Source organism: Erigeron canadensis, chromosome 2 (genome assembly GCF_010389155.1).
Source record: "Erigeron canadensis isolate Cc75 chromosome 2, C_canadensis_v1, whole genome shotgun sequence".
NCBI lineage: Eukaryota > Viridiplantae > Streptophyta > Magnoliopsida > Asterales > Asteraceae > Erigeron > Erigeron canadensis.
In genome coordinates this window covers 43,487,959-43,553,334 of record NC_057762.1, presented here as the reverse complement: position 1 = coordinate 43,553,334, position 65,376 = coordinate 43,487,959, and the positions used below count along the sequence as shown (strand labels likewise).

At 31.5% G+C, this 65,376-nt stretch overlaps 6 protein-coding genes across 6 annotated transcripts; 5 read left to right on the top strand and 1 right to left on the bottom strand.

Annotated features, from left to right (window-relative positions):
• The first annotated feature begins 14,558 nt into the window (after positions 1–14,558).
• LOC122588507 (ubiquitin-conjugating enzyme E2 27) lies at positions 14,559–17,399 on the top strand. Its single transcript, XM_043760639.1, has 5 exons — positions 14,559–14,911; positions 15,020–15,068; positions 16,215–16,374; positions 16,645–16,734; positions 17,183–17,399. The coding sequence occupies exons 1-5, from the start codon at positions 14,734–14,736 to the stop codon at positions 17,288–17,290; spliced, it is 585 nt and encodes a 194-aa protein (XP_043616574.1). The 5' UTR covers positions 14,559–14,733; the 3' UTR covers positions 17,291–17,399.
• A 3,103-nt stretch (positions 17,400–20,502) lies between these two features.
• On the top strand, positions 20,503–24,188 carry LOC122588395 (probable serine/threonine-protein kinase At1g54610). The gene is made up of 7 exons (XM_043760500.1): positions 20,503–20,986; positions 21,103–21,390; positions 21,994–22,311; positions 22,382–22,609; positions 23,152–23,252; positions 23,345–23,468; positions 23,563–24,188. The coding sequence occupies exons 1-7, from the start codon at positions 20,666–20,668 to the stop codon at positions 23,920–23,922; spliced, it is 1,740 nt and encodes a 579-aa protein (XP_043616435.1). The 5' UTR covers positions 20,503–20,665; the 3' UTR covers positions 23,923–24,188.
• Positions 24,189–28,474: 4,286 nt separating this feature from the next.
• Positions 28,475–30,083, top strand: LOC122588398 (mitochondrial import inner membrane translocase subunit TIM8). The gene is made up of 2 exons (XM_043760502.1): positions 28,475–28,600; positions 29,645–30,083. The coding sequence occupies exons 1-2, from the start codon at positions 28,553–28,555 to the stop codon at positions 29,831–29,833; spliced, it is 237 nt and encodes a 78-aa protein (XP_043616437.1). The 5' UTR covers positions 28,475–28,552; the 3' UTR covers positions 29,834–30,083.
• A 425-nt stretch (positions 30,084–30,508) lies between these two features.
• Positions 30,509–33,076, bottom strand: LOC122588396 (probable protein S-acyltransferase 7). Its single transcript, XM_043760501.1, has 5 exons — positions 32,845–33,076; positions 32,177–32,359; positions 31,681–31,977; positions 31,318–31,551; positions 30,509–31,184 (listed from the first exon to the last, which is right to left on the bottom strand). The coding sequence occupies exons 1-5, from the start codon at positions 32,941–32,943 to the stop codon at positions 30,720–30,722; spliced, it is 1,278 nt and encodes a 425-aa protein (XP_043616436.1). The 5' UTR covers positions 32,944–33,076; the 3' UTR covers positions 30,509–30,719.
• Positions 33,077–45,266: 12,190 nt separating this feature from the next.
• LOC122586919 (bidirectional sugar transporter NEC1-like) lies at positions 45,267–47,091 on the top strand. Its single transcript, XM_043758945.1, has 6 exons — positions 45,267–45,391; positions 45,529–45,565; positions 45,683–45,893; positions 46,012–46,173; positions 46,372–46,491; positions 46,606–47,091. Exons 1-6 carry the CDS (start codon positions 45,346–45,348, stop codon positions 46,918–46,920), a joined length of 891 nt encoding a protein of 296 aa, XP_043614880.1. The 5' UTR covers positions 45,267–45,345; the 3' UTR covers positions 46,921–47,091.
• A 4,167-nt stretch (positions 47,092–51,258) lies between these two features.
• Positions 51,259–53,051, top strand: LOC122588319 (bidirectional sugar transporter SWEET9-like). The gene is made up of 6 exons (XM_043760429.1): positions 51,259–51,307; positions 51,596–51,632; positions 51,786–51,996; positions 52,176–52,337; positions 52,435–52,554; positions 52,716–53,051. The coding sequence occupies exons 1-6, from the start codon at positions 51,259–51,261 to the stop codon at positions 53,049–53,051; spliced, it is 915 nt and encodes a 304-aa protein (XP_043616364.1).
• Positions 53,052–65,376: the final 12,325 nt, after the last annotated feature.

Below are 65,376 nucleotides of genomic sequence, written 5' to 3'. Positions count from 1 at the left end.
TCAAAGCTCATCAAAGTTTGTGTGTACATCAAATGGAATTGTTGTACATCAAACTATCAAAGTTCTTCAATTAAATCACAAAGGCATCAAAGTTTATCAATAAAATCAAAAATATTATTGTGCATCAATATTATGCTAAAGGGTGTCGTGCATGAAAATTCTTTAATAAAATTAAAAAGTTGTCGTGCATCAACATCAATAATTCAGTATTATGCTAAGAGTTAGTTGTGAATCAAAGTTCTTAATTAAAATCAAAAAATTGTTTGTGCATCATTATTAAGCTAAAGGATCATAAATTTCAAAAATATGTATAATGAATTAATGATTCAGTGTGTATTAAAGATATATGTAATAGCGTTCAACGATTACGTGATATTTATGTGACTGTATATGTATAGTATAAATATATGTGTAGAGTGTAGACTTATTGTATTGTATTTATCGCTATACATCACCTCTTTTATATAAAGTTGCTTTCTAAATTATAAGTTTTTCGTTGTAAATCAAAGTTGATACAAGATCATCATTATGTAACCGTATGCATCATTATGCATCTAATTTTAACTTGTAAATTTGTATTTATCTATATAAGGATTCTAAGTGTGCATCAACGTGCAACATAAATATGAACAAATTTACAGGAACAAAAGTGACAAAATGGGTTAAATAAAAGATAAAAAAAAATCTCAATTATTGTGATTAAATTTTACTACTCGTACTAATAATCAATTTAGAAAAATATATTTAAGAAAAAAACGTGTAGCTATAGTCCCGGCCCCGTTTAAGTAAAAGTATATATACATTGACCTTTACGCCCCTTTACCATTCTACTTTGAAAATATTACAGATATGCCATTATCCTCTTTTAACTATTTGATCTGATCCAGTATTTGATCTAATGGACAGACTTTTATCTCACGTGTTTTACATTAATCTTTGTTTTATTATACCTAACCTCTATATATGTAAAGGTTGTAAGTAAAATAAATAACTATTAGAGTAAAACAAATAAAACAATATATGTAAAAGTATAATATTATAATGTCTATCATTTTGTTAATGTTATAATGTCTCAATTATATTAAAAAAAAATTTGCTTATATAGTTGGATTCCTTAGAGTTGGGGGCACTTTTTTTCTCCATTCGAACTGGGCACTTGATTTCTCAGGGGCGCCACTGGTTATATAGATTGTATCATAAAGAAATTCGAATATGTCTCATATATGATTCGTGAGTAAGAAATAAACTATTGTTAAAGTAAATAGATGATCGAAACTAAATTATAACATATGTTTAGTTGAAGTTTTGGATTTACCTTAAATTTTTAGAACCACATCAAACTCGAAACTTGTAAGCATTGTAGATGATGACAAATAGCTTTGTGATTTCGAATCGTAAACTCAAATTTTTAAAGTATTCATGTTAATAACTTATTATAATTATTATAAGTAATAAGAGTTGAAAAACTGATTAAAAAAAACAAATTATTAATGGAACGATTAATTAAATAAGTTTTTAATGTCTTTTATATTAACAAGATAAGACTTAGAGTTTTATTGTAAGTCTAATAAGGAAATTGAATTTATATACAACTAAAAAAACTAATTTAACAAAATAAATAAATTAAAAAGATATGTATTATCAAGAATTACAGCATGTGTCGTTTTAAGAATATATCAATCTAAAAATTTTGAAAGGATGAGATTTGGCAAGCGTTTGGTAGGCCGTAGGTGTATTGGAGTATTATTATTATTATATGGTTGGGTTATTTTTCTCATTATATCCAAAATCCAAGGCTACAAACAAAGCCACTCTTGGTCCACTCCCAAAATCCGCCTATGGATTAGGATTAGAGCAATGGATGTATCCACTCTCCATGTCATTGTCAATTCATTATATTAAATACAGTAATAATGACTTTACTAGCTAATCAATCCGGGTACAACCCGGATTAACTGATAGACGCTTTACAAATAAACCGAATGATACCCGATAACTTTAAAATATGTTGTCATTTTAAAATGTATAATAACATCGTTAATTAAATAAATTGAAAAGTTGTGATAAATTATTATGTTAAAAACGAAACTAAACGGAAACAAAAGTTGTGTAGTTGTGGACACACATTAAAACACATTCGGTTGGCAAAAAAAAAACGTTATTGGAAAAAAAGACATCATATTTTTCGGCCTATTATAATGAAAATTAAGGTGATTAAATCTTACATAATAATATGGACATTTAATAAAAATCTATATTAATGATACATATTTGAAAAAAAAAAGTATTTTGAATTTTAAATAGAAAATTATGATGATGTCATAAATAAATTAAAAGCATGTATAGTAATACAAATTTTAAAAAATCTTATGTCATCACAATCTTTCTTTATTAATATAATAGATTATGATTAAGTTGTTGATTAGAAATTTTATGAAAAATATAAATCACGTAACGATTAGCCTAAAAATTAACTTATGTGTGTTTTACCTATATTTTTTATAATATTAACTTTTGATTCGTCCCAATGATTAGATTAATTTTTAAGATAATGAGTTAGGTTGATTTATCCTTATTTAATTTTTATTATGTAAATTATGTAAGTAACCTTTGTTTAATGGGATAACCTCGTAAAAAGTCTTTTTTTTTAATCAACACAACCAGAAACCATATTATTAGAAAGGACAGTGATATTCATACAACATAAATTAACTATCTACAATAAAAGTATAGATTTTAAAGCACAAAATACAACTGAATTATGCAGTTGTTGTAGATTTTTAAATGTTATTGTAGCTATATCATTTTCCTATTAAAAACAATCATGAAATTGAGATATGTGTATGGGATCGTGGCATTTTGGCAACAAATCTATCTATATAACTACGAGAGGATATGTTTTTGCTTAGTTGGTATTTATAAGAGCATGACATGTAGGATTTTGTATGAGTTGTCATTTTTTTTTATTAATTTTCTAATTTTAAATGTGTCATATGTTTATCCATATGATTTTAATTATTTCAAATCATTAATCCTAATCATCATTAATAAATTATTAAAGATAACTTCTTCCGTTATTTGTTATTCACGTGAAGTCGGCTGCAACATAAACATACAAAATTAATATATAATAAGTTGCACAAATATTGAATCAGTAAATTAGTATATAATAATAAGTCGGTTTCAACCCTATATCATCTTGAATCAAAGTAATGCTATCATATAAGTTCTCTTAAATCTATCATAAAGATTAAATTTTAGTAATTATTTAAATTTAGTTCTTTATATATAACTAAAAAATTTTTGTATTTTTAGGTGTCATCTTTGCATATGATTTATAAATATTTACGTTTTATTGGTCATGTTTTAACATATCATATATATTCATAGATTATAATTTTATTATTTGCATCAGTTGTAAACTTGTAATCTAACTAACTATTTATATTATCATAAATTATGAATAAAAATGTATTTATCTAATACCTTTAAATTACGCTTTTAGTCAGCCTTGCATAACGTGCGAGTTTAATCTAATTACCAATAAAATGGTATTTTTGTTCGAGAATAATGGTAGAAAAAGCCTTTGTTTCATAAAACGTTTTTATAAACTATTTAATAGTCGTAATATAATGAAGGTGTTTAGATAAGAACGTCAAACTCTTACCTACTTAAAATACTTTAACCCGTTCGTCTAAAAATTCATTCCTACGTCATCATGTTTATTAAAAAGAAGTACCGGTAAATTATTTGACAATTATTTTGGAGAGACTACCAACACTTAGACAACTGATATTATGGTTTTTTTTACGGATAGGGGAAAACATGCATGAGTGGATCTAACATTGTCTCACCTCTCGTAGGTTTGAGATGCAGTACCTTCAACATGTGTTTAAAAGTTGCTCAATGCAAAGTGTCCAAACACGAGAAGACGCGTCTTGTCAACAACATGTGTTTTCAACGTTTGCACGTAATCCCTTTAGTTTTTTCGCACATGAAGCCGTTGAGCTACTTGGCAGGATCAAACGGTTCATGCATAGTCACGTTATGATGCCAATATCTATGAATGCAGTTTTTATACGTCTTGGATTGGGATAAAAAAAATCAACTTGTTGTTAATTTGTTATTTATTTTTATGAAAATATTATTATAGTAGTATATGAAAGTATATAAAAACATTTATAGACAAAGAATGTGAAAAGAAAGTCTTGATGATTACTACTTACTAGTTAGATTATTCTTATGGTAAAATTAAATTTTTCAATAAGGCATCACTAAAAATGTTTTAATGACATTAAACAAATAAACAGTGAAAAGGTTAAATGAATATATTAATTACCACCTCATTGGTGCATGCTTTTTCGAGACTAGTCGGGGACTGGTACTAATATCTCAGTTTTGTCCCAGTACGGTAACGATCTTAATATCGACATAAATGAGAGCGGAATCAGTACCATATTTAGCTTATTTTTAGGATTGGTACCATAAGTACCGAGACCCGTATGGAACAATACCGGTTCCACGTCCATCCCTGTGTCATGTGTTGATTTCGTAAATAAAATTTATAACACAATTTTTATAACACAATTTCATCACTAAAATTTGTTTCAAATATGAATAAATAATAATAGAAGTAACAATAAATTCAATATAAATTCAGAGATTGCATTGGTTAGGAAAATGATTTGGGAAAAAGGGAAAAAGGTGGTGTCCTTGAAGGAAGTATCAGCAGAAGACGTGTCAACTCACTACGGATGGGACGCGTGCTGCTTTTACCATTTGCCGCTCGCTGTTTCATCTACTCGCCACTGTATATTTTAGTAGTCGCCGTACGTACAAATTAATATAATAATTAAACAAAGTGAGCTAAATGTTGCACCTTTCGAGTCAAACTTGGTTTCAAATCGTGGGTATCTATTTTTATCTTTTATTTTCTTTTAAACAAGATTTGTTATCGGACATTGCTCCACGAGACGTCATGTTTATGTTAGGCGCATTCTATATTATAGATTTTCATGTTTATAGTTGTAATTATTAGGTTTATCGAAACTTTTAATTAAAAAAACACACGTAAACAATGTCATAAATTGATAGTCAATAATAAAAAAATCATTAACTAAATAAAATGACACACATACTATGTAAGACCATATTCGTTATTTTGAATAAAATTTATATTAAAACATAGATAAACATAAACACATAACAATAATATATGGGAAGTTTCACGAAAGAAGCGACTATCTACACACATCAATTGTTTCTAGAAACACATCCGAAACGCCTCGTTTTATGTAAAACGCCGTGTTTATCGTTCCGTTTTATATAAAACGTCGCGTTTGGCCGGTGTGTAGATAGTAAAAGCTATAAGAAGAATTACACGTGGTCTGACACACATGTCAGTCATTCCCCTATTTTAAGTATCATTTAACCTAATACGTAGCGTTTTATGTAAAACGGTGCATAAAACGGGGGAATGGCTGATATGTGTGTCAGACCATGTGTAATTCTCCTTATAGCTTTTACTATCTACACACCGGTCAAACGCGGCGTTTTATATAAAACGAGATGATAAACGCGGCGTTTTACATAAAACAGGACATTTCAGATGTGTTTTTATGAACAATTGACGGTGTATCTACAATATCACTCTTTACAAATCGTTATATCTAAAGAATATCAAAAACGAAAATAAATGTTAGGCCTCTAAGGAGTCATGTGGTTGAAAATTTCAACCTTCCAAAATTCTACCAATCTATACCTCTCTAACTCATTTTACCCTTCCAATCCTCTCAACCAACCCTCCCAATTTAATTCTTAGGCATTCATACCTTTTTCAACCCTCTTAAGTTTTTTTTTTTTTTATTTCATTTAATCAAGAGTAAATTACATTTTTCGTCCCTGAAGTTGGCACGTTTTTCACTTTCATCCATAAAGTTTAAAAATTACAATTTTAACCTTAAACTTAGCCAATTTTTTCAATAATCTTCCTTTGGCCGTACGGTGTTAAAAAATGGCCGTTAACGAGCGCTTGTGCCAAACACGTGAGGGTAGAATGGTCTTTTTCCCTTAACAACATCCTAATATACTGAGTGAATCACAATTTTCGTCCCTCATGTTTTCATGCCTTTCACTTTTAATCTTTTCATCTTCTCCCTCATCCAACCACACAAACCCAGATTCATATCATACACAAAACACTTATTTCCCAAATCTAACTATGTCTATATCTAGATGCTCACTATATATTTATACATATTATTATTCATAAAATTGATTAAAATGATATCGACTTCACTAAACTCAGGCCACAGCCGCCACCCCCCACCACATAGATCTTGAAAATATACGGATCCTGAAACAGAATCAAACAAAAGCAACAAAAATGGTGATGGTGAAAGAGCACAATGTGCGAGACGGCGGTGAAGATAGGGTGAACGGAGGTGAAGATGTTGATGGTTATTGAAGCATAATTTACAACCGTAATCCACGTTCATGAAAACCCATAAAATTGAAAATGTAAGTCGCTGCCGAAAAACTGACCATTGCCGGAAAACTCTCACATGATGGATCTGGCTACTTATACCTTTGTCTGAAATGGAAATGGCCATATGAATCCCATCGTTATGGTTGTGATTTCGAAAAGATAATACGGAAAAAGACGGGATCGCCACTTACCCCAACCACGATTATTATGGCTGACTTATATATGGGTGGTGTGGCTGATGATTGTGGCAGCGATCTGGAGTTAGGGTTGACGACTTTACGGTCAGATCTGCCGCGGGGAAGATATATATATATATATACTATTTGTACTATGATTTTGTTTTCGTTTAATATGCATCATGGTATTCAATGAATTTTATATTGTGGTGTTTTGGTGTTATCTTTTTATACGAATGGGACAATGAGAATTTTTAAATAGTTTGATGATGATTATGGAGTATTCCATTCATGGAGAATTTTGATTTTCTAAATGATCGGATTTTTCGGTTAAGAGATCCAGGATGTTGGGTTTTTCAAAATACAATGGGTGGTGATGATGATGTTTGTCTGGTTGTCACTACATATCATTAACAATTTTTTATTATTTTTTTTCTTAAGGGGAAAAGACCATTATACCCTCACGTGTTTTGCACATGCACAAGTTAATGGCCATTTTTTAACACCGTATGGGCAAAGGATGATTATTGAAAAAATTGGCTAAGTTTAAGGTCAAAACTGTAATTTTTAAACTTTATGAATGAAAAGTGAGAAACGTGCCAACTTTAGGGACGAAAAATGTAATTTACTCTTTAATCAATCATTTATAATAAAAACTTAAAACATTTAATTAAAATACACTAAACATTACATAAACATAAACATAATTTTAAAAAGTACATAAACATAATTAAAAAAAAAACTACATAAACGACATATTTAGAAAACAAAATACTACATCATAATAAAGACACCTAAATCAATGTCTCAATCGATGGTAGTTGCGCCGCTAGGTTATCAAGGTATGCTAAGTCCAAACCCGATATATGCGCTGTCAGATCGTACCAGAGGCGATGATGGATTTCTTCGTCATGTAACTCCCGTAACTTATTCCGGTTATAAACTATAGGGGCAGGTGGATGCATAATACGAACAGGTGATATTGTCTTCCCGTCATCTTTTATGATTATGTTGTGCAATATAGAACATGTGGTGACGATTTTCCCAATCTTCTCTTTTGTTGTGAACCCGAGGGGACACTCCAAAATCTTCCATTTCCCTATGAGAACACCAAAAGCCCGCTCAACACCATTTCTTGCCGCCTCTTAGAGTCTTTTGAACTTCTTTTCGTCATCTTCGATTGGATGGAGATATTTCTTAACAAAAGTAGCCCACCTAGGATATATTCCATCGGTAGGGTAATACCCACGCATGTAATGTTATCCATTTACGCTAAATGAACTTTCTGGTGCGGATCCATTACGTTTGGAATAAAACAATGGCGACTGATTCAAAATGTTGACATCGTTGTTTGATCTAGCAGGGCAAAAAAACGAATGCCAAATCCATAAGTCTTGAGAAGCAACACACTCAATCATAATAGTCGCACCTTATGATCACCCCTCGTGCATTGCCCTTTTAAGTATTTAGGATAGTTAGCCTATTCGATGCGTGTACAATCAAGACTACCAAGCAACCCTGAAATGTGGTGTCTTTATTTATGCGCTTGTGTGAAGAGAGGAACGTCGGGAGATGTCGACTTACGTAAGAACTCCAATTTGTATAAAGCAATGACCGCATCAAAAAAATACTCGAGGCTCTTGCGTGATGTTCTTTCCGCCATGCATAAATACTCATCATACGCGTCTGGAGCTTCACCCATCACCAACTTTTTGATCGTCGATGTGCATTTTTGTAGAGTCGTGAAGCTTTCTTTCCCCCAACCGTCGTATCGTTCTTGAAAGTACTCGAACCTAACTTCAATATCACCAACAATCTTCAAAAACAACCTTTTGGCTCATGCGAAACCGATGACGGAAAATGGCTCGTCGAACTTTGAGTCTTCAACAAAATAGTCACACATTAGTGTTTCTTGAGCTTCGACCCGGTTTCGATCGATGTACCTACGGGTGTCGGTAGAGCTCCCGTTGTCTTCAAATGCGTCTAAAACCGTTTGAAAAAACTGAAAAGTGCTCCCCGTTGATAAGTCGGAAAGAGAAGGCCGAACACAACATGAAGACGAGGAGGAAGATGAATCCATTTTGTGATAAAAGTGAGGTGTTTGGAGTGAAAATTTTGTGTGAAAAGTGTATATTTAGTTGATTGTGGTTGTGAGTTTGAAATAAATGAGTTTAAATAAGGAAAAAGTTTTTTTTAATAGTCGTTGCATCATCACTCGCTAGGCCAGTAGGCCCAATGTTTTAGTTGTTTGTGGTTGTGAAAACATTGATTCATTAATAAAAGAAAAAAAAACGTAGAAAAAAATAACCAATTACAATGATAAATTTAATATTTATTATATTATTATATATTAAAAGATATTAAAGAGAAACTAAATTTTCGTGTTAATAACTAATTTGAAAAACAAAACCATTTGTATTAGAAAATATTAATCTCGTGTAAAGCAATCACAATGATAAATTTCAAATTATATAAATTATTTTATTTAAAAAGATGTTTCTTAAAGAAAGAATGGTGGTGTTTTTTAACAACTTGGAAAACAATAAAGAAAAAAAAAAGTCTATTGTGAACAAATAACATGTTTAAGAAGGAAAAAGAAAAAAAAGGTTCAAAAGAAAAGCGGGCAACGAGATTTGAACCGGCATAAAAAAAAAGCCATAAAGTATGGCTTATTACCGCCTCAACCAAGTAAACATTTGTTATCTATTTTCTGTAAGTTTAAATATATACATTTGTTCGTTTACGATTAAAATATTCAGAAAAAAATGAATTAAAATGTTTCAAATAAAAAGAGAGCCGGGAATTGAACACGCGCCTAGAATATAGAAGGCGACGCCTCTTACCATTTTAACCAAATTAGCATTTGTTAATTTATTTGTTGTATCTTTTTTATTATCATGTAGTACGAGTATTACATATTGAAAAATATATTTTAAAAGAAGAGGTGGGTGTAATACCCGCAATACCTGCAGTTTAAACTTTCACTTTCACACAACTGAACTTTTATTTTTTCGAGACTTTGATTATAACAACTTTAACTTAAAATATACACAAAAATAACTAATAATATATAAATCAAACGCATCGAGAAGCTACTGTGACCCATTTACCTCGCCTGTAGTGCTAGCTTTCACGCTAGCAGTCCAATTAGAGCCTGCCAAGATCCAATGCTAAAAGTACTTAAACGTGGTTGGACTCGACGAGCATTGAAGAGAACTTAATTAACTAAACTCTAAGTCTCTGTGTATTTCACCCGTATGCTAGACATATTATTATATATAATGTTAAAGGAAATATATGGACTCATGTGGCGAGTTACTATACGTCCATGTAACACCCCATACCATTAATCAGATTTTGACACATCGTATCTCGTTCAGGTTTCTATTACGGGTTACTTATTGATTTTTTGCCCACTTCTTTTCCTTTTGGATTTTGATGTGCGAAATCTAGCTTTAAATTTATAACACGATTTACCGAATAATACTGATAACTACACACTCACAGGCAGTGTACCTGATCGTATGCAGTATAGTAAAAAAAAAACTGGTAAGCCGAGATCGTTCACAAGGACTTAAACAAGCATTTGTAAAAAACGTTTAATGATTCAAGTAAAATGGGGGTTTTGTGACCCAATTGCCACGATGCAAGTAGTTAGTTGAAAATTAGTAATCCCAAAGGATTAATCGAAAAAGAGATTTTAGTTTAAAACAAGAATTTAAAAGTCACCCATCTTGATTTCGCTCAACAGAATGTTAGGATTGCACCTTTGATGAAGTTCAAATTCAATTTAGTGATTTAATGACCGAGACTCAAATTAATCGTTAACTCCGTACCCGTCAAGTTAACTACTTATTCGACTTTCTTGTACAAACTAGTTTCGTTATTAAGACCGGTACCCCGAGACGCCTTTTTATAACTTCCCTAGTTAAACAATTGTTTTGGTCATTTCAGATAACAATTTCGCCTAATCGATTGTACTCAACCGTCAACCCGTCAATTCTTATCAAATATTCACTACCCTCTACCGTACCCGTCATAGAACCAATTGCTTCTAGCTAAGCAATCAAAATTACTTGTACCCAAATCCTAGTCGTCACTAAGAAATAAGCACAAATTATCCGCAATCAATAATTGAATAACAAAGAATTAATAGATTAAGTGCACGACAAAATGCTAAATCAAATCTCTTGAATTAATAAATATTGTGCAAACCCTACATAATGTCTCACTCCATCAAGATGGATGAAAAGGTGATTAGCCACTCATATTGAAATACAAATAACAAATCAAAATGAAGGAATTCATCGTTACCGAGTACAAAGAATTGAACGGAAATAACGAGGATAATCCAATTGTAATATCGATCTTCAAAGATGAGAAATCTGATCAAAAGTCTCCAAAAAATGGTTTATAAAACGGCTGCAAAATGTAACATAGGGTTTTGGGATGAAAAACAAGCTATTTATATGTTTCCCAAAAATAGTGTGCAGAGTCGAACATAAGCTGCTGCGCAGCTCCCTTCTGACCGCGGTTGACCGTTTGACTTTCATTGACTTTGCTGGAAACTCACTAGACGAGCTGCTGCGCAGCTTACTAAGCTGCTGCGCAGCTCCGGTTCTCTGTTTTACAGCTGCTGCGCAGCTCGGGTCTTCTGTTTTATAGCTGCTGCGCAGCTCGTCTTGATTCCAGGTTTGACTTTCGTTGACTTTCACCAAACTTCATCCAAACGACCCGGAAATCATCCGTAAACACTTATTTCACCCCAAGAATGTCGTTTTCTTCCAAAATACGCTCAAGTATCTGCTACTAACCTGAAACACTAACAAATACCATAAACGCAACAAATGTATACAAAACGACTCATTAAACATGCTAACTTAACTATATAAACCGTGGGAAATGGGTATAAAATACGACATATCAGATTTCCAAACAATATATTACGTACAACTTTTTATGGTTATATCTGATACCATTATGTACCCTTATTTAGTTTTTACAGACCTTTTTCTTCGGTATTTTCAACTAATACAAAAAATTTCATTAACTTTTTTTCTTTCATTTTTAATTTTGATTTATTGAACATATCATTAAATATATGTATTTGATGCTATAAACTTTTAGAAGCGTTTGCGGTATTGCTTAAATAAATGGGAAAATCGAATATGCAGTTGACTGCGAAATTTATAGTTGTAGTCCTACACACATATCATATACATGATTGATATATTACAAAAGTAGCCCCCTCCTGATTTTCAAGATAACTTCATCCAAAAATGATGTAGTCAAGTGCATCTAAGCTAAGTCCTAAATAAATATATATTTGAAACAAACTTATTCATTAATCAGACAGTTGGAGGTTTAATGAAAATACCTTAAAACAACGTAAAAATTTCAAAACAAAAATTGAGGCACCGCAGCACGGGGCTGGAACTTTACGAGTCGATATAATTGGATGAGTGATGAATTCAATTGCAGGCATCGTGGGGTACATAAAATTTCTCATGCATGACTGTTTTCATTGAATTGGCCACCATTCTTGGCTTCCGGCGTCTTATTTTGTTCACAAAAATTAGAAATTCCACAGTTTGACAAAATATTTTTGTACAAGTATCTCATTTATATTTTACGTTTTAATTGTACTATTTTTTATTTTTTTTTTACAGAAGTTGGAAACGGTAACGAGATCTTTCGTTTAATTTGCACACATCCAAGTTGAAGACTTACATTTTTGGAAAAGATGAATAGAAAACCTTATTTATTTACTGTATTAACGGAGCCAAAAGTTTATTTCAGCAGGTTCAAAATAAAAATTAGCAAAATTTATACACTATAGATTCATTAAATCATAATCAAAATAATACTCGTACTTTAGAATTTAGACGCTACTTAAGTACAACTTTCAACTAGTCGGACAGCCCCAATCGGTCCAAACTTCCCATATTGTATTACTCTTTGGAGTTTCGAGTCTTTGGTGTAAAGAGCAGAAATGAGCACCCAAGACTGGCCCAGCAAGGCCCAAAAAAATACAAAAAGCCCAGTCCAGTGGCAATGCCGGCCTGAATGTCCTAATGTGCCTTGGATAGTTGGATTAGACATCATCACATCAATGCTCGTATGCTCGATCACAGGTTCCAAAAAAACCCGGTTCCCAAAAAACTGGTTCGAATAAATTGGAACTGGGACCGAAAAAAGCCGGTTTCTCAAGAACCGGTTCCAATTCCTCAAGAACAGATCAGTTTGGAACCGGTTCCATTTTCGGATCCAAAAATCGGTTCGGAACCGATTATTGGACAAAAATCGATCTGGGCACGTCTACAAACAATGAAGCCATGTAGCCAGCGAATTCTGACACTTATTACAAGTTACTCTATTAAAAATGGTTGGTTGGTCACTGGTGTGGCAAGGGGTTCCAAATTCTACGGAATATTCATGATTATATATCTTCATAGTTCATATAATCATATGGGAATGAGTAAGAAGTCAACTTACAAGTGAAATGAAAAATATAGCCATTAGTTCAGGGAGTTTTACTGCAATTTAATGATAGTACTTTAAATGGGCATTTGGGTATACCTTATTGCAAAGAGCTTACAACACATGATTTTGTTAAACTTGCCAAATTGGCGAGAACGCATACCTGATACCTTTTGGGCAAGTGTTAGGTTGTGTGATACCCCGTGAGGGAGTGCCGACACCTTTATACTGGAACTTTTAAGCCTTGTCATTCTACCCGTCTACTCGTGTTGACGCTATAATAAATGTGTCATTATTCAAGAGTCGTTTGGGTTGGCCACTTTGTTAAAAATTTGTTAGCGATTTAATAATGTCATCTTGTCTTTAGTGTCATCATGATCTACTCGTCATGCCGTTAGCGATCCTCATGTACTCATTTACTGATATTTTTATTTATTGATAAATTGTAAATTACTTCATTCTATATACTTCGTATTCAACTTGTTTTACTTTTTTATATATATTCCATACATAATAATAATAACATTATCATTTGGTTTATGTTTACAGGGATTTTTTTGTTAATAACATAAACAAATTTAATTTCTCGATAAAAATCTTAACTTAAATTCTAATTCACTTATATATGTGAACCTATTTGCTATCAGAATTATAAAAGGTATCACCATTTGTATGGTGTAACATTTTACATTGCTTTTAGCTTTGTAAAAAGAGTAGCTTTATTTTTTTGTAATATTGTCTTGAGTGTGGATGCAAAAGTTTTATATATACAATGAACAAAACAAAAATGATCAAACGTCATTAGTATTGTTCATTATATTATTTTTTTACTAAAATTTATATATATACTAAAAATCAACTGGTTTTTTACAAGTTTCTATGCACATGGTACAACTACACATACATGCAACTTTGAACTCTGTACCTTTTAACCCCCTAAAGATTTTACCTTTTACATTTAAACCCATCACCTTTTACTACTTTACATTTTAACTCCCTAAAGTTTTCTCTTTACTTTTTAACCCCCAAAGTTTTTTCTATTTACAGTTTAGCCCATCAACTTTTACATCTTTACCTTTTAACCCCCTAAAGTTTTTATCTTTTATATTTTAGCCTATCAATAAAATGCTTTATTGTTACAATGTCAAATAAATGTTTGTTGGTGACTTTATCAAATTTGTACCAAAACATTGTCATCTGAAAAGATAATCTACTTGAGTCTCGCCGCAAGGTGTGTAATATAATCTGCGCCAACGTGTTTAAGCTTAATGAATCATTGTCCACGATGTTACTATAAAAGCTCCGCGGCAACACGCGGATGTTTATTTCTAATTAATATTGTTTTTAAAAAAATATTAACTTGAAGTGTGACAACTTTCCAAGTATAGATACTCACTTACCCAAATAAACTTGCTTTGTGTGTAGTGTAGTCTTTCTTTCCCTATCACCGAGACCATCCACACACAAACAGACAGACAGTCACACAAAAAGTGAAATTCATTCCTTTCGTAAACCCTAGAATACCCAACAAAATCAAAATTCATTTCTCTTAAATTCTCAAATTGTAGCAAGAATTTTTTTTAAAAAAAGATGGTGGATTTCAGTAGAGTACAAAAAGAACTACAAGAATGTAACAGAGACATAGGTGTATCTGGTATAAGCGTGAGCCCCAAATCCGATAATCTTACTAATTTGATCGGCGCTATACCCGGCCCGATTGGTACTCCTTATGAAGGTGGAACCTTTAAGATTGATATCGATTTGCCCGGTATTTTTATCATCTGTATCCATATCCTGTTATGAAATGTAATTCAATTTTGTTTGGCATAACATGTACTAATTGATTTATATTTATATTTTGTTTCTTGAATTGCAGGTGGGTATCCTTTTGAGCCACCAAGGATGAAATTTGCAACTAAAGTTTGGTATGTATTTCTGTTTGTATAGTTAACGGTGCTGCGATCATAGCTAATTTTTTTTGAAGAAAACCGTAGATGGGTGTTGTATCTTTTTATTTAAATGTGTGCATCATTTTGTTTATAAACATGTCGTGTTCTTTGCAAGATATGCCCCCGTACATGGTTGGTAAGGCCAGTCTCAGGGTAGTTATACACTGATACTAAACGTTGACTGGGACGTGTCAGACAGATTTACTTCTGCAATGATACAACGACATAACAAAAATAAGCTTTAGAATATTTAGGTTTGGAGATATGTCTGAATATCTCGGCAAGTAATCGAAATTACTTGGACATTTTTAATGGTTTATATACAGTATAGGGTTTGTGTAAATAAGGTATGGTTATGGGTTTTTGCACATGTATCACCAGATACAAAAGCTCAAGCGTTTGTGTAAATAAGGTATGCTTATGGGTTTTTGTCAATAGTGTGCATAGTTTCCCGTTTTGAAATCGTAGTATCGTGCCTTAGTTTCTCGGTTTGTGTAAATAAGTTTTTGTATTTTATGTTGTTCCACTTGTTACATATAAAACTTTTTTGTCTATCACGCTTTCTATGATCATTTCGTTTCATCCATCTATGGAAACTATATACCAGTTGATAGTTTGATACTTTATTTATTACTAAGTGGATCAGTCTGCATGCTTATGGCTCGTTGAAGTTAAAGTGTGACTTATTATGTAATATTGACACGAAAGGTTTCACAACCTGTGTATTCAAAGCAATGCCTATGATATGTTTGTTCTCTCTGAGGTGAAAACTATTGACATTAGAAATATGTAAGCGAATCACTATGAAAGGTTTTCCTGCAGTGCTAAATTTTGACTCTTGATGACAAATATAAGCTTTCAATTTAAGTGCGAGCTTTTTTATTGCATGTACACTTCTTTTTTTCAATCGTCATCTGCTTTTTAATGGCTTGTCAATCTTGAATTGATGTTCTAGCCTTTTAGGGTAAATAGTTATCAGATTTTATGATATTTGTAGCATTAGGTAATATATTTTGCAGGTTTAGTTTTTGGGATATCATAAATTACTGGAATTTCGGAATATGTTGCTCGTGTCATGTGTAATGAGTAAATTGTTGCCTTTGCTATCTTTTCATGTTAAAGGCACCCAAATATTAGCAGCCAAAGTGGAGCCATTTGCTTGGACATTTTGAAGGATCAGTGGAGCCCAGCTCTTACTTTGAAAACAGCACTTCTTTCCATACAGGCCTTACTCTCGGCCCCTGAACCCGATGACCCACAAGACGCTGTGGTGGCACAACAGGTATGAAGTTTGAAAAATCTTCCATTTTACTAATTCACAGTTGACATATGTCATTTCTAAAGATAAACTTTTTTGTTTGGTAGTATTTGCGCTCTTATTATCGTGCATGTACCTTTACAATAAATGTAAAAAGGTCTAAAACAGTTTATATGGAGTAAAATATTGAATCATCCAGAAGAATTATTTGTATTTAATTATAATTCTACTCAAGATTCTTGCTATTTTCTTAATAGCTGTTGGATTCTTTTCGTTTTTTGTTGGTTATTTCAGTATCTTAAAGATTATGCGACTTTTGCAAGCACCGCCCGCTACTGGACTGAATCGTTTGCAAAGACATCATCTCTCGGGATTGATGAAAAGGTATCAATAATGTATAATCATTACATAGTATTGGGAGCATGAAAATTCTATTTTAGACGATCTAAAAGTAGATATGAGAGCCGGAAACATTACTCAGGGTATGGTCAAATATGTTATTTGTTAGTGCCGATTGGATGGATTAGATCTTGTTCAACCTAAAACACGTTTATTCTTTAGTTGTTGATGCATTAAGTATGGTTATAAACCTATCGTTGTGCTATTAATAATCTAATTGGTAAAGTAAGCGATTTTGAAGGCCGCATACGATAATTATACTTATTGGGAAATTTTTTACCCTACTTGATCGGTTTCCATATTAGCTGTTTTTGTAATATTGCCTGTTTGACATATTTAGAGATAAGTAACCCAATCAGCCCATTTATAATAAAGAGTTTTGAAATTGTCACCTCTATCTGGATATACTCATATCATGTTTTTGTGCTCATAGGTTCAAAAGCTTACAGAGATGGGATTTCCTGAAGGTTTAGCTAGGAGTACTCTGGACGTCGTTGGTGGCGATGAAAACTTGGCTTTGGAGAAGCTCTTATCTGGCTAATAATAATTGTTTGTATTGGACTTAAATTATTGTTGTTGAACATAGGAAGAAGAAAAATTTGAAAATTGATTGATCAATATGAAATGAAATCCTTGTGTTTGCGGAATCATTCTTGTGAGTAGCATCTAATGTTAGTTATGGACAGGTTATTAGGAAATCTGCTTCGGCTCAGCTACTGCTAACATTTGCAGAATTCTAAGTAAAAAATAGTTGATGTTGATGATAGTTATATCTTGGTGATATACAGGGAAATCTATCTTCAGTGTTGCTTTTTGGACATGCTAGGAGCACTAGAATTTTCCCCAGTATTCTTGAATTTGATACCTGTGTTGCAAGCTACCTAGTTTCCTGATGGCTGTGAAAACTCATGCAAACACCCCTGTAGAATAACTTGCTAAGTTTGGTTTCTATTGTGCGTATTTTAGCCGGATAAAACTCTAAAAGTGTACTCTTCAAACAGCTTAAACTGTTTTATTCATGTATACAGTTTGGGAAGTGACTTATATCTCCTTCGTTTCAAGGCAAATTGCCCGAAAGGTATTTGCTTTTATGAAATTTTCCACTTTACTGATTCATGTATATTTGATAATTTGTTGTACTCAGACATGTTTTTGACATCAGAAAATAATTTTATGACTTGATAAACATGTAGCTAGCCCGTACCACTTACAGTCATGGTCGTATACTGACTGTTGGTGGTCGATATTTACTCATGGGGGTTAAAATCAAATTTGTGTAGTGTAAGAAAATAATTGGTATAATTACACATTTTTTTACTGCTGCCCAATTTTAAATAGTAATTTTGAGACTCTGCAATTTAAGCTTTTGAGACTCTGCAATTTAAGCTGCACAAAAAAGACTATTTAGGCCCGTGCCACGGTTGCATTGGTTGACTTGCTGCCCTCGTTGGTTTAGAGACACCGATGGCATGAGCTCGGTTTAGTTGGTTCTCCCTAAAAAGGATTATACATTAAGCAAATAAGCATAAAATTGACAAATCCCAAATGAGTAAAAGTCAAATTAAATGGTAAGTTTTTTTTTTTTTTTTTCCTTACAGATGACTTTAACTAACTCCATCGTCAATTGGTGATACCCTAACTCAACTGCGGATAATTAACTATCTAAACCGGATCTCTCTACCATTGGTAATAATGGTTTTAACTAAAAAATCTTATATTTTAAAAAAACTAAAGATAAGTTGGGAGTTGGCAACACGAACATTGGTTATAATGGCTTTAATTAAGTGATAAGAACCTGAGAATGTAATGAACTATGTACAAATGATTATGTTGTGTAATGAACTACTTGGATGTTTATTGTATGTAATGAACTTTCAAATCCAAGTTATTGGATGTATGTGACCAATAAAAACTTTACAAGTGGTAGTTTATATGGTTTTCACATATACCCCATCCAATAACCAGGATTTAAAAGTTCATTAAATACAATAAAAATTCAAGTAGTTCATTATACAACATAAACATTTGTGCATAGTTCATTACATTACTTATCCCTTTAATTAAAAGTAAAAGATAATCATCAAATATCTAGAAGAACTTTAAAAAACAAATTATACAATGATGGTATGATTTTTTCAAAAACCTGTGTGGACAATCAAAAGGGCTTGTAGGTGGATTTGTTATTGATTAGATTATGACAGTTTTTCTAGTAGTAGTTTTATTGTGACTAAACGTTCATTCGTTGTGGATACGTTTATTCGACTTGGTTTCAAAGATAGACTATTTCCTTTGACTCTTGTTCTTACTTAATCTTTTGTTTAAACATATCTGATAGTAACGTATGGTTGATTTTCAAATCTACCAATTTATTTTCCTTTTGTACATTTACATTGATACACAATTAGTTATTAGTTTAATTTCAACGTTATATTTTAGTCAAACACAAAAAAGACTACCGATCCATGCCAATCCATAACATACGTACTCTGCAATCCTGGGATATGAAGTTGATTTCGCAGACTTGACAATATAAACATTTCAGTTTTGAATTTTGGTCAACAAAATTGACAACTGAATTATGAGTGACGACAATGACACCCAATCCCGACAAAAGCCGGGGTATGAGGGAGGTATGATGTAGACAGACCTTACCCCTACTCAAAGGTAGACAATTGAATTATGAGTATATGTCTTAATTGAATGGTATTTAGTTTGAATATATTATTTATGTTACTTTAATACTTGTTTTATTTTATCTAAAATTTTGTTTTATTAGATAATATAGATATAAATATAAAAAAGTCCAAATATACTTAATCAGAATAAATAAAATACACATATTCTTAAAACTCGAATATTCTGGCCCCTTATCTACTCTAAAATGATAGTCAAACTTGATTAAAATGAGCATCAAATTGTCCAACATTTTCAAACATGCTACATAAATACGTTGAAACAATCATTTATTAGCTAAAACTATTAGTTTATGTACACTTGCCAATTACTACAATATATTTCTTCTATTTGAGTTTATAGTATGACTATTGATTTGGATTATTAGAGTTTCAATCATGAGCAATCCGCTTATGTAAAAATTAAAAAGTATTAGCAAAAACTGATGCAATTTAATTTGATGAAGTTTTTAGTTTATAATAATATTGATACCTCACACACATCCATCATTTTATCACTCAATGATAAATTACATTGAATATATATTAAGTCCGTGTCAACAACCACGTTCTGAAATCAAATTCTCGCGTTCTGAAATCTTTATCGTCACCATCAAATTCTGACTTACGTTCGGGACGTTGTCACCTCACGTTCTCTAAACCTGAGTGACATTGTGCCGTTTTGGGCTCAATAATTTAAAGTTAAACTTTACTAGTTATTTAATACGTTTGATTTATGTATATGCCATCATCATCATCATCATCATAGGCAATATATGACTTCTGTATGTAAATGCAATATTAAAAGTGAAATAGAAGTTGTTAATTTAGGTGAAGTCAACCACTTTAAGTTAAGTGGAATGTTTGATATTACTTCATTATTGATTTATACAATCTAAGAAGCTACAGTGGCAATAATGGTAATTATGTTGTGACTAGTAAAAGCATAAGACATAGCGGAAAAGTATCTAATAAAAACATCTTTTCGTAGAAAAATAAAACTTCAAATCTAAAAAAAAAAAAGAAAGAAAAAGACTCCTATAAAACTGACTTCCTTTTTACTCTCTCTTTCTCTCTCTGCAACACATAGTTTCAGTGCAAGTGCAAACTCACCACCGTATCAAAAATAAAATAAAATAAAATAATATATATATTTTATTTTTCTATATTTGTTTTATTTTTATTTATTTATATATTGTAAACGGAATGAGATTATGAGCTAAATTATATCATCCTCATCAGCTATGGGCTGTGTGCTCGGAAAAACAGCAGATCGCCGGTCAAGGTCAACCACCGGTCACCGGAACACCACCGAAGAATCTCAATCCGCTGCCACGTCATCTACTCAGCCTACACATAACTTGGAACAAGAACAAGTTGTTCGGGTTGATAAAACCGATAGTAAGATCCGGCAAAATTCCGGAAGTTCTTACCGGCGTAAACATAACCCGGAGTTTAGCTTGAATGCTCCTCCGGTATGGCCGTCGTGGCTCACCTCCGTCGCCGGTGACGCCATCAAGGATTGGACTCCTCGTCGTGCTAATACTTTCGAAAAACTCGACAAGGTATAATTATTATTATACATATATATATATATAGGTATATGTATAGGTTTATATATTTTGAGTTGAAAAAAAAAATTGATAATTGATTATTTAATTGAATGATGATGATTGGATAGATAGGGCAAGGGACATATAGCAATGTATATAAAGCAAGGGATTTAATAACAGGGAAAATAGTAGCATTGAAGAAGGTTAGAGTGGATACTTTAGAGCCAGAGAATGTTAAATTTATGGCAAGAGAGATTCTTATTCTGAAAAAGCTTAATAATCATCCCAATATTATTAAGCTTCAAGGCTTGGTTACTTCCAGATTGTCTTGTAGTCTTTATCTTATTTTCGAGTACATGGAACATGATCTTTCTGGTCTTGCTGCTGTTCAAGGTGCCAAGTTTACCGAGCCCCAGGTGCGTTTTTTATTAAGTGATGTCTGTATAAAGTTTACAAATAAATGTATATAGTCTGTATGATTTAAACAGAATTGTCGTATGTTTTGTATGCCGATGAAAAACCGATTATTTTACCCTATGTGTTAGATAGGAACTTTATAATTGATGTTTGTAAAAGAAATTAATCGCAAAGTTACGCTTTTTTTTTTTATCGGAAAGCAGTGCACCCATGGCAATTTATCGGTTAAGTCATGCTTTCTTGATCAAGTCAAAGGTAAATAAAAACCGAAGACATTTGCATCCCCTTGTTGTTTGTATATATATATCATATATAAAGTGCAGAAGACAGTTTTAATTTTGTCAGATTATGTGTCTTTAATGAGATGCAGCTGTACAAAGAGGTGAAAGTTGTATCAGTTTAATTGTTTGTGGTTATGTGTGTTTTTTAACCTTTTATGGATCTTTTAATGCCATTGAGTCCATACCATTGGTATCCAATGATATTTGTTTTTTAGTTGTATGATTTATTGTTTCACGGTAGTCTTATATTGGATTGTTGATGACCATGAAAAGTCAAATCTTGCAAGTTTGCAAAATGTGATGAAATGTCTCCTTTAGCAGATTAAGTGCTTTATGAAACAGCTGCTTTCCGGGCTTGAACATTGTCATAAGAATGGTGTGTTACATAGAGATATCAAGGGATCGAATTTGTTGATTGATAATGACGGAATTCTGAAGATAGCGGATTTTGGATTGGCTACTTTTTATGACCCACAGAATAAGATACCAATGACTAGCCGTGTTGTTACTCTTTGGTACCGACCTCCCGAGCTCCTTCTCGGGGCAACTTATTATGGTGTCGGTGTTGACATGTGGAGTGCGGGTTGCATTTTGGCAGAGCTTCTTGCTGGCAAACCAATAATGCCAGGACGAACAGAGGTAAAAACGAATTTTAATGGTATAATATTGCTTGCCAGTATAATTTAATTTAAACTCTTTTTGACTTTAGGTTGAACAATTACACAAAATATTCAAATTATGTGGTTCTCCATCAGAGGAATATTGGAAGAGGTCCCGTTTGCCTAATGCTACTTTATTTAAGCCACAACAGCCATACAGGCGTTGTACGGCAGAGACTTTTAAGGATTTCCCACCTTCTTCCCTTCCTTTATTAGAGAATCTTCTTGCAATTGACCCTGATGAACGCGGCTCTGCTGTTGCATCCCTGAACAGCGACGTGAGTTTTGCTTATTCTCCAATGCACAACCATTTGTTTGTTTTTTTATTATAAAATTTATTAGTAGAATTTTAATGTTCGCGAATGCTGGCTGTTGATACCATTTTAGTGATTGAATTAATAAATGTTATCAATAACTGTGTCAAATGGAAATGGTCAAATGGGCTGAGTGGTTGCATAACATGTATTCGAATGCTTCCCATCCTCTCATTTGTTTAAAAATGATTGTATTTAATAGTGATATGTTAGTTACTCGCAAAGTAGAAAGAAAAAAAGAAAAGAAAAGAAAAGCGAGAGGTAGGAAGTGTTGGTGTGCTGGTCCAATGTAGCCCGGTCTGTTTTGCCTGCTTATAGAAGTCTTGAATTGACCTAGACCCATTTGACCCTTTACCAACCTCACCGGCTGCGGGTTTACCACTTATATAATCCATTCTAGCTCAATGGGAGGAACCTGATGAGTGTCTTACTCTATGCTTCTATGGCTTATGGACCTCTGGTAAACTGATGTCTTTCTTTCTAAATGTGGTTCTCTGTCTATACAGTTCTTCAACACTAAACCATATGCTTGTGAGCCAACAGAACTACCAAAGTTTCCCCCCAGTAAAGAACTGGATGTGAAATTGCGGGATGAAGCAGCTAGAAGGTGGATATGTTTTTTTCTCTTCTTGTTTTTACCCCCATATCCTTCTGTTTTGTGTTTATGCTGATGCAAAATGCATTTTTGTCTTTCCATAGACAAAGAGGTATGAATGGAAAATCTCAAGCTGTTGATGGAAATAAAAAAACAAGAACCCGTGATCGTGTTGCCTGTGCAGTTCCAGCTCCAGAGGCTAACGCAGAAATCCAATCCAACTTAGATGTATGTCTCTTTTGCTTTTTTTTTTTTTTTTGCACATGCATACTTCTCATTATTGTTTTTTGCTGTTTGTATTCACTTTTATTTCCATCTGTAGAGATGGAGAGTTGTAAATCAATCAAATGCCAAAAGCAGAAGTGAGAAATTTCCACCTCCCCATCGAGATGCAGCTGTCGGGCATCCTCTTGACCCATCAGAGAATGGTGGGGCAGTTTCATTCAGTGCAGGTGATGACACATCATTTAGCTCATCTGTTTTTGACTCAAAATCTTCAAGATCTGTCAAAGAATCCGGGACCATGGGTGGGTCATCAAAGAGAAAACATAGAAGGGAACGATCCCAAACAATATCGTCCAGTAAGTTCATTCGGGCCTTCCTACCAACAACAATTAGTCTAAATATGGATTTAAGATTCAGAAGTAAAGATTCAGTTTTTCGCAACCGAAGGAGACAATAAATGGAGTTTAAGTTTATATTTTTGTGTTATATATTGACATTCATTTCCAGTCTCGTAGTTTTATGAATGCAATTCAATTTGTTGCGGGTTTTCTTTCAAACCCTAAAGTGTATAATTTACGAACCTGTACTTGTTTTGTACAGTCTGGTCAGGTTTTGTATGCGAAAATATCCACCTGGATTATCGTTTTACGGTTGAGGTCTATTGATCTTTGTAGAGATCATCATTCTAATAGGACGTTAATATAAGAACCTTTTTTTTTGTTCTTTTTTGTTTAGAATCAGAAAATCAATTGAATCAAAAAATAAAAAGATCAGAACAATAGAATATGGTCCCTTTTCATAATCTTCAGACATTTACCCTTACTTGCAAATTCGGAATTGTTGTAGAAAGAATGATTGTGTGGTTGATATTTATTGCAAATGGTCCCGTCGTCAATTATAAAACTTAAATGCCTTTTGTTACAATGGCGTAAATGAAACAGACAGAGATTGGATGTTTCAGGAATCAGGGTATGAATAAGAGATGTGGTTTTTGACTTTGAAATGTGAAGACTTCGACACTATCATTATTTGAAAGGAAAATGATATGTATACTGCGAATTGGATCTTGTTATAAATATAATTTTATAAGTCTATCATGTATATTTGTGTTAAATACTATCAAATGTCATGGTATGCATATTAGTATTAGTATATACAGATATCTATACTCTTTTATAAAGCAAATTAGCTTTAAGTCATTAAGAACCTGGTAAGTCTAAAATGCCCTTTACCTTAATACATCTTTCTATACCCATCTCTACAGTTGAACTAAACTACCCCGGATCTATCTCATTCTTAAAACAAAATTCCGCCACAATACGCGGGTATTATGCTCATACTAAAACCATGAATCGGTTTTTATACCACTTTCTTTAATTTCTTTTCTTCCTTAAACTACTTATGCTCCTAAGTTCTAATACTCTTACAATGAAGGTCCTCATCAGCTAACGATCGTTAATTTTTGTTCAAAGTGTTTAACGAAAGTTACGAAAATTGTGACAAATTAAGTCCTTCTTCCTAACAGCGGCTACTTCGTTTTCTCTAACGGGTTTTAACAATCGTTAAATGCTATTTGGATTTTTAAATTGACAGATTCACTTGTCAAACATTACTTTTAACTTTACAAAGTCTAATTACACTATGTCCAACTATTTCACTTTTATGTTTTATGACAACTACAATGACAAATTACTAACAACTTTGTAAATGATCCTAAAAACACGTTATAAATCTTATATATTATCACACACAATAAACGTCTTAAAAACCCTATTTATTATACATAAACGTATTGTCTCCCGGGACAACGCCCGGATGACATATCTTGTTACCTCCTAATTTGAAAACTATAGTGGTACCTTCGTGAATCGTGATCATGGTGGTCGAGTAGGTTCTCAAGAGTCAAGAAGCTTTAAATTATGATATACGTAAAATTCAAAAATAAATTTTATAAACTTCGATTAGTATATGCGTCAAGCCGTCAATGGGGGATGATAGTCATAATAATTTTCTTTAAAAGAAAAAAATTCAAAATTTAAAATCATGTCAAATGTTTTATATCATATTAGTCAAATTCCTTTTTAATATATTGGAAGATAATATAGTACAGATATTTAAATTTGACTTTGACACTTCAAACCTAGTCGACTTGAATATATATCAGTAAATTTTCATATAATAATTATTTTTATTTAATAATGAATAGGCAAATTGGAATTCCAATCTTAACTCTTAAGAATGCCATCGACTATCACTCACATTTATTTTTTCAGTGTGAATTTTTCAAGGATGTATAGAATAAAGTCAAGCATAAAATATTGTTCAAAGGTTTGCCAAATGTTCTCCCACGGCTGTTGATAAGCTGGCTTTATATCCATTTAGAGGTAAGATATGGGATGTTATAAACAGACTTGTAATTGCAGCCACTGTCATATATGACTGGAAAAGAATGGTCGATGTTTCAAGGATAAAGCAAGAAATCCCCAGGTGCTCGCTACGATTATTTGTGATAGTGTTATAAGTAAATTGGGTAGTCCTAGAGTGAAGAAGACTTATGCTGTGAAGAGGGCGGCATTTTTGTGAAATATGGATTGGGATCAAAGCAGGTATAGAGTCAGAATTTTTTTATAAAGGTGTAAATTTAAAAGTCTCTTGTTAAATTTATTAGATTCATTTTTGAAGGAAAATTTTTTTTTTAAAAAATTGACCCGAATTAGAAAATATGGACTCTTAAAATAATTTCGTGTGAGTGCAAGTTATGGAAACTTAAACATTGGTCTTTGCAATTTTGATAAATATGTAAAAGGAGGAGTTGCATTATATTAAACAATATAAAATAAGTTCATCGAAATCAATGATATGCAATTTAGCCTCTACATAAATTTTCACCTGACTATTGTGATTACTATTATATAATAATGTGAAAAGAAAATATCATTTTCACATACAGCTATATCAATGTATGATACATTAACTCAAACATATAAAATACTTTTTTCAACTTATCTTTTTAAACTCTATTAAAAATCAAAATAACTTAAGATTTTTACTTTATCAATAGAGGATTTTATGTCAAAACTAATGCTTCCAACATAAGTAACATGCTTCCAAAGAAGAGGCGTATGACAACGATGGTGACATTTGTATGTATTTTCTGTTTATTTATATTTTTTAAGAACAAAATTACAAATATATCTTTAAAAAATTACATTGTACCAAATTGAAATGAGAGCAGTTACCCATACTGCCCCCATTGTGGAGCCGTCTCTAGATCAAAGGCTACTTAGAGATGGGTAGTCTTGTGTTTTTAGTTATTGTTTGGAGGTTGTTTAAGGCAAATGAAAGTGAGTCATGCAAGATGAGACTACTTCCATTTGCATTAGTATTGATGTTTAGTGTGTGGATGTGTATGTTGTTATGGTGAGATTATGTCTTGATCCTCTAGTATTGTAAACCTAATTTTTGTTAAGTTAATAATATTTTCTTTTTGCTAAAAAAAATAATCAATACTTCAATAGTAAAGGCCGTGTTCAGTTTGTGATAATGCAAACGAATTTCATTCATGAAAAGAGTGATTGTTATTTGGATTTCAACCTGTTAAATAGTTTTCAGTTTTTCACGCAATTGTTTAAAAAGAAAATTTTTTGAAATTTTTTGTCTTCCAATAAAAGTTTAAAAGACTTGCAAATAACAATTTTTGGAGACTTAAAAGCGAAAATGGAGGGAATAAAGTATAAAGTATATGTTATAACCTATAATTGAGAATGTAAGGTTCATGTTAAACCTATTCACATATAAACAGAGGAAAAAACAAATATGATGCTAGAAAGATCTCACAACCCCCCCCCCCCCCCCTTCCACCTTGAAAATCACGTTTTAAGTATAACGATATGTTCATATGTGAGAGAATTTGTCATTCACATATAAATATCAAGTTATAACCCAAAGTTTTCATTTTTTTTACAATTCATATAACTCTCATATGAGCCTTTGTCATAATTAAGGATTTCAAAGGAAAAAAAGCAGATAATAACACTTTACGCATATTTTTTTAACTATTATTATTTGTTCACATGTAAAACTTTTAACTATTCATATGGGAACATGTCAAAAATCATATCTTATGAAATTATGATAGATCTATCATACTTTATTTTTCACATGTTTTGGTATACAAAATAACATTAAATTTAACAATTATCATGATTGACATGTTTTGATCAGGGATGGAGGCATCATTTGGAGTGTGGACATTAAATTCCTAATTTTGGTAAAATGTAAGATAATTTTCTTAAAGGGTTTGAAATTTTGCCCCTTTTAAAGAAAAAGAAAAACTTAAAAATATAATGAATACATATAAAACGTAGAATTAAAATTTTAAATGATCCTTTTAAGATAAACTTTTTGATCTCATCTCTCATTTAACTCATTTTAATTGTTAAAATTTAAACTATATGTATTCAATCCATTTATGGATATACTTGTTCAATATCCATGAGTGTATATAATCTTATATCATTTAATTATAAATAAAATATAAATAGTAAGTAAACAACTCTTGTTGAAAATGCACATACATATGCTCATAAATATATGATTCTTTATTAAGGCTATTTCACACATATATAAAAGATATATGTATAGGAATTAGTTATTGTAAAACAAGTATTAAAGTTTAACAAATAGGATAACATATTGACCCTTGAATTATTATAAAATTGACCCTTAGAAATCGCATGAAGCAAAAATTTAAAGTGATGCACGGTGATTTTCATGATACCCGACGATTTTTAATAAATAAAAACCTATTGTTTAATTTATTTTAATTTAATAGTTATTTTATTTTACCTGCAACCTTAAATATATATACAAATACAAGGTACAATTTATAAACCGAAGATAATATAGTAGTGGGCTTCTAAACCAATACAAATACTACAATATATATGGGCTGGGCTGGGCTGGCTTCTTGTTCAAGTCATCGTATATAATAATAACCATTCAGTTTTAGGGTTTTAGGGTCTTTCAATTTGTAAAATAAAATATCGATCAGCGAAAGTGTGTTTTCAAGCTTAGAAGATTTCAGCATGGACGGTTCAGCATTAAACAATCCCCAATTGCAGCAGCTAATCAATGTATATCTCTACCCTTATATCTATCTATCTATCTATTCATCTATCTATTTGCATCTAATTTGGGGATTTTTATTTTTTTTATTTTTTTATCGATATGATTGATCACAGCGTTTTTATAATGCTTTGATTTTTTCAAATTCTAGTTGAGCTGTGTAACTAGTAGTTATATAGTTTTATTTAATTAGTTAATAAGTATGTAGTGTACAAGTATGGACCGCCAATGTTATCAAGTGTTCAGAATTTTGTTATTTTTTTGCTCGTTTATTACTAATTTGCATAGGATTGATCGGAACTTATTTAGCAAAGTTTTATAAGATATGGGGTTGAGATGGTCCGTGAATTGTAGATTATCGGGTTGAGTTTGGAGAGTAGAGATATATAAGTTTGTTAGTGGTTTTTTTTTTATTGCTTGCTCTGAAGCTGGAGATGCCATGTTCCAGTTGTTCCTGTATAGATAAAATATAGGTATACGATATACGAATACCGTGTAATTAACTATGATATTTGAGTGGTAGTGAAAACTCTCTTCATATTTGCTAATTTCTATGCTTAAATGTTTTAGCTTTTAAGATAAAAGTTTCGAATATAAAGTTAACCACAAAATTTTACTGGTCCTTTTTCTCTCCCAAACAATCTTGAGACAAAGGTGTTTGGTTTGGTCTCCTACATGATTCCCCTAATTACATGATTTTTAAACAATTCTGACTACGCACCCTTAGTTTCTAACTATATGCATAGAAGTGGGATAAACCTCTAGTTTTCTACGAATGGTCAATGCAGTATAGGCTTTCTCATTCCTTATGTAGTTATTGACATGTAAATTAGAGATACGAGGTTATATTTGCAGAAAAAACTTGGTGTTTAGCGATGAAAGAGCTTTTATGACCCTGATAATGTTGCAGCATTTAGGAGTGTGTGATTTTAGTCGCCAATTACATAAGTAGATGTATCTCTTTGTTTATTATTGTTATTCTTGATTTGGCGTTGAGTTATAATTTTACTTTTTTGGATTGTGATTGTGATTGTGATATGGAATTTGTGCAGCAAGAAAAAGAAAGAGCAATGGCAAATGAGATGATAGCGAAGCTGACTAGTGCGTGCTGGGATAAGTGCATCACAGGTACTCCTGGAAGCAAGTTCAGTTCCAGTGAAACAAGCTGCCTCTCACATTGTGCTCATCGTTACATGGACTTGAGCATGATGATAGTTAAACGTTTTCAGTCCATGCAGTAAGAAGAAGTCATTGGACTTTAATAGGAAGTCATCGGTTTTATTATGTTTTCATAAATCGCACATGCTATAACGTTTTCTCGTTGGTCTTACTATCAGTTTAACTAATGTCATGTTTAAACACTTCAAAATGTGATGATTTTGTTTTTTTATCTCTTTGAAGAGAATGACATTCTGTGCAAGCTCTATTATTGTGGTTGTAATGGATCCTTACAATTTATTTTAAGAGTTCATACTCACTTTTGTGTTTTTATCCATCATGACTCCTGGATTCTAGATCAAATGTCGGTATATGCCCTACTGCCCTAGAAGTTGCAGCTTTTTACCGATCAGTTTGATTTTGAACGAGTCTATATAGGTCTCTATTGGGTCGAATGGATGAAAGTCACTTCTCGAAATCCGCTGCTACTATACTAATGCATAGAACCTGTCAAGGCATTATACTGAAAGATTAATATTACGAATTTTTTTTGTGTACTTGTAAGGAAAAATTTAACGGGCTAACTTGACCTCAGATGTTGATCATCATAAACCTTTGACCTGTTACAAAACTTCTTCGGCTAATCTTGTCTCCATTAACATCTTTAATAATCACAATGAAGGGGAAAGAATATATCCTGTTGACATTGGAAAAGCCTTAAGAAAGTTCTTTGATCCACAAAACAGTATCAAAAGGAGGAACACAAAACTATGTACATTGATATCTATAGTTCTAGAATCTCAAGATACAGATGCCACACATATATTGTAAGGCATAAGGGGTTGCTTATATTCCCCAGTCTATACACAACTGAAATAACAAAGAAAACCCTTTTCGGCACAAAAAGAAGGGTAACATAAATCACAACTATGAAACATAACCTCTGCTGATGCAATAGGAGTTAACTAGTCATTGTCTATGTTGACCGGTCAATTGAGCTCCCCTGCTTCCACCCAAGCTGCCACTACTTACACCAATTGTCCTGTTCGAGTCTCCAAGACCAGATGCAAGTGAAGCAATGTCACTTGGGATCTCCCAGCTCCCACTTCTCCGTCCCCAGCTGGACCGCCGGTCAGTACGGCCTTCAGCATGGGATGTCTGATCATATTGATCAACTCGTCCTGACCCGTTATTACCTGCAGGCTTCCTATTATCCATCTCAATGTCACTTGGAGTTTTCATTACATTTGAATGTACATAACTACCCCCTGGAGCACGTGATAAGATTTCTGGTTCTCTCTGCACCACAGCCCTAAAATTATTCTTGGAAGGAGGAATGCTATGCCAAAATACTTGCTTGAAATTTTCAAAAACTCCTCTGTTGTATGGGTTTTCCGTGCGATCATACCGGTATCGGAAGTTCTCATATGTAGACTGCAAGATAAGGAAGAACAGGAGATACCAATATGTTAGAAGATAGGCTCATATAGTTTTGTGGCAAGTATATGGGTCAGAAGCCAAAAAAAATGGATCAAATGAAAGGATCAATGAAGATTTAGTCTTTTACCTGGTTTGTGCTGATGAGATAAAGATGGAAGACCGTAAGACCGCCAACAAACCAAACACATATGAAGGTATAAATTATCAGCACAATCGAGGCAGGGGTCTTGATTAATGCTCCCCATATTGATTTCTCCTCACTGTTCTTGATCTTAATGACATACACCCAGCAAAATGCAAACACATAAATGCAAAGCAGAGTTGCTGAGGAGACGAACATGAAAAAGAATCGGTAATTGCGCTGCACATAAAAGATAACATCAAATATCATTCTACTGTATAGAAAGCATAACCTTTTCTTTGTTGATTTCATAATATCAAATTCTTTTGACTCAAAAAGTAAAATTCAAGTATAAGAGAATTGTCTTACCAATCCAATGCACTGGCCAACCCATGGGCAGTGATGATCGAATCTTTCCACACAGTTATCACATATCGAACAATGAGAACAACGTGGTGGTCTATATAGCATACAAGTATCACAATATTTGACTTTCACAGTCATCCCGTTGACAATCACTTCTTTAATGCGAGGTAAACGAAAAGGCGGAGTTTGGCCAGACCCAACTTCTATGCTCTGATCGCTAACTTCGGGTTCTGGAGGGTGTGTATTGCGAGGTATTATTCCTGGATCTCTTGCAGAGGTGACTAGAAGCAACATTATAACCTGCCAACGATCGTCTGTTCATTAATTTAACAAACCATCGAGTAGAAAAGCTATATCCATCAATCTATATCTACTAATGTAGTAATGTACTTCATAAACATTCTCTTGCGCAGGAACTAACAGAGCAGATATGGGACCCAACCTTTTCACATAGATAAAAGCGTCGCAATAGATAAACTAGCAAATTAAGGGAACTTACATAAACGGTATATACAATTGCTACGGCCATAACCAATATTCCAAGATGATTGTTCAACTCATCAAGCAATTTTCTGGCAACAAATACGCAGAAAACAGCAACTGGAGCAACTATGAGGAATATCGATAGGAAGACTGATCGCACGTCTGGCCCGAATGCAAATCGCCCACCGAGGATAAATACCTGCAAACCAAAAAATACCACATTTTTAGATCAAATTGCAAAAAGTCATCATGTAGCTACAAAAACACAAGTTAATACTCCACTAATAAGCACAAATCATCTCAAAAAGCATTTTAACCTTAAGAAAAAAACTTTGACAAATTTTCTTCTTCATCTACTAGATATAGAGCAAAATATGTGGCCGAAAAATGAGACATCTATTATTCTAAGGGTGGTGTTTGTTATTGTTTATATGCTGTACAAATAAGCACTTAAAAAGATGAACCATCTGAAAAATCCCCCAAGTAACGAAACATTAATACGTTTTTCAGCTGGACAAATATGTTTTAAACTTATCCTTAATTTCATTAAAGCTAAAACACAATCAGCCAATCAGATCACATGAACTACACAACTTAAATAAAACACAATCATATTTTCAACCAAACCTTAAATTACAAATATATACTAAAAATAATGAATAAATAAAAAGTCAAAGAGCTTACGTTACTGCCTTTCCATGTTTGGTACAGACGGATCACCTCCGATGTTCCACCGGCGCCGGTGGCATCATCGGAATTGTTTGGCGGGTGTACCCCATACATCTCTCTCTCTCTCTCTCTCTCTCTCTCTCTCTCTCCTCTCACCAAAGTGGCTGTCAATATATGTCTTTCTCTCTCTAAAAGTATATAGCAATAGCTGTATGTAGAGAGAGACAGGGGGTTTGACTTTTTTCTATTAGTTTTGGTAAGTTTCCATTGAAGTTAAACTTTACAACGACCAAATATCAGTATTTAAATAAAAAAACAATCAATCAAAAAAATAATATTTAAAAACAGAAAAGTTCAACAAACACCAACTGAATTTACCCACAACGTGGCGCCTATTTTAATTTAACGATAATAATAAGATAATGAGTATTGCTAGGTTTATAAACATTTTACAAGTACGTGAGATACCTATTTAATTAACCAATAGAGAAAACACATGATTTAACTAGTGAAAATTATGTTTACAAAAGTTTATTTATATAATGTTTGTAAATATACAACTACTATTCTAAGACTAAGAGATTGAAGTTGTCAGATATTAAGTTACTTGCATCAGGTGATGCCATGTGTCATTTGGGGTTGTCATTTGTAGCCTATGAAAAATGTTATTTGTGGAATGAGTGAAACTTTCGACAAGTGGCTAAAAGTGATTGGTTAAGGTAATATTAAAAACTAAATCTAAAAGAGAAAAGGGAGTTACCTGTGAACAGTGAAGCAACTCACATGGTGTAGCCGGTGATCCAAAGGCGGTTTAGGTGTAGGTGTCGAGCTAACCGCCCCATTCCCTTTAGCCTAAGATAATGTTCATCGCTGAATGACCACCTATGACTCTTTTTGGGGAACTGGCGGATGAGTGTTGGCTTGGAGATTCAGGATTGAATTTTTACATATTGAGTATGTAAGTATACGTGTTATCAATCTTGAATTTCAACTTCTAATAGGTTAAAAAAGCAATACTTTACAATATTTACTTAAAAATAAATGAACCAAACGAGTTTAAAGCCCAATTTAAACTACAAGTATCATTTTCAAATGTTTATCTATAATTCTATAATATAATATTAAAAAAATAGCATTTTATTTTTGGAATGTTGAAAAATATGTAATATTTTTAGTTAGCATTTTTTAAAATATTTTCACTTATAATACTCCCTTAACTAGGGGTGTTCATGGTTTGGTTTTTACCTTGTTAAACTGTAAACCGAACCGTTTTAAAAATTGAAAAAAACCAAACGGTTTATGAATTTGGTTTTGGTTTGGTTTGTAACCGAAACCGAATTATATGTTAGGTTTTTGTTTTGGTTATGGGTATATGATAATGAATTTGGTTAAACCAAAAAAACTGAATAACTTATATTACTATTATGTATTATTAAAAATATTTAATATATATCTTTTTTGTATGGATAGTTGTTAATGTACTTTTATCTTTGATATCTATTTGTTTATTGTATTAACTTTTTTTTTTTAATTAGAAAAATTCAATCGGCAAATAATGAAGAATTTGATGCAGAATTTTTAATAATGATGACAAAAAAACAATTTAGTTGTTTCAGTTATGTTACCTATTTGACAATATTGTGTTTGAAACCTAAATTAACTACTTTGGTGAAAATTAAAGTTATGAACCTATTTTGGTTGAGCACAACTTAGACAAAAAAAAATGATGAAATTGTGTTTTTCATATTTGATTTTTTGGGTTTTAAATTGAAACCGAATTGAATTTTAATTTGATTTTCGGTTTGGCTTTTCTATTTTGGTTCGGTTTTGGTTTTGGAAAAAAAAACAAAAAACCCGAACCAAATAGACCGAATAATCGAATACCAAACCGATGAATACCCCTACTTTGGAGATTTTGTTTGAATATGTTGATGCTCCGAATCTCGTTGATTATGGATGAGTTTATTATATGTTTGATGTTTGTGAGAATTTGTGTTTAATCTCAATATGAAAAGGAAGATGAAAAAGGATGGGTGTTATAGAGATAATATGACGAATATACTCTCGTGTACAATGCACATTGGGGGATTTAACGGGGAGACAGAACGTCTGTTGGTTAAAATGACACCTAATGAAATTAACATGAACCATAGGGGTACCTGGCTATGAAAAAAAAAACACAGGGTGGAAAGAGATAATCTTGACAACCACATAGACACCTAAAGAATTTAACTCTTATAATAATTTCTATCATTATTATATTACGTACTTAGCTTGCGAAAAACTATCATGTATTTGCTTTGCAACTTCATTCTACTTGCTAGCTTGTATCGCGTCTATGTTCGTCACGACTTCATTATCATTAAGACAAGCTATTTTCACCTTATTTTATATATGATTGCTTGCAACATCAATCTATTCCTGATTTTACCAACCACGTACATGGAGATATATAGCATCGATTTTTAGTTCTTCACTAGTCATACCGTGTTTAATAAAGAAAAAAAAAAATACTAAACAAAAAGCAATATCTAAAGAAAATAAAATGTAAAAAAATAAATATAAATTAAATAACCATATATATTATCATATTATCATTATTCAAATGATTATAAAATAAATTTTTATAGAAAGATAATTTATCATTTTATTTTTTTCAGTAAACTTGTTACTATACCGTACAATAACTATGTATCTTTTAAAAGTTTTCTATATATTATCAAGTAGATCGTAAGGTATTCATACACTACTTTTTTTTATTTTACTGTACATAATCGAACATTTTTGTATTATTGTATTGTAAAATACTTTAAAATATATTTGATAATGTATTACTAAATATGTCATTTGGAAATAGTTTGAATGGGATGAGCATTATTTTTTTTTCAACACCAAGTCTTTGAATCTAATAACTAAGGGGGTGTTTGGTATGAGTGAATCAAAGAGAATGGAAATGTAATAGAGAATGAATATAATGGGAAAGAGAATGAGTATTTGGAAAAAGAATCGATTCCGTCGTTTGGTACAAGCAGAGAATGAATATATAAAAAATATTAAATTTTAAATAATAATCAAATTTAATACATATAATATCACTAAAAGAAAAAAAAAAATTCCATTCCCATCAATTCTCTACATTTCATAGAGAATTGAGAGAATGAAATCGATTCCCTATTCTCGATTCTTTTTCTCATTCTTCATTACGACCAAACATAAGAAGTGTTTCTCATTCCATTTTCACCATTTCCTTTCCATTTTACCAAACACCCCAAGGTGATAAAATTTGCATGTGAGACATTCCTTAAGGTCATGGTCTATCTATAACTAAAACTATGTCGTAAAACTTATTTCCACTTAGGAAATTTAAATATATTTGAAACACAACGTATTTATCTATTTATATTCGTTAGGTATATATATATATATATATATATATATATATATATATATAGTTTTCTTACTTTGAAAACCATTTTTTTTGTAAAATCATGAGAACTCTTAAATTATATATTTGTTCACATTTTTTTTGTTCATTCACATGTGAAATGATATAAAAATGCATGTTGTAGAAGAAACTTTTTGAAAAAACCTTCAAAGTAGCCTTTTATAAACTTGTGAATGAATTTGTTCACATTTTCTATTCACATATGATAAACGACTATATATAATGTTTTGAAAAAAATTTCTTCTGCAACATATATTTTTATAACGTTTCACATGTGAATAAACAAAAAAAAAACATGTGATCCAATATAAAATTTAAAAGTTCTTACAGTTCTTACAAAAAAATGGGTTCTTAAAATGAAGGTCCCCTATATATATATATATATAATTTAATAAATACTCCTATAGTCCTATACGGCTATATAACAATTCTAAAATGAATACTTTATCTATACCATATTATAAAGCAAATTTCTTCTAAATTTTCAACATTGAACTTAAATTTTCAATATTGATTTTAAGTACTTCCTCAAAATGCAATATCTATCTATTCTAAATTTATCTAAAATAACTTTAATACCATTTCGATCTCCTTAAATCTCAACCAATCATTTTTTTTATACTCTACTCCATAAATCATTTTATTCTTTTAATTCATTCAAAATCTTTTATCTCAAAAATCGTACATTGATAAATTATAAAAGTTATATGGATGTTCTTAAAATTTCATTTTCTTTCATTAGAGTGGTCATTCGATATACTTTTGACGAATTTTTAAATCCGAGGATGGAACCTGTACGGCTAAGGGCGGAGTCCGTCACGTAGATTACCCCCATCCCTATCACCGCCGCCGCCGCCGCCACCATTATATCACCACCCCGCTATCACCACCGCAACGCGCAAGTATCGTTCATGTGCAAAATAAAATAAGTTACTAATAATAATTCAACATGTGTGCAAAACCACATGGAAGAAATAAATTGTTGAATTATTCAGAGAATTTTGGTAAATATTTGAGGTTACGTTTATGACATTTGCACATGCGTTGCCAGTTGCCGCCCTTCCAACCACTTGTCCGCCTTGTTTTCAATTAACATCAATTTTTAGTTGGCACTTTATTTCGTAATTCAAATATTTTCCTAAAAATTTCCAAAGGCATCAATCTTATGCCCGACTTTGAGTTTCAGAAAGGGCAAATGAAATTAAAGAAAATATATAATAAAATTTCAATTAAGGTATTCAACTATTTTTATTTTTTCTCCTTCCCATCATTTATTGACCCTATTTTTATTTCTTTTACCAAAAAGGTTTTTTTTTTTTTAAGAACGACGTGTTAGTTTATTAGTGATTTGAACCCTAGCAGTGACATCTAAGCGGACGCGTTTGGAACCCGAAAGCACCTCTGAAGACCAAGGGTGCGATAACACGGCTTGCACGCTTTCAAATAAGTAAATGCCCGAGACCATGGGAATTGAGATTCGATCACAGTTCTTTCAATCAACATCCCCTCCCCTAAACCTCCAAAGAGAGCCCCAAGTAGCCACTTTATCTAAAACCAAGTGGTTACGAAAAAGGTTTTTGTTTATGAAAAGTCAAATTAGATGTTAATGAAAGAACTTTAATAATTAAAAGCAAGTTTAAGTACATAGGTTAGAAGTACCTATGTTATGTCAACAACAACAAATAAAAACAATGTTGAAATTAATATATATTCATGTAGCTTTTATTTTATGTTAATATATCTATTTAAAAGAACAAAATTTAAATCATTATAATTTTACTAAACATATATATGTTCGTTAAATGTTTGTGTTAGTTCGGTTGCTGTTAAATGTTTGTGTTAGTTCGATTGCTCGCTTAAACCTAAATGAAATAATACAAACACAATGTTTCGTTCGTTTAAGTGTTTGTGTATGTTCGTTTGTTTGACTAAACACAAAGGAAGAAGCATGAACAAACCCCGATGTATTATTTCAGAATTTAATTACAACCCTATATTCATATCATATATACTCAAAACATACTTTAAAATAAATTTATATGATGCATTGAAATTTGTGTTTGAAAATATCTACATCATATTATAAAATATTTGAAAAATATCTTAAAATTTGAATTTTAAGTTCATTTGAATTTTATTTTTGTGAACACAAAATCGATTAGTTGAAACAATATGAACTTAAGCAAATCAAAGTTTTAAATAGTAGTATAAATTGAATAATTGATGAACGCCTAATCCGTACTACTTTAAGATATGAAAACAAACATGTTTTGTGAATGTTAATAGACGATTAGGGCGTTTTTATGTTTGTTTAAGTGTTTCAGGTTTTTGGTGACAAATTGAAGTTAAATGGATCATTAAGAAGTCAAGAAGTGTCAAGGCAAAAATCTGAAAAACTGTCATTTCTGGAGGGCAGTCTGGGACGCCCTGGTGACCATCTGGGACGGCCCTAGCTGCACTAAAAATCCGAAAATTAAGGATTTAATTACTTTTCAGTTTATAACACTTTCATACACGAATTTGGAAGTTACCACTTCATATTTTCTCATCCCTGGGCAGTTTCCTAACACACACAACACCCCAATTTCATCATCAATTCATATTTTCATGGAGATTCAAGCCTTAATTGAAGAATCATTGATGAAAATAACAGGCTAGGTTTCTTTGATCATTCTCATGTGAACAATTATGTAAGAATTTTATGTTCAATCTTTCTCATATTCATGTTGGATTAGATGTTTAATTCTTAATTGTGTTTTGCATCTAATGTTGTTTGGATTTGAATGAATGATTACATGTTTATGATCTTGAATGAAATTCATCTATCTTTTGGTTTCAAATTATTGTTAACCATGGATTATTGAAAGAATCTCTCATGAACTTGTAATTCTATTTTAATGAATTGAAAATCTAGTTGTGTCAACTCCTCGATTTTCAATTATTGTGAATCATCACAACCGATTACTTTAGTTCTTAAGTCATTCAATCTAAACATTATAACGAATCATGTCTATGTGGTTTCCAACGAATATAAGTTATGTTACATATTTGAAAGCATAATTGGGAGCATGAGAATGGTCTATTTTGTTAATTGAAGTATTTTGTTAAGTTTATGTTCAATTTTAGTTGTTAATTAAACTAATCAATCAATCAATTTTAAGTTTATGTCTAGTTCAAGTAATTCTTGTAATCTGTTTAACACTTTCCCTTGATTCCCTGTGGATACGATACTCTACTTACCCTAGCTAATTAGTGGTATTTAGTTATAATTTTGATCGGCCCAACGACATCGATCAATAATCAATATACCAAAATGGTAACGTGAAAAAAAAACCAAATATTAAATTAACTTTATAGCATAATATTCTTATAACTTACTTTATTACAACTATTATGAACGTTGGACGTTGTCACCTTTAATTAACCTTTTAACTATTCAGAAAAAATTTAAAATATATATATATATATATAACTTATGCTCAGTGTATGAGAAATGTTACATTACAAACTAATTACAAACAAAATTTTACAAACTTATAAGTTAACAATCAAATATGAAAAGAGAAATATGAAAAAAAAAACAAAGATATTCATTTAATTGATTTATCTCACATGACAAAGTAATATGTAAATATTTGTTTGTTATTCTAACATCTCTATATAAAGTCTTCCCATTACCCAGGCCCAATTACAAAGTTAGCTCTTCTATGTTAAGTCCCACACTTCGCATTAATTTTGCCTCTCTTCAGTCCATTTGCGTTTTCTCACGGCCCAACCAAACCACCGTTCCTCTTGCCCTCTTGGTGCTTGCTAATTGGTATAGTTGCTTCCTGCTAATTTCCACGTTTTCTTTTGTCTCTGCCGATGAAAAAGAAACATCTATTCTGGAAGTCCTTTTATTTTGTTTTGTTTAATTTTGATAATAATAATAACAAAGCTAAATATATTTGACCCATGTAACATACTCCCTCCGTCTCAATTTAAATGTCTAAGTTTGACTGTCCATGTCTTTCTTTCGTAACTTTGATCATTAATATTATTGTATATTTTTTATAATACTTCGCGAAAGTTATATCATTATAAAATATATTGAAAACTTAATCGATTCATATATATTACATCAAATATTACATAACACAAAAAAAAACTCTAGATGGTCAAAGTTAAATATGAAAGACCAAAAATGTCAAACTATGATATTTAAATTGGGACGAAGGGAGTATATCATACTCCGGATGGGACTAATTTCAACTCAATTGGTGTAATTAGGAACTTCACTCCAAAAAATTGCAAAAGTAGGAAGTCCGATGTCTTAGACAACGAACTTTGCAACGTACGTTGAAGTCCGATGGTGTCGACACCGAACTTGGTTGCTTTTTCTGATTCTCCACACTTCTGTGTCTTCATTGTATTAATTGTTTATTCATAAAATACAATACCTGCATGAAGTTCGGTGTCTACACCACCGGATTTCAACGTACGTAGCAAAGTTCGGAGTCTAAGACACCAGACTTCCTACTTTTCAAATATTTAGAGTGAAGTCCTAGTTACACCAATTGGGTTGAAATTAGTCTCACCCATACAAAAAATTCTATCTAGTTATGGAACAATTAAACTTTTAGTTATATCAATAGACACATGTACGTTTTAGACATATCCTTTATTTTTCTTACCTTAATTAGTTATCCTCTAAAGATTATATATCTTGTTTACAAAGTTAATGGAAAATGGTTCTAATTATTAATTAAGGATATATACTTACGTGCATATATATATCAAAAAAGAGAAGATATATATATATATATACGTGGTAGACATCCAAAGATGTTCATGCAATCATTCACTTACGTATGATCATACCAAAACCAAGCATGTACCTATTATTTGGTGACGATCAAAATCTACTTTGGACGATATACATATGTATGTAGTGTGGCTTCCTTTATTCCCCATGTTTTTTGCATGCTTCCACACATTCGATCACCGGTTAAAGGTTCATAAACACACTTTTTACAGGTCATTTTCCTACCAATGGATGATCATAAGTCATAACACCGGCCTTTTCATCCGGTAGCTTTATCTTAATTTAATAGTAGTAGTTATTTTGAATCTGATAAAGGCCTTCTCGTAAATTTTTATGACTATATACCAAAAGTGCAAATTATCTAGCTAGCTAGGCTATACCCGGACACACACACATATATGATGGATATGATTCTTACAGAAAATTAAATCAGAGGGTCAAAAGTATCATACATGTAGAATATTTAAAAGTTCAATAGATAGTACTTGGTGTATTCATTCGTACACAAATCGAAAGTTTGTTTGGGGCGTTGTAAATTTAAAAAGGCAAAAGTCTTCATAACATTTTTCACTTCGAATAATTACAAAGTGCATATGTATGGATCGATAACATAGGTTTCTTAAAAGTTTCTTCATTGAATTGAAAGAACTCAAGATGAGTTTAGAGAGCCCAAAATTAGAATTGAAATGGATTTTGCCGGGCTACCTACAATCTATATATATGTACTATACACATCGATCAATATATTGTCAATGTGGGGTTAGCCAATTTAATTGTGATGCGCACACGAGTCCGCCATATGATCAGATCGATCAACCTGCATGTTGAAACACTCGGTCTAGCTATCGTGGATGTACTTAAAGTCTAATATCGACGACGACATGCATGCATCCCGGCCATTTATTTGTATAGTATTTAATTTGTATTTTTAATTGATTATAATAAAGGAGGAAACAAAACAAAATTAAAATACGAATGCTAACTAAAAACATAATTTTAAGTTTTTAACCATTATTTTATTTAAGATATACAGCCCTCCACTGCGATTAATCATGTAAAGGGGGAATTTAAAAAAAAAAAAAAAAACAACAAAAAAAAAACAATAAAGTACATCCACGATATATCAAGTAGTCTAGACATCCATGATATCACCTCCTTCAAACTACATGGAATAAAAAACAAAAGAAAAGGGGAACACAGCCACTAATACAATTAGCTGCATTATCCTTGCAAAATATCTGAATGGAAAATGATTGATCTTTTAAACAAGCTAGTCCTTCTATAAATCCTTTTGATACTGTATTAAATTTGGTATGGACTTAAAGTTTAATCTTACATTCTCTCTTTTCTTTATATATTTTTTTTTGTTTTTAATCATAAATTATATATATATTTTTTAACCATTAATTTCAATATAATAGATAAAGAATAGTAGTTAATATATATCCAATAGAATAATAGCTAATATATATTCAATAAAATAATCGATATCTTAATTATACATTCTATCATATAAATATAAATTAATACTAAACAATACAAAAAATTTAATCTAAATATATTAAGATTTTAATAGTAATTGTATTATTATACCATTTTTGAAATTTTTTAGTGATTGTCATGACACATATGCGAAAAATAAAGCATGTAAAAATATTCACAGGCAGCGTTGCAAGGTCGCTAGCTTGTGAGTAATAATTTCTCGATTGGATTAAAAGGTTCCTAGGCATTTACCCTTTTTTAATTCTAATTGAAATATTTGAAATATAAAGTAACTTCCAATGTCGTCTTCCACGGGTTTTGGGTCCCAATACCGTCTTCGACGGTGTATGGGGGAAGTTGATATGTAGACAGCGTTGCTGGGCATGAGAATCGAACCTATGACCTCTGTTTTTCCAGGGGCATGAGCTCCAACCACTGATCCTACTTTAATTGAAATATTTGAAATATGTTTCATATAAACTAAGATATTACTTTTAAAAGTGTAAAACAAGAATGTAATATTACCTTGTTTAACAATAAATCATATAAAATAATAGTGACCTATTATGATTTTTAATATTCAAATATCGTTAAATATGTCACAATCTACAACTTTGATGGACATATTATAGTTTTGTAATATCCAAATATCGTTATATATGTCACAGTAAACAATTTTGATGAACATATTATTAAAAATATTTCACTATAAAACAAAAAGTTTTAATGTAAATTAACTTTTTATCACTAAAAATTGTAACTAAATGTTAAATCATAATAAATTTATCTAATATTAATAAAGTTGTAAAATACGGGCATAAAATCTGGTTAGCAACCATTATTTATGATCTTAATTTTATATATTCTGATTTGAACGAAGTACCTAGGCATTTAATTAAGATTTATCAGTACTTCCTCCGTCCCACTAATCTTGTCCACTTTTAAATTTTCAAAACCAAACTTTATAAACTTTGACTATAAATATGATAGTTGACGAATGTTATACTAATGACATACAAATCTAAAACACAATCAATTCATATAATTAGTTTCATCAAATATTATATAACAAAGACAAAAATATTTATAGTCAAAGTTCATAAACTTTGACTTGGAAAATTTGAAGGTGGACAAATTTAATGGGACAGAAAGAGAGAGTATTCATTATATCACTTCTAGCTTGCGATTAATATTGTATATTTTTTGTGAAGATATATATTACAAAACCAACACCAAAGGATTGAAAAGCGTTAACGCCAATTCATCCAATCAAATGCTGAAATTAGAAAGTGCAACCTGATCCCCCTTTTCACAAAGCTAGGTTGTGCATGGTAGACCATCATAGAAAAGTTCAAGCTTCACTTTCGCACAGTTTCGATCGATGATGATTAATTATTATTTCCTTTTTATTCTATTAAATACGAAAAAAAAGAATGGCAAATTAAAACTTTTTCTATTGGCTAGAAGATCGAACAAGCAGAAAGTTGTAACCGAGAAGAACGAGAAAGTCATAAGCATTACAAATTTTGAAATCAATTTCGATTCAAAGTACAAATCGTTTAATTGCTTGGAAAATCATTTAGTATTACTCTAGCTAATTAACTTGCAAATTGTCAACATTGCCTCCCGAGATACATATATTTAGCTTATACGATTTTGTAGGTTTTAATTTACTAGATATAATATCTTAATTATGCAAGCACTTAAAAAAAAACTGAGGAAAAGTGGCGATCAACACACAAAAAAATAAAATCATACGTAACACACTTGTCAATCAAATGAAGATAAGATCACCAAAGCAGATGATCGATAATTGATATATATTTAATCAGCTCAAATGGATGGGTGGATGACATATATATGTATCGAAAAAGTGCCATTAAAGGTCCACCGTGTCAAGGGACACCTAACAAGGCTAACTAATGATGATCAATTTAAAATTACTTTTAACACATTAATTAGTAACTAATTAAATTTGAAATCGTATATATCATCCCCGGCCGTAACACAAATGTTTTACTTATTCGAATTTGCCTTTGTTTGGGGACGTGGTTATTTACACTAAAAGTCTAAAAAAACAAATTACTCGATCATAATTACATATACACACCAAAATTATTCAGACGAAGCCAGGATTTTGATTCTGGGGTTTTCGAACAGGCTTGAATTTTTAAATTACAAAATCAAATTACACTAGTATAATTAAAATTGTCAATTATCTTTAAAACTAACAAATACATAAAAATAATTTTAGAAATATAAAGTTTAATTTATAAACATTGTGAGAGTTAACATGACAACTCTTGACCGTGTACCACATAGTTCCGCCATTGTTAATCTGCTACACAATAAAATATCCAATCAATGGTAAATTTATTAATTATGTTGTGAACTATTGGTCATGAGCATGGCTCGAAGCCATATTGTAAGTTTGATTTGGATAATTTTCGTTGTTAACCAAAAAAATTTGGTTATTTCGGTTTTCAATTTTCACCACTCTTCTCGTTTTCGGTATATCTATTTCACCCTTAATGTTAACAGTCTAAAATAATTTTTGAAAAAGGAAAGTTAGTTGCTTATTATAGATATGACCCTATATGGGTACGTACGTGGTGCCTATATCACCCTAGCTAGCTAGCTAGCTCAGCTCAACCTTTGCTTCCTATATAAAAGGAGCAACCTATGACATCTTTTTCATCACTCAATAAAACTATAACAAGAGAGTAGTAAAGTAGCATAGCATTCTCTTTAAACAGCATTTACTAGCTAGTAACTGAAGATAATAATGACAGGAAACTTGGCTCATCTCACTCTTGCATTTGGCCTTCTTGGTATACTTATAATTCCTCCATTTTAGCTGCTTGCTTGTACCTCATTTGTGTTTTGCATGCATGCTTTAGACACAGCACTCTATTAATTAGTTTGTGATCGATGTGAATTAACAATGTTTCCCTACATACATTTTCAGGAAATATTGTCTCATTTATGGTATTCCTTGCACCTATGTAAGCATGTTTCTAATAATAATATCTATTTCATTCTCCTTAATTAATTTGTTTTAGTTTGATTATTACCAGCTAATCTTACCAACACTTACATCCATTCTAATAAATTTGATGCAGACCGACGTTTTATAAAGTTTACAAAAAGAAATCAACCGAAGGGTTTCATTCAGCGCCGTACGTGGTGGGCTTATTCAGTGCCATGCTTTGGATATATTACGCATTGCTCAAGAGCAATGTGGTGCTTCTCATCACCATAAACTCAGTCGGTATCTTCATTGAGACCGTGTACATTGGTCTATTTCTCTTCTACGCACCAAAGAAAGCCAGGGTATATTTACATATTATATATGCACTAGCTAAGCTAGCTAATATATATCTATATAGTTTAAATTAATGATATCAATTTAATTAACAAAATTACAATTATTTGGCAATATTTAATGCAGATGGAAAGTCTGAAGCTAATCGTATTGCTAATAGTTGTTGGGTTCGGATTGATCGTTGGCCTCACTCAGTTCTTTGCAACTGGAGTCACACGTGGCGTGATAGTCGGATGGATTTGTCTTGTTTTCTCTTTATGCGTGTTTGTAGCCCCTTTGGGAGTTTTGGTAAGTGCATATATTTATATGGATTCATGAATTGATGAAGAGGGATCGATAAATATATCAAACTTGAGATACATTCAAGAACTTTTTTGTGCATTATTACACCTTATTATATACGATCGATCGAGTATATATACTTATAGTATAGTATATATATATATTTAGTATATTAATTTGTGACTTATTCACATTTTGTTTCAGCGACAAGTGATTAAAACAAAAAGTGTTGAGTACATGCCGATTCTGCTATCGGTAGCACTCACCCTCAGCGCTGTTATGTGGTTCTTTTATGGCCTACTTCTCGGCGACTTTAATATTGCGGTATATATGACTATAAATTTAATTAAGAATGCAATAGTACCTTGATTATTCACTTTCATATATACGTACCCTCCTAGATCTTCCTATATTTTTATAACATGTATGTATTTACAGATTCCAAATGTTCTGGGATTCACTTTTGGTATCATTCAAATGGTATTATACTTTGTCTACAAAAACAAGAAGCATGTTGGCGATGAAAAGACATCCAAATATGAGGAGAAAATCGCTGAAATGGAGGAGCAAAAGAACCCAAAACTTAAAGATCAGAAAGTTATTGACGTCGAGAAACTGAACAATTTGTTGCATACCGAGATTCTTCCAGCTGCAGTCGCAAAAAATCCTGATCATAACTTTGATCATGTTGTGATTGTTGAACCGCAAGTACTCCAAACTATGCCAATTCACACCATCAAAGTTGGAGCATGAAACCATACTAAATAATATATGCTATTTTGATTTTAAGCAAGACAAGGGGCATATATGTCTGTGTGAGAATGAAAAAAGTTTCATTTCTCATGTGTGTAGTTTTCTGCATTTTGTAAATCGATCATTTCGTTTGAAGTTTCCTAGCTTATAATATGTAGCCTTTCCTCTTGAGATTTTTGTAGGCCCATTTATACTTCGCATCCTCCAGCGCAGACCTTGCCAAAAGAAATTCCACAAAATAATTCTGGCTAGATACACCATAGGTCCATATTCTAAAGTAATTTTTCGTGTTAATACTGTTAATATAGTATAGTACCCTTTAAGGCTGTAGCCCGGACTAAACTTGAAAGGCCCAATAACTTTGAAAACACTTAGGCCCAGCCTCTTAGAACACGAACTCTGTCATCTGTGCACCACTTTTGATGAAAATATGGAATCCATATAGGTACCATCAATCTTATTACCACGACTCATCCGCTGCGACATTAAATATTAAATCATTAATCGAAGTTTCATCTATTAATAATGTATCATATGGTACTGGTATAGTGATATATTTATTTCGTATATATAAATAGTAAATTTATTTTTTTCAAACATTCGGTCAGAATGGTTAAACTAATTTGCACGTACCCTATACAACGAGATGTTGACCACACGGGCCCTTACAAGTATTCGGAGGAAAAAACCTCAAGACTGGTCATCCCTAAAAATCGAACTCAAAACCTTGGAATGCCTCTAACATTATGATATTTGTATCAATTCTCATATTTACAAGTGTCGAGATTATATCCCCTTACCTCACTTGGTTTTCGCTCTCAATTTATCCTTCCGTACATAAGAAATCTCATTTCCTTCTCTTCTTTCACCCCTCATTTTTATTTTCTATTCAATTTTAAGAAAAAAATAATAAAAGAAAGGAAAGAAAAGGTAAGCAAGAAAGAGATCATGGTCATCAATTTCATCTAAGATAGTTTTGTCATTGAACATGTGGTCATTTTCAAATACTGAAAAATAGAGACTGACTTTCTTGTTATATATGGGTTAGTAATTTTCTTGTTATATATGGCCGGGTTAGTACTTTTGTACGACTAAGCTGTAGTAACGGACTAATCAATAGTGACTGGTTTTCCAGTCTTTGAAGGCTTTTTTTTTTAAAAGTTTTTTTTTCTTCCATACAACCCATATTATCAAGCATAGAACTTCATAAATGAGTTTCTTCCATTTACTAAACCCGGGAAAAAATATTGGTGTCTAAAAGGTTTGGTAATCAACACCAATAAGCTAGAGATGAAGTAGTTATTTTCATCTATATATTTACTGTACAGTTTTCAAAAATTTAGATGTAAAAGTATATATATATATAATTTGTTACGTTGTTTTTATTCATCATTCAACTTTCACTTAATTAGATACTAGCTAATTAACCCGGGTTTAATCCGGGTATATTAATAAAAGTTTTATAATAACATATATTCGCCATTAAAGTCGAAACAGTTAAACGGTACTCATTACATCGAAATAGTATATATTATAATTAACTTATTAACTCACATGATATGAAGATAGTTTAAAAATCTGTTATTACAAAATTATTTAGATGATGGAACCTAAAAGACCATATATAAATTATTAGAGTTTTTAAAAGAAATTAAAACATTTTTTAAAAATTAACATCATAAAAAAGAAAAATAAAAATTCAATAAAATTTAAAAAAGGAAAATGTTTATGACATCATAAGTAAGTTAAATAAAAGGAAAATGCTAAAGGAAGCCCTTACGACTTCACTTAACGTGCATAAAAAGGTTGTACATTTCCATATTAAATGTCGGCCTCTGATTTTTATGATAAGTGTACAACTAATTAATGCACCTTAATAAAAGTCTGTTTAGCAAAACCCTAAATAAAAAAGAACTAAATATCAAGAAAAAATTGAAAGGTAACAAATAAGTTATTTTTATAAATGATGATGTCATAGCCAATCTTTTTTTATTTAATACAGAGATATCGAGATATTTTCCGAAGAGAAATAATAACAATAAGTAATGTACCTACCATATGAGTTATATATTGTAGTGCACGTAACATTGTCATTGTTGAGCTAGACAATGTATTATTTTTTGGCCTCAAAGAAGGTGGATGTTTCCGTAGCCTTTTGGTATTTGTTTTATACGTAAACCATTATAATCATGAGATGTGGGGGTCGTCTTGAGTTCTTTAATTCATGCATCGAAAGATATAACACCTTAATTATATATTGGGGACATGAACTTAATTTGAATTCACAATCATATCATTGGAAGTAATTTCAGACTGGCTGGAGATCTTAATTAATTTGCCTTTTTAGCTGTCATATATACACAATTAAGTTTAGCTTCATTTTGTCTTGCAAGTTGCAATCACTAACTCAAATATATAGTTACACATACCTAACGAAAATGGGACCTTAATCTCATGAGCAAAACCATGATCGTAAATTATAATACGTACGTACAATATTATAATGTTTACATTCTTAAACAAAAAACTTGCGGCGTACGTGCATGTATTACTAGTAGTTTTAATATTCGTTTGGAATATAATGCACGATTTCAACATATTTAAGTAATTAACTGTAGGTTATACCACGTTAGGATCACGTTGACCATGGTGTGGTTCCACAACACTGATTTTCCTTCCATCCTGATTTCTTCTATTAAATCATTAATAGATGAATTGGTATATGATGAAGCCTAAGACTGATAAGTTTTGGGTTTAAATGCTCTCAGAAATAAAGACATGGGTTTTTTCATAATGGGTTTCCTCTAGATTGGAGTTGGGTATATAAAGAGGAATACTGTTGAGCCCAAATTTACCGTTAAAAAAAAATAAATAGATAAAAAAAATCTCAATCCAATCTTTATTATTAATATATATACATGCCACATGGGTTAGCTAGTTATCTAAGATGTACTATTTATTTTTATCATGTGTTAAGTAAACCATTGAACTTTATAATAGAATATCATTTTTAAGTTTTAACCGCCATTACGAGAGCGATTTGAAGATTTTCTATAGCCTCATTCGCATGGACAATCTAAAAGCAAGTCGTTAATTAAGCATTGTGTATACACAACAATGCTTAGAAAAAGATATACAGTAAATATTCTAAAAGTTTGATATATTAATTCCTTGAAAAATTAGAATAACTAAACTGCTCGTTAAAAGGTGACATGGCAAAAATTACATTTTTATTTAGATACTAAATTGGAATAGAAAATTTAAAAGATGAGTAGATAAATTGAAATGATTGATATACATAAATGGACAGCATTGTTGGTTCATTAGTTTCATTTACCCATATGGCCATATATATATATATATATATATAAATAAAAGGTTACAATCAGATGAGAACCAACTTAAAACAAGAACAAATGAGAACACTTAAAAACTACATTTTGATGCATTAAAAGTTCATAAAACTGGCATAGTGCATAACTAATTATCATTATTTAAGTGTTTAACAACACATGGATCCGTCAAAATAAAAAAAAATCACGTTTTTTGTTGGATGCATCCAAATGCACTATGTTAGTTTTATGGACTTTTAATGCATCAAAATGATGTTTTTAAGTGTTCTCACCGTTTATATTTTAAAAGTGTTCTGACCGGAGTGTTACCTTATATATATATAACCAATTAAACACGTACACCTAAATGTTTTAAGAGAGAAATATCTTATATACTCCCTCCGTCCCATTAATAGTGTCCACTTTCTAAATTTAAAAGTCTTTTCTTTATAACTTTGACCTAAATTATTTTTATTTGTATTGCGTAATACTTGATGAAAATTATATGAAAAGATAGAGGTTTAGATGTGTTTTCATTAGGTATAACTTTCGCCAAGTATTATATAATACAATAAAAAATATTTAAGGTTAAACTTACAAAAAATAGACTTTGAATATTCAAAACTGGACACAATTAATGGGACGGAGGGAGTAATAAATTAGATAAATATCCTACCACATATCTTTGGTCTCGATCAAAGTTTGCTACTGCATGTACGTGTTCATGTAGTTAGAGACGGACCCATCGATCATATCATCCTCAATTAATTATTCCTTGCCTTATTCTTCTATATATATATAAAGGGATCAAGCTATCCCTATATTCATCAGGACTAACAATAGATATAGATAGAGGCCTGGAGGGAGAGAAATTAATTAAGGCAGCTGTATACTTATAATTAGTTGTGTGGCGAATAAGGAGCTAGCTAGCTAGAGATCGAAATAGTGCTGATCAGCTCGATCGCATTACTAATTAATCTCGATCAGTTATAAGCTAGCTAGAATAATGATGATTGGGAACTTGGCTCATCTCACTCTTGCATTTGGTCTTCTTGGTATATACATACTTTATTCATTCTCGATCGATCTCCCCCTTTTAAATCTCATCACGTACCCTTTTACTTTTATATACCCGTAAAATTATTGTGGGCGTTCCCCCTTATTTTATTTTTCTTTTGGCATGTACTATACATACCCACTACAACAACGGAAACATTAATACGTTACTATTATGCATGCTACAAACCATGCATGACTCTGGACAAGCTAATTAATTGTTTTACAGTTTGTGTTTGCTATCTAATTAATTAACACTTTGCTTCGATCTTCTTTTTAATTTGTAGGCAATCTTGTTTCATTTATGGTATTTGTTTCTCCAATGTAAGTCCCTTAAATAGTTATATCTTTAATTCATTTTGGTGAATTTGGAGGGCGGGATTAAATTAATTTGTCACACGTTCATTAATTATTTCCCTAATGCACGTACGTACTTTGGAACGAATAGCAATTTACAAAATGCATGCATGTATGCAGACCAACATTTTATAAAGTGTACAAGATGAAATCAACAGAAGGGTTTCAATCGGCTCCGTATGTGGTTAGCTTGTTCAGTGCGATGCTGTGGATATACTATGCATTGCTCAAGACCAACACCATGCTTATCATCACCATTAACTCTGTCGGCTGCTTCGTTCAAACCATCTACATTTGCTTCTATCTGTTTTACTCCTCCAAAAAGGCTAGGGTACGTATTACAGCTAGCTATCCCCTAGCTGGTCGATATATCGTTTAATTTTATCAAGTTAATTAATAATTTGGTTCGTACGTACGTACCTAGCTAGGATTATATATATAATATATATATACAGAGACTATATATGGCTAATTAATTAAGTATTCTTATAAACGTCTATATATATGTAGATGGAGAGCATGAAGCTAATCGTGTTGTTGATAGTGGTTGGGTTCGGATTAATTGTTGCGCTCACTCAGTTCCTTGCAAGTGGAGTTAACCGAGCCATGATAGTTGGATGGATTTGCCTTGTGTTTTCCTTGTGTGTATTTCTTGCACCTATGGGAGTTTTGGTAAGTATATCATAAGAAACAAGTGCTTAGCTCGTAATAAATACAGTAGTACATATATATGTTTCTAACTAACTATCGTTGCATTTATATATCACAGCGTCAAGTGGTTAAAACAAAGAGTGTGGAGTTTATGCCACTTTTATTATCAGTTGCACTCACCATCAACGCTATCACTTGGTTCTTTTATGGTCTTCTTATCCAGGACATCAATATTGCGGTACGTACGTACGTAATATATCATGAAAAGGAAAAAACATACTCTATTAATTAATTCAACAAAGTTTTACTTCAAGGCTGGCTAATTATTGAGTAATTGGTTTATATGTACGTATGTTGTACTAGTGGACAATAATTATATAGCATTAATTTTGCATGCAGATTCCAAATATACTAGGATTTTCATTTGGTGTGGTTCAGCTGATCCTATACTTCATATACAAGAACAAGACACCGGTTTTGAATAAAAAAATGGTTGACGACATTATTGAAGACAAAATATGTGAATTGGAGCCAGAAGTAGTAAAAGAACAGAAAATATTGATCGATGATGCAAATCTAATCTGTTCTGAAATTCTTCCCGTCGTTAGAAGATCGAATAGTAGTAGTAAAAGCGGACATGATCAAGAAGATGATTGTGTGGCAGCCGCGGCTATGGAACCTAAAAAGCCCTGCTGTTTTGAACCAAGTCACACCATTATACAAGTTGCCGCTTGACAACACCACACCGGCCACACCATGCGCCCATCTGATCGATTATTATTGCTACGTACTACGTATCATATACTCGTATATCTAGCTATATATAAGCTTAATTACAGCTTGCCTTCTCTCTCTCTCTCTATATATATATATGTAAGTCATGATCTTCTTAATAAGAATAAGAAGAACAATATATTATTTTGTTAGTTTTCGTTAATTCAAATGGGGCATTAATTATTTTTCGAGAATATATATTTCAACTATTATCCTAATAAGTACTGTAATAATCAAGCTAATTTTTGAATTTATATTATTGATCCGGCCCGATGATTAGCCCAACAAATGTCATACCAATATATAAACTGGCCATCCAATATAATTTCACTCGATCTAAAGCTGACGTACTAATGCTTATTGGATCGTGTTTCCCGCCTTCTACACAATATTTTGAAAAGCTCTTTCGAACAGATACCAAATTGGTCGTCCAGACTAAGTTAAATGTAGTTTTAAAGGCAATAATAATTAATAAATATGCATAAAAAAAATTCAAATTTTATATCAAAAGCTTGCTTATGTAAATATATAATTATTTTATCCACTTTAACTAAAGCTTTCAAAATTATAATTAGCAAGATCATAAAATGTTACACTCAAAGGCGATATATATTGTATCCAAATGTCTCACATGCATTTAAAGTAAGTTACACTCAAAGCTAGCAACGTATCCAAGTGTCTCACGTTTAAAGTGTCTCGTTGATAAAAACCAGTTCGAGTTTTAGGTTTAGATCAGGTTGGGTCAAACCCGGGTTTTATCCACCTAAGCAGGAGAATATTAGAGAATATATATAGATAATGCGCGCGTTCAAGGTTAGTTTAATATATATAGTTGGCTCAACCCGGCCAGAATAGCAACACATAAATTACTTGGTGATTGTCTGGGAATTAGTGTACGAGATTTGTGAGCTTTTTTGAGGTACTAATTAATTTACTTTCTTTTCTAAAAAAAGTTGGTCCATCCCGATTCCTTTGAGGCCACTAAAGTTTCTTTTATATTTTGTATTCTTATTCCTATATATATCCGTTAATAATAAAAAGATAAAAACAGTATATTGTAATATCGTTAATTTGTATCGTATCGATTATACACAAATACCAAATATCCTATGAGATATTCTATTATTAAACACATGTTTCAAAGGTATCCAGGAACATATTTTTGTAAAACCTCCTTATCACTTTATAATAACAAAATTATCTTTACTTAAAAAAATATATAATGAGATATATGCCTAAAAAATATGCTTAACTCATTCAATTTTTGATAAATATTACCTTAAACATTTTCCTTATAAAAGTTCCAGGTCTTCCTCATTTTAGAAAGGGTTACAAGAAAGTTAGTTTGAAAATTAAAAGAGTTATTAGTTGTCCTTAGTGAATTAATTTATACCCTAAAACCTTACTAAATTACATATATTTAAAGCTACATTTACAAAAATTACATCACTAATAGTCGCTGTCATCATCACCCGTTGTTGAAATTGTCAGACTGTCTCCAGAACCATCACGTACTGTCTAGTGTCCGTGTACCGTGCTAATATATGATAAAAGCCAAATGATGAATTTAGAAGAAAGAATAAACAAAATATCCAGGTCATACAGTTGGAAAATTAGGGATTCTTAAGAAAAAAATTTAGTAAAAAACACGATTTAAGATTTGTATCCAGGCCAAATATATTAGTCGTTATATATATGTATCGAGATGTTACATGTTCAATAACACATATATGCTTCAATTATTTTGCTAGTTCATCATAGCGATATTTATAACCCGACATTTTTCAATATAGGAATATACATCCATCAATCAAATTACTAATTTTGAGTAAGACGAATCATGCATAAAATCATAACGTACTTCACATATATGTTAGCTTTATATCTTTCTCATGACGGTCTGTCTCTGTCTCTAATAGCGACAAGGCATTCAACATATATAATGTTATTTCTTAGATTCAATATACTTTCACACATGTACTTGAGCAAAGATTAGCTTTTTGTAAAAAATAAACATATAATTTCACATGATTACTTTACATGATATAGGAGTATCCTCTTGTATAGAAGAACCCGTTATTAGTATGATAGTGTCTATTTGTTTAACATATTTTAAAGAGGAAACCATTTAAAAAAAGAGATGAAAATGAAATGTTGTAAAGAAAGTTAATTAGGAATGGATTGTGTAAGTTTGATTATGTAAAGTGTTATATAGTGAAACCACAAAATCGTGAGCCGCTACTTGCCGATTACCGCGATTGAGAATCGCAAGAAAGAACCTGAACAATTTTATAATCAGATCAAGAACATAAACAAATAGCACCCAGAATCCGAGTAGTTGACTGTGATGATTATTATTAAAGAGTGATTATTACAAGAATAAGTGATATCCAGATGATATCACTCTTATTACAAAATCTATATCAAGTTTATATATCAATACAGTTGATATATTTATATAGCCGAAAATCAAGAATATATCGAGAGAAAATAATAAGGGTTCTTAACCCTAAATCTGAAAAAGGAGGATATTTATATCCTTGTTTTACAAGTTTCATAATGGTCCCTCAATATATCTTCGTCTTCAATCTGAACCTTGAACTTTATTCTCTTATGTGATAAATATCCTCAAGACTTGATCTTTAACACTTTCAGTCCTTATTCTTCAATCATTTATCTTCAATACCCTGCATATTCTTACAAGTGTGTAAGTATAAGAATATATCAAATGTTCAAATTAAGCTTGTATTTTAACATCCCCCTTCAAGCTTAACTTGGAACATATTCATTAATCTTAGATTATCACAGAATTGCTTATAAGGTTGACCACCCAAACTTTTGGTAAAAATATCAGCAGAATTGTTTTTAGAATCAATTTTCACAATTTTAATGATTCCTGCACAAACCTTTTCTCTGACTAAATGTAGATCAATTTCAAGATGTTTAGTTCTCTCATGGAAAACTGGATTTGCAGCTATAAGAATGGCAGATTTATTATCACAAAAGATATTGATAGGAAACTTAAACTTAACATTCAAATCAGAGAGAAGGTTTTTAATCCATAAAATTTCACAAGTGACTGAAGCCAGGCCCTATATTCAGCTTCTGCTGAGGACCTGGCTACAGTTAACTGTTTTTTACTTTTCCTGGAGATCAAACAATTACCAAGATAAACACAAAAACCTGTTACAGACCTCCTGGATGTGAGACATCTTCCCCAATCAGAGTCAACATAAGCACTTAAGTCCAAATTCTCACTTTTAGAAAACTGCAGTCCCTTACCAGGAGCAGTTTTAAGGTATCTAAGAACTCTAAAAGCAATTTTTAGATGTTCTTCAGTTGGAGAATGCATAAATTGACTTAAGACATGAACAGAATAGCTTATGTCAGGTCTAGTAAGAGTCAAATATATGAGTTTACCAATAAGCTTTTGATACACACCAATATTGCTTAACAACTTTGAATTACCATCAGGTCTAGAAATAGATAAATTCATTTCCATAGGAGTTTTGGCAGGTTTACACCCAAGTAAACCAAATTCATCAAGCAGTTCTAAACAATACTTTCTTTGTGATAAACAAAGACCATTAGCATTTTCTAATACTTCAATGCCTAAAAAATACCTTAGTTTTCCAAGATCTTTTATAAGAAATTTAGATTTAAACAAGCTTTTAACCTTTTCAATCTCATTAATATCATTTCCTGTAATTACTATGTCATCAACATAGACAAGTAATGCAAGAAACACATGATTTTTAGTTAAAGTATACAAAGAATAATCACATTTACTTTGCACAAACCCAAATTCAGACAAAGCATTAGACAATTTGGCATTCCACTGCCTTGGAGCTTGTTTTAAGCCATAAAGTGACTTTACAAGTTTACACACTTTATTATTATCATTACTCACATTATAACCTTCAGGTAAGGTCATATACACATCTTCATCTAAATCACCATAAAGAAAAGCATTATTCACATCAAGTTGAAACAAAGGCCAATTATTGGTAACTGCCATACTAATTAAACATCTAATGGTCACCATTTTCACCACAGGTGAAAAAGTTTCATCATAATCTATTCCTTCTCTTTGACTATAGCCTTTAGCTACTAATCTAGCTTTATATCTCTCTATTTCTCCTGTTGATTTGTATTTAATTTTAAAAATCCATTTACAACCAATAGGAGTTCTTCCTTTTGGAAGGTCAGTAATGATCCAAGTATTATTCCTATGTAAAGCTTCCATTTCATTATTCATTGCTTGAACCCAATTCAAATCTTTAGAAGCTTCATAAAAATTCTTAGGTTCAACACCTTTATTTAGATTTGTAAGAAAACAAACATGAACAGGAGATAATTCAGAATAGCCAACAAATCTTTCAATTCCATATTTAACTTTGCCATCAACAACATAATCATCAAATTTTCTAGGCATATAAGAAACTCTTTTTAGATTTACAGGTTCATTATGAGTATTATCATCAACAAAAACATTGCCCTCAGAAATATCATTAATATCCTCACTTGTATGTGTTGCACTAGAATCTTTCACTGTGGTAGATTGAGAAGATTGATCATTAAAATGATCATTACTTCTCATACTTCCAGACAAGTGTGGTTCATGACCTTCACATACAACACTAGGTTCCCTCTCATCATCATTGGGACTTAAGTGTTCTTGTTGTTGATTATGCTCACTTAAAAATAAAAGATCAAAAAAGTTAAGATGATTAATATCATCCTGATTTTCTAAAGCAGTTTTAGATTTCAGTTTAAAAGGAAAAACCGTTTCATTAAATTTTACATCTCTTGAATAAAAAATAGTTTTATCATCAAGTTTAAAAAGTTTATAACCTTTCTTTTCATTTGAATATCCAATAAAAACACATCTTTCAGCTCTACTAGCAAATTTATCATTATTATTCAAAACAGTAGCATAACACAAACAACCAAAACACCTTAAGTGAGAGAGAGAAGGAGAAACACCAAACACATAATCAAAAGGTGATTTACCACCTAACACAAAAGAGGGAGTCCTGTTAATCAAATAAGTAGCAGTAAGTATGCATTCAGTCCACATATTCAGAGGTAATCCCCCTTGAAACATAAGAGATCTAGCAACATTTAAAAGATGTTTATGTTTCCTTTCTGCAATACCATTTTGTTGAGGACTGTATGCAACTGAAGTTTGATGAATAATACCTTTATTAGAACAGAAATCATTCATTAAATTGTTAACAAACTCAGTTCCATTATCTGTTCTTAAAATCTTAACTTTCTTTTCAAATTGAGTTTCAATCATATTTGTAAAGTTTACAATATTTTGAAATACCTCAGTTTTATTTTTGATTAGAAAAGTCCATACAGCCCTTGAAAAATCATCAACAACAGTAAGGAAATATTTATATCCTTCTTTACTTTGAATTCTATAAGGACCCCAAAGGTCTAAGTGAACAAGATCACCAATACAAGAAGACTTGTGATCACTTAAGGGAAAAGGTTCCCTTGTCTGTTTTGCCTTATGACAAATATCACAAGGTGTAGTATGCAACTTAGAATCCAGATTTAAATTATCTTTAAGAACATTCAGAACTTGGTCTGAGGGATGACCAAGTCTGCTGTGTCATAACTGACTAGAAACATAACATTTAAACATACAATTATTAGACACACCTTGCACATTATCACACTGATCATCAATAATATATAATCCACCTTGTTCACTACCAGTCCAAAGAGTTGTCTTGGTTTTTAAGTCCTGAATATAGCACTTATGATCATCAAATCCAATAAACATTTTACTATCTCTTGCAAGTTTATGAACAGAAAGTAAGCTTACAGTATATTCAGGAACAACTAAAACATCATATAACATGACATTTTTATTTAAAACAAGATTTCCAATTTTAACTATTTTAGCCAAAGTTCCATTAGGATGACCAACAGTCATATTAAGATCAGAAACATCTATACAGTTAATCATTTTATGTGCAGAATTTGTCATATGTTGATTAGCCCTGAATCAGTAATCCATCCCAAGTTTTTATTTGAATTTGTCAAATTTGAATTTGCACAAAAGTATTTTTCAAAATTTTGATTAAAAATTCTACTATTATTTGCAAAAGTACCTGCCATGTTAGCATGATTTCCTACAACTGCACTTTTCTCTTTATCCTCAATCAAATTCATAAGTCTCATCAATTGATCATTAGTAAGAGAAACAGGATTAGAAGAAGAAGCATTATTAGCAGATAAAGAGGAAGAACCCATAGAACCAGAACCCTTAACAGAGTTAGCATTATTAGTTTGAAATGGTTTTGAAAAATTTTGATTTGAACCTTTCTTTTTATATCCTGGTGGATAACCAATTAATTCATAACATCTGTCAATAGTATGACCATTATAACCACAGTTTGTGCATTTTAAAGTCTGATTTTGATTTTTATTAAATGAATTAGTGAACCTCCTTTTGTCATTAAATCTTGCAGCAAATACAGAATTTTGAGGTTTAGTACCATTACTAGATAACCCAACCCCTCTATGAGATTCCTCTCTAGACATAATAGCAAAAGCAGTTTTAACAGAAGGCAAAGGATCTCTAATAAGAATATTACTTTTAACAGAAGCATAAGAATCATCAAGACCCATTAAGAATTGCATTAGTTTTATTAACTGATTATGACTTTGAAACTCATTTGCAGCATGACATGTACAAGTAGGCAATTTAATCAATGCATCAAACTGTTTCCACAAAGGATTCAACTTATGATAATACTCAGATATTGATAAACCATTTTGACAAAGAGAATTAATCTTGTGATGTAGATTAAAAGTAACAACACCATCAACTTTATCATAAGTATCCTTAAGTTCTTGCCAAACAACAGAAGCAGATTTAGAGAAAATTTGACCAACATATAATTCTTCAGATACAGCATTTAGAATCCATGACAACACAACAGCATTACATCTATCCCATTGTTGAGCAAGCACAGAATTCACAGTAGATCTTTTACAAGTTCCATCAATAAAACCTATCTTGTTTTTAGTTTCAAGAGCAAGTGTCATAGCACAAGACCACACATTATAATTCTCAGTTCCAGTTAATTTCAAACTAATCAAAGGTGTACTTGTAGTATCACTAGCATGCAAATACAAAGGGTTACCAAAATCCAGTTTACTAATTTTAGTTTCATTATCAGAATTATCAAAATCAGAATCAGAATTTTCATTATGCACAGAAGCAGGAGGAGTATTTCCTTTATGAACAGAACCAGGAGGAGTATTTCCTTTATGAACAGAACCAGGAGGAGTATTCACCATTTTAACCAATCAAATAATCACACAGTCACAAATATATCAAGTAGAATTTTTCTAGAAGAAAAAACACATAAACAAATATTATTCAAGCAAACACCACGTAAATAATCAAGAAATAATAACGAGCAATCTTTTTTTAAATTTTTTTTGAAAAGAACCCTAATCTCACAAAAGTGCCAGAGCAGGATTCCTAACCTTTCATGAAGGCAGGTCAAGGATTACATAGTTGTGGTTTTAGTAGATTAGGATTAAAAAACAAATTATTAAGATCAGAATAAAAGGAAGAAGAATACAAACAGTGCTTTAATGCCGAAGGATGAGGAACCCTAAATCTATTCTTGATTCACTTAGTCAAGAAAAAGAATCAGGATCTGAAATAGCAGCGGAAGAACAAATCGATCAGAAATAGATTTGAATCAATAATCCCTAAAAATTAGGGTTTTCTAAATGAAAATACGCCCTAATCTGAAATCACCCAAAATCAACACAAATCTTTAACGGAACCTGTCTCTGATACCATGAACAATTTTATAATCAGATCAAGAACACAAACAAATAGCACCCAGAATCCGAGTAGTTGGCTGTGATGATTATTATTAAAGAGTGATTATTACAAGAATAAGTGATATCCAGATGATATCACTCTTATTACAAAATCTATATCAAGTTTATATATCAATACAGTTGATATATTTATATAGCCGAAAATCAAGAATATATCGAGAGAAAATAATAAGGGTTCTTAACCCTAAATCTGAAAAAGGAGGATATTTATATCCTTGTTTTACAAGTTTCATAATGGTCCCTCAATATATCTTCGTCTTCAATCTGAACCTTGAACTTTATTCTCTTATGTGATAAATATCCTCAAGACTTGATCTTTAACACTTTCAGTCCTTATTCTTCAATCATTTATCTTCAATACCCTGCATATTCTTACAAATGTGTAAGTATAAGAATATATCAAATGTTCAAATTAAGCTTGTATTTTAACAGAACCGGTTACACTTTTCACGCTCTTCACCCTAAAACTAATCCTACATGTATTACTGTACAATTTAGCAATAATTCTTACATAATCATTTAGTCAATCAATAGAAACCAGAGCTAACTTTGATTACAACAAACAAACAGTTGGGTAAATAAAAAGCAATAATAATTGGCGACAAATTGAACTATAACTTATCTGGCAATGTGCCACACCACACGTTCATGCCCCTAAGTTCTTCTCTCTAAATTAATTGCAATGGAACAATTGGAATATTGTCACACCATCCCACACGTATTGTTTTTCTCTGTTTAATTAATTGAAATGGAACAAACAGGTACAAGATTAGGGCATCTTTCATGATAATAACACTCTTATTTTCTTTGCAAGTGTCGTTAAGGCAATATTTATAAAGCTTTTATTAAGTTCGATGAACTTATATTTTTATGTTAATTTATAGATAGCTAGGTAGATATTTTTTCTAAAAAGCAAAACGTAATCTACTATACATCTACTAAACTACCAGTTTAAAACTAAAACCTCCATACTAAAAAGAAAATCCTTTATCAACCTCATATAGACTATTTATAAATATTTGATATGATGCATGGTATTATGATCAATATTAATAAGTGTATTAATTATATTTATGTTGTGTGTCGCCAATTCATGATGGGGCTAATCAACGAGTATCCAAAAAGAACGGCTATTTTTACCTTATCCGATTAGGGCCCGAGTATGATGGGCCAATAGTTTCTTTTGGATTGCTGGACGCCAAGCAGATTAGATCCAGGCCCGAATCTGAGCCCAACCCAATTATTCCCTTGGTAAAAAGAAAAGTAGTCACCACTCACTAACTCACCAGCACTTTCTGAAATCTTTTACTTTTGACTTTTGAATTCTTGATTGAAGCTACAAGTCTACAACTAATGATTATCTAAAGTTTCTAAAACTTCTGATTAGCCTCTAAAGTTTATAAAACGCTACTTGTTCTTGTTTTTTTTTTTGAACAGCAATTATAAAACGCTACTTTTGGTTAATGCAGGGACTTGTTTAATTGTTCTAAACTCTACCGTGGAAAAGCTATCCTTCGTGCATAAAAAACTAAAAAGATACAAAGATATTAAGGAGAAATATACAGGAAAGAGAATTTTAAAAAAGTTATAAAATAACTGGCCAAAATTCTAGCAACAATAAAAGCCTGAACATTCTAGTTCTAGATACCCATAAAGCCACGAAGACCCAACAGTATAAAAGAAAGAGAAAAATGAATATGAGGTTGTTATGCATTCAATTTGGGTGAAAAACCCATCACATACCAATATTTTAATAGTTTGAATAAATATTTGGTCTCCCATGATTTTTATGGTTTAAAAAAGATATGTGAGCAATTTTTCACCCAACTTAAGTGCCTAACAGCCTAATATTCTCTTTCCTTAAAAGAAAAAATATTTTTTAATTACAATAATAGGAGATAAAATATTCACGATCGGAACTGGTTCAAGTAATACAATTATAGTATCAAGCAATTGTTAAAAGTGATCAATCTAAGTTGTGTTTATTTATTTGTTATTTGTCATTTTAACCATAAGATCAAAAAAGCAAACATTTAGGTCTCTAATCTCATAAACTGATCAACATCTTTTAACCATATATATATATATATATAAGATGTGATGAAGCTTTTTACAAAGGCGTAATAGGTTGAGTGCAAATCAACCCCTCTCACGTCATTACTTATATTCAGTTGTAATCTACGATCAATATACAAACCGATACATCGTATACTGGTGGGAATGGATTGGAGTTATTAGCTAATTAATCATTAATCGATCCTTAATTGTCATATCAAAGAGAATAATAATAATAAAAAAAAGATATGACCATCTATCAATAAACTAAAACATGATTGACATATTTTTGAAACGATACGTGTCGTAATCTTTGATCGACAAGTGTCTTTTTAATTTATTATTTTGTTAAATTAGCTTTTTTAGTTGTATATAAATTCAATATCCTTATTAAATTTAGAATTAAACTCAAACTCTTGGCTTATTAATACAAAAGACATTAATTATAACCTTATTTGATTGATTATTTTTTCATTAATAAATTGTCTTCTTTTCTTTTCCAATTATTTAACTCCTATTATTACTTATATTAATTATAATAATAAGTTATTAACATGAAGACTTTAAAAATTAAGTTTACGATCCGAAATCACAGGTTATTTGTCATCATCCATTATGCTTACAAGTTTCGATTTTGATGTGCTTCTAAAAATTTAAGGTTAATCCAAAATTCTAACTAAAGATATACTCGTATTATATTTATCGTTACTGTATATTATAATTTACATTTGATCATCGATTTACTTTAACAACAATTTATTTCTTACCCATGAATCATGTTTGAAACATGTTCGAATTTTTTAATGATATAATCTATATAGCTATCGTATGGATATTAGGACTAGTATATACATATATTTGACGTCCAACAGAGTACTAACAAGAGAAGCTAGGTAGCATATACGTACGTGGTACAAATTCAAAAGGCTGTTTCGCGAAGTTACGTCAAACAAACAAACCAGCAATAATTTGGTAATTAATCAAAGTCTACTTTTGAGCCATTGGCCTAACAAACAACACGTATGTAACTGTTTTCTTCAATAACACTCACGTCCATGAATTTGAATGAATGAATCATCAAATCAAATAATACTTTCACCATGTGATAATATGATATATATGGCAATGATCAATCGCAATCTTTCAGTAGTCATCCTATCCTAGTAGTTAATTCTAAATATTCTTGAAGAAAAAGCTCGATGATCATATATGTGATGGAATCAAATTAATTAATGTCAAAAGATGTCCAACGGAAAACCCCCCATTTTGTAGTAGAGTTTATTTGTCGTCATACATACACAACGATCGAATTGAATGAAAGCTTCGTTTTTGTCTCTGTCGCTGTTAACTTACTATATTCCAAATTTATGGGTTCCACATTTTGATTCATCTTCCCCTTTCCAAGAAAAAGTTCGGTTGTCGTGTTATATCACTCGATGATTTTGCATGTCCTCCATTTTTAGTAACACACAACATCAAATTAATGTGTTCAAGTCGTGAAGTTTAACATCTGCGATAATATTGACCCAGTCTCCATCTATGAAGCGGCCGGGAGTCCAAGAGTCGGCATATATGTATTTCCTGTTGTTGAGCAAGTACTGCTTAATTACGAATTAGACCAAATAATTTAGATACTATATGTATATGTATTTAATGTAATTTTCACTATGTACAGTTGTACACTATAATTAAAAACTAAGAAGAACTGAGTTGGAATATATTATAGAACATTTAGCTAGGCTCATACAAGACTAATTTCGACATCCATTATTGAGTTTAATTAGGTCGTTAACTTTTGTATCTTAGGCCTCATTTTGCTACTTGCGTAGGATCACCAAAATTTGCACAAATCTCATCGGCTACTATGTACCCTGGATTTGCCTTAAAACAGCATCGATCGGAGGAGTGCGTTGTTCTGTATTCCATGATTGTGTTTCTATATATTAATTGTTTCGTACTATGTGTTTGTGATTCAGTAATGAACATCGAACCCCAACGAAAATGGGTGTTTGGGGGTGGAGCTTCAAACACTTGTATGGGAAGGATTTATCAAACACTTGTATGGGAAGGATTTATCTCCTTAAATCTCTTCACATACAAAAGCTAAATTCACATGTGCACGAGATTGAAGCACAATTGCATTACGAAAAGCCTTCTAAAAAGGTTATTATCTGTAACTGTCATTTCCAATTATTAAAAAGGTGCAACCCCCAAGATAGGATTCTTTAAAGTTCTCGATTTCAAAATAATTTAAGGAAAAGGCAACTAAATTGCACAAATGAAATGACGTTTCATGGATACAAATGTGCTTTCAAATACTCTATAGATTAACCGCATTTCATAATGG

Excerpts from the sequence above, each read along its gene's own strand:
- LOC122588319 (XM_043760429.1), top strand. The coding sequence starts at position 51,259 with ATGATGATTGGGAACTTGGCTCATCTCACTCTTGCATTTGGTCTTCTT. Across the intron at positions 51,633-51,785 it reads ATGGTATTTGTTTCTCCAAT|ACCAACATTTTATAAAGTGT; the intron begins GTAAGTCCCTTA and ends GCATGTATGCAG. Across the intron at positions 52,555-52,715 it reads TCCAGGACATCAATATTGCG|ATTCCAAATATACTAGGATT; the intron begins GTACGTACGTAC and ends TTTTGCATGCAG.
- LOC122588398 (XM_043760502.1), top strand. The coding sequence starts at position 28,553 with ATGGACGGTTCAGCATTAAACAATCCCCAATTGCAGCAGCTAATCAAT. Across the intron at positions 28,601-29,644 it reads AATTGCAGCAGCTAATCAAT|CAAGAAAAAGAAAGAGCAAT; the intron begins GTATATCTCTAC and ends GAATTTGTGCAG.
- LOC122588396 (XM_043760501.1), bottom strand. The coding sequence starts at position 32,943 with ATGTATGGGGTACACCCGCCAAACAATTCCGATGATGCCACCGGCGCC. Across the intron at positions 31,552-31,680 it reads TTGGCCAGTGCATTGGATTG|CGCAATTACCGATTCTTTTT; the intron begins GTAAGACAATTC and ends TTTTATGTGCAG. Across the intron at positions 31,185-31,317 it reads ATCTCATCAGCACAAACCAG|TCTACATATGAGAACTTCCG; the intron begins GTAAAAGACTAA and ends CTTATCTTGCAG.
- LOC122586919 (XM_043758945.1), top strand. The coding sequence starts at position 45,346 with ATGACAGGAAACTTGGCTCATCTCACTCTTGCATTTGGCCTTCTTG. Across the intron at positions 45,894-46,011 it reads ACGCACCAAAGAAAGCCAGG|ATGGAAAGTCTGAAGCTAAT; the intron begins GTATATTTACAT and ends TATTTAATGCAG. Across the intron at positions 46,174-46,371 it reads TAGCCCCTTTGGGAGTTTTG|CGACAAGTGATTAAAACAAA; the intron begins GTAAGTGCATAT and ends ATTTTGTTTCAG.
- LOC122588395 (XM_043760500.1), top strand. The coding sequence starts at position 20,666 with ATGGGCTGTGTGCTCGGAAAAACAGCAGATCGCCGGTCAAGGTCAACC. Across the intron at positions 20,987-21,102 it reads CTTTCGAAAAACTCGACAAG|ATAGGGCAAGGGACATATAG; the intron begins GTATAATTATTA and ends ATGATTGGATAG. Across the intron at positions 23,469-23,562 it reads AAATCCAATCCAACTTAGAT|AGATGGAGAGTTGTAAATCA; the intron begins GTATGTCTCTTT and ends TTCCATCTGTAG.
- LOC122588507 (XM_043760639.1), top strand. The coding sequence starts at position 14,734 with ATGGTGGATTTCAGTAGAGTACAAAAAGAACTACAAGAATGTAACAGA. Across the intron at positions 16,375-16,644 it reads ACGCTGTGGTGGCACAACAG|TATCTTAAAGATTATGCGAC; the intron begins GTATGAAGTTTG and ends TGGTTATTTCAG. Across the intron at positions 16,735-17,182 it reads CTCTCGGGATTGATGAAAAG|GTTCAAAAGCTTACAGAGAT; the intron begins GTATCAATAATG and ends TTGTGCTCATAG.